Source organism: Callorhinus ursinus, unplaced genomic scaffold (genome assembly GCF_003265705.2).
Source record: "Callorhinus ursinus isolate GAN/ISIS: 27379988/994484 unplaced genomic scaffold, GSC_fseal_2.0 scaffold22, whole genome shotgun sequence".
Lineage (NCBI taxonomy): Eukaryota > Metazoa > Chordata > Mammalia > Carnivora > Otariidae > Callorhinus > Callorhinus ursinus.
The window spans coordinates 25,702,059-25,774,147 of NW_027397084.1; positions in this window are offsets into that span (position 1 = coordinate 25,702,059).

Here is a 72,089-nt window from a genome sequence, read left to right on the forward strand (position 1 = left end):
TATCAAAGAGATCATATTGACACTTCTCAGAGGAGGTTCTGGGGCTAGTACCCATTGAGTTTACTTCCTATCACATCAAAAGATAAAGATGATTGAATGCTGTTGAAAACAATGATGTTATAGTATATGAGGGTCTTGAACGTCCACAAACCATTTAATTGTCTCAATTTAATCATTCTTTTTCATTCAGGAATAAGAAAAGTACATGATTTAGAATCTCAGTAGTAAGAAGACAAAAAAATTTTAGCTGATTCCTGAGCTACATATTACTTCCAAGCTACTTTTCCTAGAAAATAAAAATCTCATGATACTCTGTGAATATAGAAATAAGACCCACAACCTCTGATGTGAAACTAGTTTATGGAAAGCCTGAATTTGAAAGACAGATAAACTACCAGGTTATTTCGAGGTGTGTTTAAGAATCTCATAGAAATTTTCCCCATATGCAGATTTTGTAGCTTTCCCACACCTGAAGAATACCCAGTCATCTGTAGTCCTGGAGACATTCCCAGTGTTGGGAAGTACATCTGCTTTCTGAGGAATTTTCCGCATCCATTTCACAAACCAAACTGAGGATACAAAGACCAATATTCAGCATTCCATCTTACCTGAGTTTTTATCCTTAGCCTCTGTCCCTTCATCCTGCTTTATTTGTCTTCAGAGCACTTAACCACTGTCTGACATGATTTTAACTATTTGTTTATTACCTGTGTTCCAAATGAGAATGCCTATCATAGGAGAGCATGGATTTTTTACTATTTTGTCCTTTGTTATAACCCAGGCACTTAGTATAGTTCAGGGTACATAAAAGTCACTCAGTAAACACTTTTTGAATAAATGAATAAATATATTTTGACAAATTCCACTAGAGAATTGTCCCTTTTCCACTTTATTATGTGTCTAGAATAGAATGCTAGCTGAAGTGATTCCGTTTTTATGGCACCCTGAGTTATTAAGTAAATTTTAATAAACACTTAAAAGTTATTTTTATTATGTAAAATATCTTCTTAAACAAAATCTTATGTGTTTGATAGTTCTTTGACTTTGGTTGCTTTTCTCCTAATTATTTCTCTAGACACTGATTAAGAGATCTGAATCCTTACTATCAAAATATAAGTTCATATAAATTTAAGTTCATCTAAAGGAAATATTTTATTCCACTCAAGTGTTTAGCACGGATAGAGATAATGCATCACCAAAAAGAAGACATTCAGCAAAGCTAGGCTGTGAGTGTTCAGTGAATTTTTTTTCCATAGGACACTACACAACATGCAAAGTTCTATTAAAAATTAGTAAGATAGTGATGTGGGAAACAAAGGCAAAAGAAAAAATTAGATTTCCTTACTGCCTACAGCCCATTGACAAGTCCTTGAAACAGTGACCTTTCTTCAGGAACTCAGCTGCCTCAATGTTGACACTTTGCTAAGGGCAAAAGGCAATCTTAGCGTGACATTGTCCTGACCCCCCCCCCGCCCCCCAGGATCCTGTAAGTCCACTTCAACATCAAAAAATTCCTTTGGAAACTTCCTTTATCTCCCCCTGCCCCGCCCCCGCCCAGATACACGTTAGCAGTCATCCTCTAAGCATATAGCCGGTTGATCCGCATCTGAAGGGTCTCATAACTGAAGTTTTACTAAACAGTAATAAGTGACCTTTTCCTAACAATAGCTAGCCCCCTCAAAGTCCTGGAAACCTTGCTTCCAAAATTCCTTAGAGACTTACTCTATCCCTAACCCCCTCCCATCTTGAAAGTATATAATCAGCCGCTCCTCCTGACCCCAGTGCCGCTCCTTCCGCCCACGGGTCCTGTCCCCAGACTTATAATAAAACCACCTTTTTGCACCCGTCTCAATTCCTTCTTGGCCGTGGCTGTGAACGCCAACATTTCCACATCATTAGGACCTCTGATTCTCATTTTGTCAAGCAATAAAGAACATGTTTTCCTTTGTTAAAAAGAAACAAGTCTAAAATGGTGTCACTTAGTTAAGTACCTCCAAGACTTAGTACCTAACCTAACTGAGGTTTCTGCCTCCCTCTGGAGTGGAATTTTAAACAAATCAGTCTGGAATTTCCTGGTCAACACTAGTGAGATTATCTACCAGATAAAATCTCCTGCCTTCCGCTAAGAGAAGGTAACACTTCCTTGAAATAATCTTATCTTATGTTGATAACCTCCTTTGGCCCCATTTCTCCCTATAGGATCCTTTCATTTTGTACAGTTCTTGGACCTCCCTTTTACTTGCTAGACGGGATGCTGCCCAATTCATGAATAACTTAGTAAAACCAATTAGATCTTCACATTTACTCAGCAGAAATTTTTTAACACCTTAATTGGTATTTTGGGGGGTTGAAGTTTAATTTTATAAAACTTTACTCACCATGCATTATATTTAAAAAAGTAATTTTATAGTGAAACAATAAACATACCTAAGGGTACATAAAACATAAATTCGCAACTTACTGAAAGATAAAACAAAAACCTCAGGAAGTTCCACTCAGGTAAAAAATATATATATACGTATATATTTGTAGATTAAATTAAATTTCCTTATAATTCGCAGCCCCTTGACAAAATTCTTGAGGCAGGCAGAGTGTAACATTCCTCCAAGTACTCCCAATTTAATGCCTTGCTAGAGGAAAAAACAACTTTAGCTTGACAATAGGCCTCCAGGACCCTGTAGGTCTTCTTCAACACATGAAAATCCTTTTGGAAACCTCCTCGTCTTTACCACCCACAACTCCAAACACAGAGGATAATTTGACTGCTCCTCACAACCCCAGGGCAGCTCCTTCTGTGCACAAGTCTTGTCCCTGTGCTTTAATAAAAACGCCTTTTGTTCACTGAAAGGTCTCAAGTTTTGCCTGTTTTTGAACTTTTTGTAAATGGAATTGATGTGGTTTGGACTGTTGGGGTTCAGAGCCGAAGGCAAAGAAAGAATTCTTGAGATGTCTTTGGGAACCAGACCTGTGGGCCCAAGTTGGGAGGGGGTTAGGGACTGAACAAACCTCCAAGGTATTTTTGGAAACAAGGTTTCCAGGACCTTGAGGGGGCTAACTATTGTTGGGATCATTTATTACTGTCTGATAAAACTGTAGTCATGAGACTGTTCTGCTGTTCTTCAGAAGGTCTGTGTTACTCTTGGTCTCTCCATTTCTGTATAATTTAAATTCCATCTTGTCTTGTTCCACAGAGATCTGTGTAGGGATTTGGAGAGAGAGTGCACTGAATTTATAAATCAATGTTGGAAGAACTGACATCTTTACAATATTAAGTTCTCTGACTTATGGACAAAGTATATCTCCATTTATTTCAGTTATTTAAAATTTATCTTATTAAATATGTATGAATTCCTACAGAGGTCTTATGTACCTCTTTTTAATTTTATTAATAGTCCTTAATATTTTTGTTAGTATAAACTCTGTTATTTTATAAATTTAATTTCCCAATGTTTATGGCTGGTAGAGAGATATATACCATGAGGTCTGTTTAATAACTTCACTAAATTCTCCTAAGACTAAAATTTTATCTGTGGCCTCATTTGAATATTTTCTTTCAAAATTTGTGAAACATGACCTTTCCTTACCAATTTTTATGTTGCTTTTTTCTTGCTTTGCTGCAGTTGCTAAAACCATTAGTATACAGATGAATGGAAGTGGTAATGGTGGCATCCCTAGTTTCTGTGTCAAAATATACCAGTAAGTACAATGTTTCCTGTAGATTTTTTTGTAAATTACAGTTGATCCTTGAACAACATGAGTTTGAACCCTATCTGTCCACTTACATGTAGATTTTTTTCAGTAAGTACACTATGGTACTGTAAATGTATTTTCTCTTTTGATGAGAAATGTCTTTTCTTTTTTTTTAAAGATTTGTTTACTTGAGAGAGAGAAAGCAGGAGCAGTGGGGAGGGGCAGAGGGAGAGGGAGAAGCCGACTCCCTGCTGAGCAGGATCCCAGGACCCTGGGATCATGACCTGAGCCAAAGGCAGATGCTTAACCAACTAAGTGACTGAGGTACCCCGTAATTCTCTCTTTCTTACGATTTTCTTAATAACATTTTCTTTTCTGTAGCTTACTCTATTGTAAGAATATGGCATATAATACACAGAACATACAAAATATGTGTTAATTGACTGTTGATGTTATCATTAAGGCTTCTGTTCAGCAGTAAGCTGTTAGTAGCTAAGTTTTGAGGGAGTCAAAAGTTATACGCAGATTTTCAATTGCACAGGAAGTCAGTGCCCCTAAACCCTGTGTTATTCGAAGGTTAACTGTCCTCTTTTCAACTTAAGGAACTTTTCTTTTTTCTTATTTTTAAAGTTTTTAATAATTAATGAATAATGAATTTTGTCAAATGTGTTTAAAATGATACTATAATTTTCTTCCTCCAATGTCTTAATAATGATTGATTTTTGAGTGTCAAACCAATCTTGAGTTTTTGGGATTAACTCAGTTTAGTCCTACATATTACTCCTTTATAAATTGCTATATTTGTTTATTAATTTTCAAAGAATTTTTGCATGTATGTTCATTAGTGATAATGGTTTATATCATTTTACTTCTTTAGTTTTAGTATTAATATTATATTATCCTCGTAAAATGACTTGGGGAGTCTACCCTCTCATTCTGCTACTTGAAAGAGTTTTGGTAATATTAGAGCCATTTGGGCTTGGGGTTTCTTTTTGGTAAGATTTTTGTTACTATTTCTTTAATAGTTGTAGATGAATTCTTGAGGGCTTTTCTTTCTTTTTTTATTTTGGCTTCTTGTGTCAGTTTTGGCAAGTTATATCAATTTTATTTTCATTTAACAGGACCAACTTTGGGCTCTTTTGGTTTTATTTCTGCTCTTACCTTTATTTTTTCCTTCTTTTTACTTTCCTTTGGTTAATTTTCTTTTCTTTCTATAACTTCTTGATATGGTTGCTTACTTCACCTATTTTCAACATTTCTTTTTTTTTCCCTTAAGATTTTATTTATTTATGGGGGGGAGGGGCAAAAGGAGAGGGAGAAAGAATCTTAAGCAGACTCCATTCTGAGCCCCTAGCCTGACATGGGGCTTGATATCAGGACCCTGAGTTCATGGCCTGAACTGAAACCAAGAGTCAGTTGCTTAACTGACTGAGCCACCTGGGCGCCTCAGCATTTCTTCTTTTCTAATAAATGTGTTTTAAATAAAAATATCCTTCAGGTAATGATTTAGCAGCAGTTAGGAAATCTTAATATTTTCATTATTCAATTGGAAATACTGTCTTTTCTTTGAACCCAGAAGTTATTTACATGATTATTTTTTAAATTTCCAAATATGTCGATATTTCCTAGTTTTACAGTTGTTTTTCATTTTTTTTTAAAAGATTTTATTTATTTATTTGAGAGAGAGAGAGAGAAACAGTATGAGAGGGGAGAAGGTCAGGGGAGAAGCAGGCTCCCCACTGAGCCAGGAGCCTGATGTGGGACTCGATCCCAGGACTCCGGGATCATGACCTGAGCCGAAGGCAGTTGCTTAACCAACTGAGCCACCCAGGCGCCCCAGTTGTTTTTCATTTTTAACAGAATTGTCTTATGATCAAAAAACATAGCCTATAATATTTTAATCCTCTAAATGTGTTGAGCCATGTTTTATGAATATGGTTAATTTTTAAAAATATCAGTTTGTGCTTGAAAAGGCTGGGAATTCTGCAGTTAGTTGTATGAATTAAAAAAATGAAAGAACGAATATATCCTGGTGTTATGTAATACTATGAAAGAAAAAAAAAAAAAAAGTTATCCAAACAGGATTAGAAATCTCTCTTGCTCTTCCTATGCTGTATATGTTCCTAGGATCTTTTAAAGCAGCTGTTGGTGAGATAGAAAAGGAAGGGCCAGTTGTATCTTCATATGGGTTTTTTAGTTTTGTTCATCTGGGGGATTCACAACATAACATTGGTTATGTCCAATTTTTGTTTTATTTCTTTCTCCTAAGTCAAGAGACAACATATTTTTAGAAAATGTCAGTAAATAATTAATGCATCTGGGAGAGAAAAATTCGCTGTTAGTAACACATACCCAGTAATCTATCATGAATAACTATAAATTCAACGCTATTCCTTAGAAGGAATCTCAATGGGTAATATTTGAAATCATTATTTTTTAACTTGGGCATTCATTTTTGGCTTAACACTATTGCAGACAGCGTCAGTTTTAGTTTTCACCTGTCTAACCTGTCTAACATTCTAAAGAATCTTTTACAGGAAAAGTCATTTCATTTTGTATCAATACCATACCTAGAACACCATGATGTCAGAACAGTGGGTGGGGGACATATCAAAGAAAAGCCAAGAAAATGGGATACCAACCCCCCCAAATCCTGAATTTCCAGTGAAATTATGTGATTAGAAATGGATAAGACCAGTTCACATGACAGTGATCGATGTCCAGATAGCACAAAATATAGTGATAGAACATGTCTCCTTTTGAATCTTGTTTTAAGTTGTCCAAGTTCAGGTAGGAATCCCAGAAGGCTGTGGCTCCATTTTTTATTAAGTTTTCTATTACTCTGAATGAAAGGGCTTGAGCAATATCCACTGAGGATGGTGGTCATAACTGAGAGGTGGAAACAAAGAAGCTGAGTGGAAATGACTTCCTGTTCCATCCCTTGGTGGCTGTGGGACCTTGAACAAGGGACTTAACCCTGGTAGCCTTGGTTTTCTCATCTGTGAAATTAGAACAATCTTGTGAACATTATAAGGTTGCTGTTTAGAATTACATATGAGTAGTCCTATATGTGACTGCACAGTATACACACATGTTGAGTGTGTACAGTGCTTTGAGGATTTGATTATTTCTATGATTATTAAATTAGTATTAGCTTCTGGAAGAAGCAGAACCTGTAACAGGAGGGAGGGAGTTACTGGTATTAGGAGGCAAATGGATTGAGGCTCTTAAACACAGCCAAGTCGCTCCTTTTGGCTATTTCCCAAAAGCAACAATTTCCATTTAGATCTTTGGAAATACAACAAGATGAAGTGCTTTTCAGATGACAAAGTCCACTCCAAGACACAAGTGGCTTTTACACAGAAAATAACTAGGTAATGAAAACAATATCCAAAGCCTCCTGTCAGACATCATTCTTTTCCACTGTGTTATTTTACTTCAGGTACAGCCATCTTGGTGTCATTGTGTGGTCTGCTTCCTTTTAGATGTCCTTTCAGATAGAAAGGAAAATGATTTTTCAGGTTTTCTCAGACAGGAAAAACAAAATGCAACTAATTTATTTATGCTTCTGTTTTGTTCAACTCAGTAAGTGTATTTTTTGTTTGTTTGTTTGAGCTTTGTTCCAGAAAAATAAAAACATGGTTCTATTTACCAGAAGGATTTGAAAAGGGGGTGCTTTCTGAGTGTTGTCAAATAATTCATTGTGTTACTTAGGGTAAGCCACCAGGTTTCTCTCTGACATCCTGCCATAGAAAAATGGGCAGTAATAATTTGTTTCTTCTTTAGGCAAAAAGAGACCCAAAAAAAAGTTAATACAGTAATAATAGTAGCTAATATTTATTGATCACTACCTATAAAGCATGTACTCTTCCAGGCACTTAATTAATAATGTCTTAATCCTCATTATAACCCTATATAGAAGCTTTGAGAATTATCCCCATTTTCAGATGAGGAAATGGAGGCACATAAATGTTATAAGTAACTTGCCTAAAGTCACAGGACTAGGAAGTTGGTATATTCAAACCCAAACAACCTGTTTCTAGAGCCCATGAAAAACCTTGCTGCTTTTCCAGTGAAATGACAGATGTTAGTTCTCACCCCCAATACCAGACATTTAGTGGACCAGCATGGTGTTGCAATGACTCTACTAAAGTTTGCTTGTTTGTTTTAAATAAGGTATGTCCCTCAGGTCTTAGCTAAAGCTAAGTGTATGATTACTTTTCTCTTGTGACAAGAAAACCTGGGTATACTTCTTAGAATCATTCTACAATAACTTCACAGTGGTCTATCCTCTGAGTTCTGAGGCTTTATTGTGCTTACTTTCTTATAAGCTTTTTATTTTCCTGGAACTCTTAGTTCAAACTGACTTGCCCACATCTCAGCATTCTGCATCCACACACTTAGAATCTCCACAAAGCTAGTTCCATCTGTGTTCCATAATATTCTTGCAGTAACCTCCCCTCACCACAATACGCATATTTTGCTTGAGGTTGTTTGACTTCAGTTGAGCACAAAGTACAAAGAAGCCTGCCAAGTCAAGGAAGAATTGAAATTGATGCTACCTCACTTGAGTTTCTCTTTCTGTTCCACTCACATTCTGCTGTCAGAGTAATCTCTCTTGAGTATCAGGCAGGCAGCTTTATTGATTTCCATTTTCCTACCATAGAAAATAAATGTATCACTTTCCTTCCCAAGCCTCCTTGACCGAGTCATGCCCTGCTATCCAACCTTGCCCTTGCATCTCTAGATGAGCTAGAACACTGCTTAACAAAGATTTAGGCTACTTTTTCAGATGTTTGCATTGCTTGTTAATTTTTTTCCATAAATATTGCTTGAACACCTATTGTGTACCAGGTGTAGAGCAAGGCACTTATCAAGGATGACTTCCTCTGACAGTATTTCTCACCTATTATTTCAAACCCTCCTTACTCCATTCTTCTCATAAACACTGTTTGGGGGCGCCTGGGTGGCTCAGTCAGTTAAGTGCCTGGCCCTTGGTTTTGGCTCAGGTCACGATGTTGGGGTTCTGGAATTGAGCCCACATTTGGGCTCTGTACTCAGTGTAGAGTCTGCTTGGGATTTTCTGTCTTCCTCTTCCTTTGCCCCTTCCCCCCGTTCACACTCTATCTCTCTCTAAAATAAATAAATCTTTAAAAAAAACCCAAAAACACTACTTGGACTTTTCCAGGACTCATTATTCTTTATTAATTTAATTCTGTCCCTTCAGTTAGGTAAGAACTAGTTGCTCATAGGCTTTAGAGCTCTGCATCCTTCTAAAGTGCTTAACATCTGGCTGAGTAGATGCCAAATGAGCAAAACCTACTTGTTAATAGAGGAACTCCAATGAAATCCTTTGCCTTATTAGAACTTCAATCCAAAAAAGGTCTCCAACCTTTGCTTAGAAAGTGATGATGAGTTGTTAGGAAACTAATGAATTATTGTTGCCATCTGTGCAGATGTAAGTGAGGAACATGGAGTTACTTTTGCTCTTTCAAAAGTATGGTGTTGACGTGTGTCTGAGGACAGCGGGGGTGGGATGCAAGGAGAGGGAAGGAACTACCTTCATCTTATACAACCCCCTGCAAATCCCTTGGTTTTCAACCTTATATCTTTTTACCGGTATGAAACTTTTTTCACATATCATGGTTTCCATTTCTCTGCATTTTCTAAACACAGTTTTGAGTGCTCTTTCTGTTAGAGCTAGAAATTAACCCAGTTCTCTGACCCCTGCCTTATACTATAAGATCATACTTTCTGAAATTCTTATTTTATGCCAGCTTAATCCTAGAACTGTACCCATAATGTTTTCTTCATTTATTTTGCAACATCTCTAGCCATTTCCAACATAATATCATACTGTAAGTGATTTGGCTTACTCATTTAATCAAAAGCCCACTTTGTTAATTTTACTTTGTAATTCAGTTCTCAATTCATCTTTTGCAGCACAATTGTTATGAATTTTCGATTTATTTTTATATCTATTTTTATAGCTGCCACTTCTACAATGTGGCAAGCTTTTTTTCTTAACTTTAAAACATCATTTCCGAAAGAAAGCTGTTCTGAAATCTGGCTTTTTCAGCAAACTGAACACCCACACGATGAAGAGAGAATGACAGAAGTTAGAGGTGGAAAAGATGCATAAGGTCACCTTGCCTTTTTTTTTTTTTTGCAAATACAAAGATGTGTGCACAATAATGTTTGAATCTATATAACTTAGCATTTTAAGCTTAGAAAATATTGTTGACTCCCTCCACCCCCATTTTAAATACTCTCTTATCTATGGATTCTGCTAAAACCATATGAGCTTTGCTCTTTACATTTTTCTTCAAAATCAGTTTGTATCTTTGTGGTAGAATGTGAGTCTGACTGATTCTAAATTTATTTTATCTTTTAAAGAATAATAATAACTTTTTTTTTTTACCTTTTCCCTCCTGTTTTAAGGAGTAGCATTTTCCCTGTTACAACAAATCATCTCAAAACCATAATAATTTAAAATAACAGCAGTCATTTGTTTTTATTTGTCATTGTTTGGCAGGGAAGTTGGGTTCAGCTAGGCAATTTTTGTCAGTGGTCCTTTATGTAGCTGCAATCAGATGGTGTTGGCCACAGGAGTCATCTTAAAGGCTTTCTCACACACGTGGCTGTTGGCTGGAACCTCAACTAGGGCTTCTAGCCAGAACACATATAAGTGGCCTCTCTAGGTGGCTTGGGCTTCCCTCACAGCATGGCTGCTTGATCCCAAGGCAAGTATCTCAACATAGATGTAGAGGCTGTACTGCCATGTATGGCCTAGCTTCTGAAGGTACCTAGCATCATTTCACCAAACAGTCACAAAAGAACACCCAGGTGTAAGTAGAGCAAGGAGGGGAGGGAGTTGAGGGTGAGGAGTAGATCAGGTGGGGAAATCAACCCACCTCTGTATGAGGAGAGTAACAAGAACAAGTGGAATGAGAGATATTGTTACTGCCATCTTTGGAAAATACAATCTTCCATAAATAGTTATATAATTAAATATTAACTCTTTGCAAATGAACAGAGAATTAAAGATTTCAGTTTAGATACCAGTTTCAACCTTTTTTCATGCCAAGCCATTCATAGGTGCCACTAATAGATCTAGAAACATACACAGCTCTCCCCTTTACTTATAGTCTCAGTGTTTCCATATCACTCCCTTTAAGTGGGATGAAATCAGAAGAGGAGGAAAAGGGCGTGGCAATTCATGATATGCACACCCTACTCCTGAACTATTGGCTCTAATCACATCTTCAATGAGTCCAGCCATTTTTCTACTTGATGCGTGACCTTGAGTGCCAGTTGACTTCCCTGGGCTTCACTGTGGTTAAATTGTCCTGAAATTCTCTTTTTAACTCTAATGTTCTGGAATTCTAACTCTTATATCTGCAGGTCTGAAACTATTTTCGTCTGCTAAATAAACATCATTACCAATATCCCCAGATAATTATCCTAATGAATTTGCATATGTTTATTTTTCTATTTTGAACCCCATGGAAAACCGTGAAATCAATTTCTGTCACATGCTCCTTCTTCACAAATAAGATAAAAGGATTAGGTTTCTACTTGGATTTGAGTTTATCTAAATTACACATATTATTTTTCCTCTCCCTTTTTTCCTAGAATAGTCCATCAAGCCTCAAAAGCTTTCTCATGAAAACAGTAATACTCCTCAGGCAATGTGTCCTTGCTAGGCTCATTGATAACATCTTTCTCTATCAAACATGAATCTGTGGTAACATGATGAAATGAAAAATCTGGATTCTGTCAGAAGCATGAAACTCATTTGTGAAACTAGTTATTAGTGTGTGGGACTTTCATAACACAGCAATAACCCTGTGGATTTACAAATAAACATGAAACCTGAATCTCCAAAAGAGCCACCAGAGTTGTCTGAAGCAATGTCCAGCAGAGGTGGCAAGGCAGTGGTTAACATTGGTCCCTAATGTCACTCATCAGCAATCTTTTATTACTTACTAGTGTCACTCTGGATAAAACATTTGGTGAGGTATGGAGAAGATCTTCTCTTTCTCTATGAATTACAACTTTCAGAGTTTAATTCACACTTCACTGCATCTCCTAAGAGTGTTTCTGTATCCTTCCAACCAAGTATTTACCCTGTCTTGCTGTTAACAAGATGATTTGTCTCCCACAATTTTCTCTCCCATTTTGACCTTGAAACCAACATGTTCTTCTCCCATCTTTTATGCATAAACTGTGCCCTCTAACAAAATTTTTTTTGTGTATTCTTCTGTCTAAATCCAAATTACAATCATAGATCAAATCCTCTGGGAATGCCTCTGCTTATATGCATGGCTCTGCTTACAAGCACATGTACTAACATATAACTAGGCACTGGGGAAATCTTACTTATCTTGCCTATCCTTATTCATTGTATCTTACTAGTTCTAACATCAGTCTTGACTGTGCCTTCAAATTGGTTTGTGGGAGCCAAGCCAAGAATGGTGAAGAGCTCTTCAGCTCTGGGTCTTTGGAAGCTGCTGGTCCAGACCAAGAGCACTGCAGGAGTGCACCAAGAAGACAATGATACAGGCTGTGAAATCTCTCCTCCTCTGAACCACCATGACTCATGCTCCTGAGGGAGAAAGTCAGAGGATTTGCTGGCATTTCTCTCCGTCCCTCATGTGTCAGCACTCCATGTAAGCACAACATTTCTAAAGTCAGCTCGGGACTTAGGGGGCAAAAGTGACCCACACTGAAAACGCCACTGTGCTCATCACAGCCTGTCATCCAAATTAGCATTTGGAAAGTGGTCAGACCCAACACCTAATCAGTGAATCCTGTTTACTTAATGATCTCATCTAGAAATACCTGGTGAAGGAAAGGAGAAGGAACATGGCCGCTCTAAGACTAGCAACAAGCCACATGCTAGATAGGGAGGCATCCCACCAGCGCTGGCAAACACTTGCAAGGGCTTCCTGAGGAAGGTAATTTAAACACCTTGATCCACCACTGCAATACTAAAGCTGCTTTTTCCTTTGCTGGAAAAAAGTACTTATTAAGCAGCCCATTAGGAAAAATACGAGTTTCCTTTCTTCTTACTTACCCCTTAAAGCAAAATGCTATTTTCGGTGTATAGAAAAAAGCAGATTGAAAATTCACAAAAATCAGCATTGTTCTTAAGCTTCTTTTTGGCCTTCCCCCAAAACTAGTCTTTTGTTTTAATGGCCAACGAGAATACAAAAATGTAACTGGATTAAAAATTTGTTTTTAATAGGTGAAGAAAATACTTAACAGTATGAGAATTCCTGCAAAGAGAAAAGAAATTTCCCTAAGAAGCATGTTAAAATAAAATCAAGGAGAGAAAATTAGAGGAAAGACATTTAATAGCTTGTACTGACTCTGATTAAAGTTAAAATCAAAATCATATTGGAATAGACTAATATGTCTGGGTGATAGATTTCTTTTTCTTATTATTAGATACATAGTAGCAAGGGAAATGGAAGTGAAACACATTTGGGAGCCTTGGGAATTAGCTATATTTCTTAACTATCTCTTTTCATATAAAACACAGTTCTGTATTACCAGTATATTTGTCTTAGGGGTCTGTGTGCATCTGCATGTTTGTGTGCATGCATGGTGTGTGTGTATGTGTATGCCTGTAAATATATATATAGCATTTAAAATATATATGTAGAATTTTAAAATAATTGAAGTGGAATTGAAATTTGTGTTGGGGTGTGTGTGTCGGCATGTTTCTGTGCATGCATGTGTGTGTGTATGAGTATGCCTATATATATATATATATATAATTTTAAAATAATTGAAGTGGAATTGAAATTCTAATGTATCTAATGTGACCAAAATTTTAAAAAAACATTTGATGTTGAAGGTGGGGAACTAAGCTGTTGGGATACTCTCATTAGCAACTCTGGGGTATTTCTGTGGTGGAATTGGTAAACTGTATTGCCACCCAGTGTAACTAACCTATGCTGTGAGCTACATGAATGCCTGCTCCTCAGAACTACAGATCTGGACTTGAGGTAGCAGATGAGAGGTTGCTGTGCTCATTGTCAGGCACACTCACTCACAGACTTAAGTATACACACAAACCAGTTGTCTTCGTGGGTAGTAAGGGGGAGAAGATACATTCACATACCATAAATAGTCATGATAGCACTTCTCTTCCTACTACTAAGAATACTTTATGTGAACTTGAAGGTGAAGTGAATGAGAAGGTATAATGTTTACTTTTAAAATATCAAAATTTGCATCCTCAACTGGGCCTGCATATTTCTGTTTGGCTTAAAAATGGTGCACTATGGCTGTCTCAGTAGTCTGTGTTGGGATGATTACATCATTAGTTTCTGATGTAGTGTTCCATGATTCATTGTTTGCTATAACACCCAGTGCTCCATGCAGAACGTGCCCTCTTTAATACCCATCACCAGGCTAACCCATCCTCCCACCCCCTCCCCTCTAGAACCCTCAGTTCATTTTTCAGAGTCTATCATCTCTCATGGTTCATCTCCCCCTCCACTTCCCCCCCCTTCATTCTTTCCCTCCTGCTATCTTCTTCTTTTTTTTTTTTTAACATATATTGTATTATTTGTTTCAGAAGTACAGATCTGTGATTCAACAGTCTTGCACAATTCACAGCACTCACCATAGCACATACCCTACCCAATGTCTATCACCCAGCCACCCCATCCCTTCCACCCCCGCCACCACTCCAGCACCCCTCAGTTTGTTTCCTGAGATTAAGAATTCCTCATATCAGTGAGGTCATATGATACATGTCTTTCTCTGATTGACTTATTTTGCTCAGCATTACACCCTCCAGTTCCATCCATGTCGTTGCAAATGGCAAGATCTCATTCCTTTTGATGGCTGCATAATATTCCATTGTATATATTAACATAACAATAAAATTTAAAAAATAATTTCTTAATGAAACAATTACACCTGAATGACAATTCTGGTCATCCAAAATTCAAATCAAAATTGACATAATTTTATTAAATAAAACTTATTAAATAACTACATATTCTGGCCTATGCCTACAAAATGATATCGCATCAGTTTTTAAGATCCAAACGTCCTTTCTCATGATGGCACAATGTCATCCTCCTCAGCGGGTTTGAAATTCATAAAAATCAGCATTGTTCTTATGCTTCTTTTTGGCCTTCCCCCAAAACTAGTCTTTTTTTTAATGGCCAATGAGAATACAAAAATGTAACTGGATTAAAAATTTATTTTTAATAGATGAAGAAAATACCTACAGTATGAGAATCCTGCAAAAAGAAAAGAAATTTCCCTAAGAAGCATGTTAAAATAAAATCAAGGAGAGAAAATTAGAAGAAATATATATAATTATTACTTTTATATATATAATTGTTATATATATATATCACATATTGTAACATATATATGTTAAAAGTAAACATATAATATATATATTATAAATATGTAATATATATAATTGTTACTATTATATAATAGTAACAATCTTTAATTGTTAGAGTCTCCAAAAGGAGGCTGGGCATGAGACGGCAACTAGTGTGTCAGCTGCAGCCCATGTTCAGTGTTTTCCATCTTGTTCTTTGGCTCCAGCTCCCACTTGTCCATTATCACTGGCTATGAATCTCCACAGAGATCCATAGACATTGTTGACTGTGCCCATTGTGAGAACACATAAACATCAAAGTCGTTTCTCTCAAAGTTTCTAAAGCTGCCAGTCTTTGGGTTGTCAGAGTAATTTGGGTTCTGTGAAGAGAATAATGTATTCTCCCACTGTCTCTTTCCCATCAGCTCAGACTTAGCTTATATAGCTCCCTCAAAAAGTTTCTCTCTGATGCCATTCTTTTTCCCTCTAAAGACAATGTTTTTCTTCTCAGAACCACAAAGTCACTTCAATCTCCATGTTAGCTATGGGCTTTCCCTTACTTATGCCTAAACAAAACAACACAATGCCCTCCACACCAATTTTTTTTTTAATTGCCATCTTTTACTTAAAGCATTGGAAGCAAAAGAGATTTCCAGTCTCTAGTTCTTCTACATAGAAAATAACTGAAAGTTTTGAAATTATAAGGTTTTGTTTTTATTTTGTTTTGTTTTGTTTTAATTTTCTACCCCTCACCCCACCTCCAACAAGATTCTTGGTTTAATATACTTACAAGGCATTGTATACTTCTCACCTCAGCAGGCTCTGATAACACATGGTCTTAAATGAAGACCTAAATGTTGTAATGACGACAGCGAATTCTCAAATGATGCATCCTTGCAAAGCCGTACTCTAGAAATCATAGCCCTTTGCTCTTATGTATATAAAGCATCATACCAGATGCTTTAGAACATGCAAAGATACCAGTCCTCCATGGCTTATGACTGGAAGAAAAGGAATCTATCTATCTATCTATCTATCTATCATCTATCTATCTGTAATATTTATTTCCAAGACAGTCTGTGAATAGCCATGATTACCTAAGTGAAGAAGAGTGCATTTTTGGTTAAAGTTTTTACGAATTTATAGAAGAGTCGAGATTTGACTTAGGTGTTGAAAGAGGAATGGTACATTGACAGGCAGCGGTGAAGGAGAAGGGCATTGCAGGCAGCTCTTGAAGTAACCACCTGGACAAAGGCATGGATGCAGTGAGGTGTGCAAGGATGGTGAAGAAGGAATATTGTGAAATATGAAGGTGGTTAACTGAAATAATCAAATTATTGAGACACTTGGGCAGCTGGCTAAATGTCTGAACTTAATTCTCATTTAAGTGAATGGGTATTGAATCTTTGGAGCAGAGGAAAAGTATGATCAGATGGGGGTTTTAAGGAAAATATAAAACCTGTCAGCTTAAAAAGTAATAAATAATCTTAAAGTAGAGAAAATGGGAGAGGAGAAATAACAGTTTATTGCAACGTTAAAAGCAAGTGATACATACCAGACACAGCCTATTAGGATTGCCAAATGATACTCAATAATAATGACACTAATAGGAAATGTGTACTTGTCCCTGCTTAGCTCAAGATCAGATAACTTTTTTTTTTTTTTTTTGCTTCTTGGGAAGAAAGCAAGATGAATATTGTATTGAATTACCTAAGATTAAATGAACCCCATCCAGAAACAAACTGCCTTGCTTTAAGGATTCTGTTTTCTCCAAATGGTCTCATTGTTTATATAATAGTAACAATCATGAATTGTACTTGTAGAATTCAGTATGGATTTGTCTTTACATACTATTATATTGAACCATATTGCAGCAGTCTGGAAATATTTTCAAAATTGTTGTCCCTTGGAATCTAGAAATATGCCTGTTGGCCATGAACTGTGAGACTAGCTGAAAAAATTGCAAATGAAATGCACGTTATTATTCATAGGAACAATTAGGCTAGTTGTGCTATAATCAAGCTATCAGTCTTATATTGAGTTGCTTGCTGTCCCTGATGGCTTCATTATACAGCTAAGTCAGAAGGAAGATACTGCCAGTCAAATGAAGAATCCCTTCCGCCAAAACCAAAAGCACTGGAAGTGGGGATGCAGGAAGGTAGAAGTAGCTAATTTATTCGTAGGGAAAATTTCACTTCTTACTGAATTATCAGGGCAGTACATAACTTTGGAAAGTTTAATTCCAAAATCTCTTCACTGTAATAGATCTCTTCGCTGGTTATAATCCATAAATGTTGCCTAATGATTTATTCAAGCAATGCACACTAGGCATTCTTTTTTTTTTTTTTAAAGATTTTATTTATTTATTTGAGAGAGAGAGAATGAGAGATAGCACGAGAGGGAAGAGGGTCAGAGGGAGAAGCAGACTCCCTGCTGAGCAGGGAGCCCGATGTGGGACTCGATCCTGGGACTCCAGGATCATGACCTGAGCCGAAGGCAGTTGCTTAACCAACTGAGCCACCCAGGCGCCCCACACTAGGCATTCTTATAGCCCAAGAGGCTGAAAGAATTAAATGTAGTTTCTTGATATTTTGCTATTAATCTACAGGGTTTTACTGCTATTCTTACAGCTTTTCCATAGGAAATAAGTACTTTCTCCATATAGCTACAATGCTGTATTGCTGTAGTGTCTGTGTGGAGCACAGCCTTTCTCTAATTAAACAACAACAACAACAAAACCCCCAAACCCCTCATTTATAGCAGAGGTCAGCAAACTACAACCCATGGACCGAGTTTGGCCTGCCACCTGTTTATGAAAAGCCTACAAGCTAAGAATGGTTTTTACATTTTTTAAATGGCTGGTTAAAAAAATCGAAAGAAGAGTAGTATTTCATGACATGCAAAAATAATATGAAATTCAAATTTCAGTGTCCATAAAGAAGTATTATTGGAACATAATCATGCCCATTCATTTATGTGGCTGCTTTTAAGCTACAATGGCAGAGTCAAGTAGTTGGAACAGAGAGCCTCTGGCCCACAAAGGCCAAAAAATATTTACTATTTGTCCCTTTCGAGAAAAAATTAGCCAAACTCTGGTTTGCAGCATTCCTAGAACAAGGAATCATATAAGAAATTAAGAGTCACTTTGTTTTTGTTTCTGTTTTTGAAGCCAAGGAGTTAAAGAAAAAAATTACAGCTATCTAGTCAAAGAGCAAAAGTTTCCTCTACACGGTTTCGGTTTATGTGAGCGTAATGCCAGAATTCTCACTCGGGTACCTAAAAGTCAGTGATTTTGAACCACGTGGGAAAATACGGATGAGCCAGTAAAATAATACATGAAAGGACGTAGTGTAGGCCTGAAGTCCCTGCAAGGCTTGAGAAAATATAGCGAGTTACCGAAGGTGTGCCCGTTTGCATTTCTTTCTGGCAGGCATGGAAAAGTGAACTATTTATAGTGAGTCAGGCAATGGCTGAATGCACTTTAGCTGAAGAACTACCTTAGAAAATAACAGGAACAGTTCTTTGGGTGAGGTGGGAGAAGAATAGGCTAACTTAAACAAACAAACAAAAAAAGAGTCAGAGGAAGAGAAGAATGTGATCCATACCTGAAAACATGAGAGGGCATGGCAAACGCTCTAACGTGAAAACTGCTTTCCCTGGCTCTGAGGCCTTCCCTGTCCCTCTCAGTGCAGCTGGTACAGCCACGGAATCTGTGCCGCTCGGGCCTCTAAACCCGGTAGCTTAAAACCCATTCCAACACACACAGCTCCTGCTGCCGGGGGCCCCCCAGGCAAAACAGAAGAGGAGAAATCAACAGGCTCTTGAGATGTCTGTTTTTATTCTCAATTCCCCCCAGATCAAGGAAACAGAACCAGTCTAAATGGTTTCAGGCTTCCATGGCAGCCTGTGGTGTTTAGTGGCATCGTAGTACAAATCAAAGGAGCAGATCAAACTGCTGCTGCTGGCTGCCAGGGAAAGAGACTCAGAGCTCCGAGGTGGCCAGTTACAGTCACCTAACACGATGCAGAGCCTTGCTTGGGCTTCTAGAATTCTGAGGATGTACTGACTGGAGCATATGTGAATATACATCACTAGGATTCATCTGCTCCTTTTAAATCAAAGGACCAGCTCTGTGCATCAGGACGCAAGCCCCCAGATGTCTGAACAAGGCCTCGGCACAGTGCAGCTCACATTACCGAGTCCAAATGTGCCACTTTCAGGGACAGCGGTTGCTTCGGGGCCAGCAACATATTGCTTTATTGGCGTAGCTGTTTGCTGTTTCACTACCTTAGCTTTGCAGCTTTATCTGGTTTTGATTTGATTGCCCTAATTTATTCCTCAGTTCATTGAATTTGAGCAGCTGCTCCAAGATTCACTCAACCTTTTCTTGGTATCATCCATCCTTGCATACAGATCCTTATTTCTAAGTAGTGAGGAAAGAAGTGTTTTCCTTTTGCTAAAACAAGTAAATTGTTCCTAACTAACTGGGTGGGTTTAATTTGAGAGATCTGATTCTCATATCTGCACTTTCTCTGAGATGGTTCCACAGATATTCTGAGGTCTTGCTGTAGTTTGCTGCAGTTTTCAGTAATTGAACAAGCAACATACTGTAATTTAGCAACTTGGCTTTAGCTGTTTGTTAACTTTTCTCCAAGTGTAATCCCTCACAAGTCTTTATTTCTCCCTCCTATGCTTAGTTATGGCCTTCACGTAGAGTCAGAATTTCATTGTGTGAACCTGTAATATTTTTTAACAATGTTAGAAAGTTTTTTAACAATGTTAGAAAATTGACAGCCCCTAAAATGTAATGAAGATGAGAAAGAAAACAATAATGGAATATGAAATAAATGCTAGAGGTTAGCAATCAATGAAAACTACTGAGAACATCAGTATCTAACTGTGTCTAACAATTTGTACCTAACACTTGCAAAAGTAAAGTCTAAAGTCCAATGAATAGAGAGGAAGATTCTATTAGCATTATATGAAATATAAAAGTACAGAGTGTTAGAAGGTGTGTCAGTTTTATTTTAAAAACATTATACATATAGAGTAGAGATTTTTAAAAAACTACCCTTTTCCTTCTATTATATTATAAACTCTAAAATCACACTTAATCTAGACTCCTCCATTTTAGCAAAATGTACAATACTGTGTTGATGGCTAAGACTTGAATCACTTCTTTTTGGAAAGAGGAAATACAAGATATTCAAGAAGAGTCATTACAAAATCACTTCAACAAATCATTTGAAAGTGCGAGTGGTAACTGTTCCAATAAATGTAAAAGCAATTATAATGCATGTTAAGCAGGTCTTTAGCTTATTATAAGCAAGGATACACAGGATTTGGAATAAAAAGTTCTGTGTGATTTAGGACAAGTCACTTAAATTTCCCAAATCTTAGTTTTCTTGCCTTTAAAAGGGGGGGGGATGGAAATACTGGCACCCACAGAGTTTGAAGAAATGAGATAAATATGTTCAGGGTATTTAAAATCAATTTGTAAATTGGGGAGCAACTACATGAAAGTGATTTTGATTCCGTAGACTTTCTGTCTGATGCCAATTCTAGTGATACTGATTATAATTGTTTCTGCAGCACCTGGTGTATGCTAGGTCCTCAGCAAAGGGCTTGTAGTGTAGTTTCTCTAACCTTTATGACAACCCTGAAAAGTTAGGTATTGTTATCTCTACTCTGACTACAGGACACACTTCCTGGGAACTTAGTTCCTATCTGTTATATGTGCACAGCTTCTTTACCAGCTGTTTTGTAGATAAAAACCTACATACTGGACTGTCTCTTAACTTATCCTTTAAAAACTGGCTTCAGCTTCACCCATACCCCCCATACTGGACCTAGGACCCATCCTCTTTGCTTAAAGTCTTTAGCGGCAATTCTTAGCTTCTGTGAGAGTTTAGACAGTATCACAAATAAACAATGTAAGATAAAGATGCATAAGGACTTTGGGGGGAAGAGGGAGAAAGAGGAATTCTTCTGATTTTATATAGATGACCAAAAAAACAGTGTTTTGGAAGAAAAATTTCAAAGATAAAGTTAGAATTGTGGGTCATAGGCTGAAAGATGTTAAGGATGTTATTTAAGGGGGAAAAAAACCCTGTTCCTTTAAAAATTTACTTCTTCCACTGTATTTTCTATTTGTTTTAGAATTGTGAGAGCAAGTGTTTCCTTCCATGTGTTGCAGACTTAATTCTATAATTTCTAAGTGAAAGAGACATCTTGATGAATGACAGTGAAGGGATTTAGTGGAAAGAACAGGAGGCAGTAAAATGTCTCCTGTTGTGGTGCCAAGGTGGAGTAGAGGACACAGCTCCCAGGCCTTGTTTTGCTCAGGGGATCTGAGTTGGTACTGGCTTGAGGGTATGCCCACCTGAGTCCCCATCTCATGCAGGCTTTGTTATGGAATGGTGCCAAAGCATATTGTGCTTTAGCTTGTAAAATTCCTGTGTTTGGGGGTATTTTTTTTTTCTTTACAAAGAATAACAAATTGTCAGTTCTCAAAGAGACACAGTGAGATGTGTGGGGAAAATAGTAAATTTGTGAATGAGAAAATGAATCCCAAACAGGTGCTCTTATTTCCACACTGATAAATTACAGAGAAATTTCTCTGGCACAGTTCTGCTAAGCCTAAATATTGCTCTGAATGGTTGTCAAGCCATCATTAAGCAAGCAGAGCCCATTATGACATTCATGGCCCTTAGCCACTTTTGGCTTTGTGGGCCCCTTCCTCTGTTAAAAAAAAAAAAAAAGAAATTTAAAAAAATATTTATTAAAAATTATATTTTAAAAGTGTTCGTAAAGATGAATATATTTATATTGTGTATTAAAACATTTTATTTGACCTAAAAGTTCATTTTCCTTCTGATTTTAAAAATAAATGAAGACTTTTTGTGGGCACTTAAATGTATGGGTGCGCCCTGGACACTGTGCCTGCTATGCATAATAGGTAAGCCAGTTTCAATATACTTTACTTTTTCAATGATGAGTTTCTAGAACTATGTTCATAAATGAGAGAGGTCTTTCTCTATATTTTTAAAATTAAGCCTTTATTATATTTTGACATCAGCATTATAATACCTAGATACAAAGAACAGGGAATTTTCCTTCTGTTTTCTGTTTGGGAACTAATTAAATGTTGTGGAGTCACCTTTTCTTCGAATTAAAACCTATCTGGGGTGCCTGGGTGGTACAGTTGCTTAAGTGTCCGACTCCTGGCTTTGGTTAAATTGTAATCTCAGTTGTGGGATTGAGCCCCATGTAGGGCTCTGTGCTCAGCGTGGAGTTTGCTTGAGACTCTCTCTCCCTCTCCCTCTTCCTCTGCCCCTCTCCCCTGCATACACACACACTCTCTCTATCTCTCAAATAAATATTAAAAAAAAAATCTATCTATAAAATCATTTGCACCCAAATATTTGAGGAAGAGAGCATTCTTGACCACCTTTTTTTCACTTCTTTTTGGTTCACTGGTCTATCTCATGTTTCTTCTTCTATGTACGCCAATTTTCCTGGAAAAGTTATGCATTTTACCAATTTCTTTACATTTATCAGCCAAGACTTATATATCATATATTCATAAAAGTTTTATCTGCTCCCAATCTGTAGTTGTTTAATACTTTTCATTCTTAATGTTCATATGGTCTTCTTTCTCTTTTTCTGGATTTGCTATGCTAGAGAGTTGATTTTTTTTTTTTTGAGAGTCAGTTATTTTAATCATTCTTTCCAGTGAGATATTTGAGGTTTATTGATCAAATCTACCATGATGCTTTTAACTAATTTTTATTTCTTTATTATCATTTTCTCCCACTTTCCTTTACATTTTTAAAAATAGTTTCTTGGATTGAATGCTTAGTTCATTTATTTTTATTCTTTATAACTTAATGGAATACCTTAAATGATATATTTTCTTCTGATTTTTTGCTTCGGCTACATGCTGTATGTTTTTGTATATGGTATTTTCTTTGGTGATGTCTAAAAAGTCTTTGTCATTTTAATTTTTTCACAATCCTGTAATTGTTTAGGAGAATTCTTACCAAAAAATTCCAAATGATGATTTTTGCCATAGTTAAATCTTAAAAAAAAAAATCATTTTCATTTCATCATGCTAAAAATTTGTACTGTACATTTTCTGTTTTGGAATTTACTAAGATTTTTTCTGGACTAAGAATTTTTAAATGTTCTAAAGAGACTAGAAAATAAAATGCATTCTCAATGGTAAAAGTTCGGTATAAATATTTTGTCTACTAATTGTACTATTCAGATTATATGTCTCTTAAGTGCTTTTTTTTTGCCATATTAGTCAAAGATTAAGGGAAATGTGTTAAAACTCTCTCATTATATATTTTTATAAAGGTTTCCTTTTATTGCTTAGTGTTTTTTCTTCCTTTATGTATCTCAGTGGGACATATTCAGTTAATTAATGTTCATTAAAGTTACATCTACATAATGATTTGGACTCTATGGAGGTAACACAGTCACTTTAGTTCCACAGCTAGCGTTTTTTGTCCTGCATTATTTTTTGTCTGATATTAACTGTTGCTTTCTTTCTCTTCCTTTATGTACTATCCTTATATTTTATTTCTTCTTATCACTTTTTGGTATATTTTGGGCATAGTCTATCAGTAGATACTGTTTTTGACTCAGAACAGTGGTTTCTTTTTGTTTCATTGTGTCTTTATTAGCAATATTTAAGCTATTTATATTTTTAAAAACAAATATTAAATATTAAATACATTAAATAACAAATATTTCTATCATTTGGTTCTAAGCTATCTGGGTTAAGTTTTCTGTTTGTGGGAGGGTTTCTTCTATAGAATTCTTTGTCTTTGCTCTTTTGATGTATGAATTATTCTTTTTTGTTACTTTGTTTTGGGCTTTCCTATGGCTTTGAAAGCTGTATACTTTATTTTTCATTTTGCTGATATTTAACCCTGCATTTTGTAAAAGTAAATTTAACCTCTCTTTCTCTGATTACTAAACACAAAAATGAAATCTCTTGAAAACTTCAAATATGTTTAAAAAAAGTTTTTATTTCTCCTCCCTATATCTTGAATTTTCAATCTTTATTAATGCCATTTATTTTGAATATAGAACATTACCATTTTTATTACTACTATTTAACATTAATAAATTCTCTTTAACATTTATATTTACTTTTAAACAGATTTCCCCTCCCCCCTTTCCTGTATTTTTACAAGTTTTGGCAGGGGAAGGGAAATGTTCATAGCTTATTTGTATGGTCTGTGAATTTCTCAGTTTGAGCTTAGATGGTATCAGGTCTTGGTTAATTGGAGTATATCTTCAAGTTTTTTTGGGTTAAGGAGAGATCACCAGCGCTCTTTCTGGTCTGTAGCGTGTCTCAATATGCTCTTCAGACCCATACACACATCAGGGACAATTTGAATCTTTATAAATTCTTGGGGCACAGTCTTTTCCATCAAAAGTCTGTATACTTTGTACCATTCTTCAGCCACTTACTGTGTATGACAGCAAATTCATCAGATGCCGACCTAAATTTATTCTTACTTAATGTTCTTACTATCATACTGCTAACCATCTATTTAGCAAACACCTGATTGTCATATTCAGCAGGTCACTCTTCATAGCTCCCGTCCACACACACATACACATCCTACTGGTGATCAGTTTTTCATTTATTCTTTCATTCATTATTCATTTATTCAGCAATTTTCATTGAATGAATACAAAATGTCCTGCCATAGGAATAAGGAATACAGAGACATGATGCCTTATTCAAGATGATCAAAAATACTGCAGTAAACAAATAAGCAGGCAATGACAGCAGGTGTCCTGAAGGCCTGTCCTCAGGCAGGGCAGGAAATGGAGGACACAGATTAGCCTCAGAGTATCTGAACCAGGTATTTTTATCTCCTTATCTCTTACTGGGACCTTGTCATAGCCTGCTAAGGGTGACTCTGCCTTAGTCTTTTCCCTCTAAATCCACTCTCTGTTATCACCAAAGGTTATCTTTCCAAAGCCTTAGTATGATTAGTCACATCTATCTCTGCCAAAGGCTTTGATTCCCTATTATCCTGTCTTCATTTTAAATGCCGGTATTTTGTTTATCATATATGTTTGCATTAATTTTAATTTTAAAAATGCATGAAAATGGGGGTGCCTGGGTGGCTTAGCCCATTACACACCCGCCTCTTGGTTTCAGCTCAGTTTGTGATCTCAGGGTCCTGGGATTGAGCCCTGTGACGGGCTGTGCGCTCAGTGGGGAGTCTGCTCAGGATTCTCTTCCTCTCCCTTTGCCCCTCCCCCACTCTCTCTCTCTCCAAAAGAAAGAAAGGAATCTTTTTAAAAAATGTAAAAAAATGCATGAAAATGTTATTTATCTTGACTACTGAATTTTTTGGTGCCCCCTAAATTTTGTACCACTCTAATCCTGGCCCTAACCAAAGGGGTAAAATCCAAACTCCCTGGAATAAGTTACTAGGCTTTTCAAAGTTGGCTCAAATTATTCTTTTTTGCACACCCTTTTCTGACTCTTCCTTCACCTTTCAAAATTCCACTGAAGCTGAACAGTTATCCTTTTCATAAATTTATTTTTACTAAGATATAATTAACGTATCATAAAATTCATTTTTAAAAGTATAAATCAGATTTTTACTATGTTCACAAAGTTGTGTAACCATCAGCAACTATATAATTCCAGAACATTTTCAGCACCCCAGAAAGGAACCCTGTGGCCATTAGCAGTCACTTTTCTTGGCAATCATTAATCTTTTTTCTGTCTCTGCGGATTTGCTTATTCAGCAGCTCATCATTGATAAGTTCATCATTACTTTTTGCCTTCACCTAGAATATTCTTGTTTTCTATCTTCTTTTTGGGATCTTACTAACATTTTTTCTATCCCTGGCAAAATTAGTGGCTGTGTTTATCCTTGCATGCGTGACACTTTTTATGTGTAGCTACCATGACACCTATAACATTGTATTGCCACTTTCTATTTTATTTCTACTCAATATTGAGTTCTTTGAATATGGACTCAAAATGTAGGGATAGGGACTCCTGGGTGGCTTTAGTCAGTTAAGCGTCTACCTTTGGCTCGGGTCATGATCCCAGGGTCCTGGGATCGAGTCCCACATTGAGCTCCCTGCTCAGCTGGGAGCCTGCTTCTCCCTCTCCCTCTGCCCCTCCCCCTTCTCGTTCTCGCTCTCTCTCTCTCTCTGACAAATAAATAAATAAGTAAAATCTTTAATTAAAAAAAAGACTTTCTTCCTCTGTCCCTCCCCCATGCTTGCTCTCTCTCAAATAAATAATCTTTAAAAATTAAAAAAAAATGTAGGGATAATTTGTTCAACTTTGTGTTTTTACATTCCCATCATCCACTCTTATATTAAAATATATTCTCCCTTGACTCCACTGGAAAACTACCCTTCACACTCAAATTATTTGCCTCTAACAGGGCTGGTCTTTTCTGTATTTTCTGCGTACTCATATTGGATATGCATAAATCATAATACGCTGTTTTCTTAGGTTCTATTATTGGTTCGGACTTTGGCTATATGATTAATCAGAGCCAATCAGAACACTTTGCTGGGACTTATATATGAATCCAGTGAGAAAGAAGTGCTTTCTTCCCTCAAGTCAGAAAGTATAAAGATGTGACTTAAATGGTCCTGTGTATAGAAAAGCCTGAGGTAATGAGGCAGGTTTACCAAGGGAGGCTGGGATAAGAGATGAAGGGAAAAAAAGAATGTCCTGAAAATATCATCTAAGTTCCTAGAGAAAGAGGTTAATGCCTAAAGCCAGCTCCTAGTCTTTCTGTATATCACATGAGCTGTTAAATTCCTTTTGTTAAATACATTATGCTAGTTAGGTACACTATTTTCTTATTCATCTTTCTATTATAAGTACTTGGTGTACTACCTGGCTTGCACATAGCGGATACTCAATAGGTGTTTGTTAATGCAATATGTATTGTTCATTGTACAGTTTGCTCATAGTAACATATGTCTTTCCTATTTCAAAACCTCAGCACCCAACAGTAAATCCATTTCATTCATTTTCCCCTATTTTCCCAAACCACAAATGCTTGGAATCTTCACTGGAAATGTGGCCCAAGATAGTAGTTCTCCCACCAAGTTCACTACAATACTAGTTTAGTGGGATTAAATTAGGGAGGAAAAATTACATATCTAGGGCCAGTTCAAGATTTGCCACTTACTTGATGTTTAATATCTATCTTACTTTTTTCATCCAATCCTTGCTCCACTCATACCTTAAAAAGATAAGAAATGTTCTGGTATTGGAAGCAAGCTTTGGAAAAACTTTCCATGGCATAACGTCTGCCATGGGCCTCAGAAGCTGTTGGAAAGCCACAGGAGCAGAATGTCAGGTTCCAGATACAGTCTGGATTCTTTGACCAACTTTTTGTGTGACTTGCACAAGTAATTTTGTTTTTTGGGGTTTTCAACTTCCTCTTGAAAAATCAGGATTTTAGTCAGATGTTTTATAAGATTTCTTCTATTACCATTATGCTATGATTTCATGTATCTTTGCAATCAAAGATGTTTCATCAAAATGAATTTGGTTATGTGTCAGTAATAGCACAGTAGTATTCCTTGTATTTGTAGATATGTCCTGATATTGATATCTGATCTTAAAACATACAGCATATAGCCTGTCAGCATGTATCTCTGAAGGATTGTAATTTGTATATCTTAAATATTAAAACTAAGACAAATTTCCAGCTATAAAGGTATATATCTATATGTAGGTCAAGCATTCTGTTGTGGTCTAACTTTCATTTTTTTTTAAAGATTTTATTTATTTATTTGAGAGAGAGAGAATGAGAGACAGAGAGCATGAGAGGGAAGAGGGTCAGAGGGAGAAGCAGGCTCCCATGGAGCAGGGAGCCCGATGCGGGACTCGATCCTGGGACTCCAAGATCATGACCTGAGCTGAAGGCAGTTGCTCAACCAACTGAGCCACCCAGGTGCCCTAACTTTCATTTTTTTGTGTGGAATTAGAAACACTGCTCAAATAGATAAGTGTAGTTATTGTGTACATTGTAGTAAAATAATGTTAACTGGAAAAGAAATCTCCTTTTTCTGTGGACCTCCATTTTAATATAAAGAATTTGACCTAAAGAAAGACATCAGTCAAAAAATTGACAGGAATTCTTTTGGCAAATAAGAGGTTAAAATGGTGTGCAAGGCACACATCAGAAATCAAAATATGATCAGTATTTGTATTGTCCTTTGTATATATCAAGTTCTTCTTTCTACTGCTAATATTGCAACTGTGCCATGAAAATTTTATCTCAGGAATCAGAGTTTAATTTTTCTTCTTTTGACAATGATTGAAGAGTAAAATATGAAGAAATATATAAAAAGAAGAAAATATTTGTGCATGTGTAATGTCCCAGGCATTCTCTTATCACCTCATACAATTTTCACACAGTCTTTCTATACATATTATTGTGTAATGAAAGAAACTGAAATTCAGAAAAGATTACAGGCCAATAAATGGGAAAGCAAGAATTGAACTAACTCCAGGTGTGTCTGACGTATTGTATATAAGGTGTAATAAGATTCTAGAAGGAAATGTTAAACAGCCCTTTCCTGGTAATTGGGAAAGTACGAACAGTCTGTTATATGCTTTGTAAAACATTTAAGAACTAATACCAGCTTCAAAACTGATCACAAATACACTTTTTTTTTTACTCATAGTAATAAATAGCTGCCAAGCGCTTACTGAGAGCAAACATTATAAAAGTACTATATGTGTATGACCTTATTTAATCCTTATACAAACCCTGCACAATTAGAACTATAATTATCACTATTTCATAGATTTACATGTTACAATTCTGAGAGGTTAGGTCATTTAATTTGCCCAAATGCACAGTAAGTAAATGGAAGAGATGGAATGTGAACCCAGGTTTCCCTGACTCAAAAGCCTATGCCTAATCATTCACAGGACTGTAACGCCAGGCACTAGATTAAAATAAAATGAGACCTGGGTTCCATGCTGGTCTTTTACTAGCCCTCTGAGTAACTTTTATAACTAATTTAACCTCTTTGGTTTGGTTTTCTCCTCTTTAAAATTAGGATAGAGCATTGGTAAAATTAGAATGAGAACATTGTAAGGATTTCTTCCTCTTTTCAGCATACTTTGAGTTTCTCTGGCCTGAGGCAATTCTCAAATGTACACAGATTAAGCTCTCCAGACTTCTTCCACCTGACTTTATTCTTACCTTAAAAAAAAAAAAAAAAAAAAAAAAAAAGACTTGTCCTGCAATCTCTGAACTTGAGCCCCCTGTCAAGTTTTGATTTGGGAAGTACCACTGGTTTCACACTGCCTATAAAATAAATGCTGGTAGAATTCCTAACTCAGTTTGTAGAAGTTGTCCTCCTTCCTGGGTTCATTTAAGAATTAAACCCATAGAATTTTTTCCCCACACACAAAAATTTGGATAGGAAGGAAAAGTCTTCATCTATTTTAATCATCAGTGTCGTTGGTTGGTAGTATAAATCACAAACTGTACTTTTGCATGTTTCCTCTTGTGCATTCTTTTTTAAAAATGTGAAATATATACACACAGGAATATTGTCCTTAATATGCAATGTGTACATATCAGCCATCTTAAGAAATAAATTAGCACCTTAGAATTCCCCTGTGGGCCTCTCTCAGATCACATCCCCCAGCCATACTCCTGAGTTAACTTCTAACCTGAGTTTGTGTTAATCATTCCCTTGCTTTTCTTTATAATTTTACCATTTGTGTATATACCAACAATGTTATGTTTAGTTTTACCTGGTTTTTAACTTTATATAAATGAAATAATCATACTGTATGCTTTCTTCTATGACTTGCTGTTTTCATTCTCTATTATTCCTTTAAGATTCATCTATGTAGGGTGGAGGTGCTGGTTTTCTTTGTTAGTGATTATAGTGATTAATAGTGTGGTATTAAATATACCACAACTTATCCATTCTATTGTTAATGGATCTGTAGGTTATTTCAGTTTTGGTTTTTTTTGGTTTTGTTTTTGCTATTACAAACTATAAACATCCATTTATTTGTTTCCTGGTACGTATATGGAAGTTCCTCTAGCATTTATACATGAGAGAGAGATTGTTGGATCTTAGAGTATGCATTTCTCAGCTCTAGTAAGCCAGTTTGGTTTAATTGATAGTTTTTAAAAATTAAAAATTAATCTTTTATAAACATTTAACATTCTGGAACAGGAAAGAAGTCATAATCCTGTTGAGTTGTAAATTCTGGCTAACCAAGATATTAGAAAGGCCTACTAGAAGAGCAGAGCATTACCCTGAATTGGGCTGCTGAAATAAGGAGATACTATCAGTTCATAGGAAACCTAAGAAAAACAACGTAAGTATGTGCAATGACGTCAATGGAGCTAGAGGGTATAATGCTAAGCAAAATAAGTCAGAGAAAGACAAATACCGTATGATTTCACTCATATGTGAAATTTAAGAAACAAAACAGATGAACGTAGAAAAAAAATAAGAGAGGCAAACCATAAAACAGGCTCTTCACTATAGAGAACAAACTGAGGTTGCTGGAGGGGAGGTGAGTGAGGGGATGAGTGATACAGGTGATGGGGATTAAGGAGCGCACTTGTGATGAGCACCCAGTGTTTTATGTAAGTACTGAATCACTAAATTCTATACCTGGAACTAATATTATACTCTATGTTAACTAACTGGAATTTAAATAAAAACATGAAACAAATGAATAAACTAAAAATATTTTAATTTAAAAATTAAAAATAAAATAAAAATAAAATGAAAATTTGGGACAGTTATAATTTCTGTTGTCAAATTTTGATGTAAGTAACCGACTGATTTCCCTTTTTAAAAAAAACACTATAATTATAAATTTAAAAAAACAGCATAAGAACAGATAAATGAAGAATACAGGAGACCATTCTGTTTCTAGAAAAATAATTTAGAAAGGTGGACAAGTCTTGTTTCTTTTCTATTAATAATTAGATACTTATGTTACTTCAACCCCCTCACCAGCTTCTTGTGAATTCCAGACCAATGAGTGTACGCTTACAAACTGGGAGCCTCAAATAATCTATACTGAATTGGTTTCACCTGTTGTTCTCACCCACGCCTCATCATCCCTTCTCTCCACTCCACCCCCACCACCTTCATCTCTTCCAGTTTAGTCCTTATCAGTTCCAGGAATAACCCTCTGTTCATGCTCTTGATGAAACTCCAAGGGAGTTACAGTGCAGAAAGAAAAACAGCTCAGAATTTTCTAGGTAAAATTTCCTGACATCCTAAGGAATATATTCTTAGAAATATAAAAGACAACACAGAATTCATGTTTGTTTTATGAGTTTATACTTTTTTCATTATGGATCTCTTGGAAATCATTCCATATGGTCCTCAAAAAGAATTGCTTGAATGTCCCTCTTCAGTAGTTGCTCCCAGCTTGTATTCCATGGACTTCAGTGGGTATGGAGAGCTATTCCAAGTGGACAGTAACTCCATGTGTACAAATAACGTTGTCAGTGGGCTAAATAAAGGGTACATTCCATTTCATGCACCTATGGAGACTGGCTATTCAAATGTATGTACATAATGTTGTGATGAGTAGTGAAGAAATACATTTAACACCATAGGTTAATCCTATGTAGTTTTTTTATCCTCTTAATAGATATATAGATTTCAGCTATTATCATGCAGGTGAGAAGAATTTGTGATAATAAGAGTGTTTTTGAGATCTACAAATTTGGGAACAGCTGCTGTGAAATATATACATCTATACCCCAAAATTGTGTGTGTGTATATGTGTGTGTACGTGCAACCGTGCACATACATTATCTCTAGATACATTTTATGAAAATCTGCACCACCAGAAGGATAGTCGGATATTAAGAAAAAATTTTCTGTAGAGATGTACCTTCCAGCTCTCTCTGAGACAGCATTTTAAATTATTAAAGAGTACTTAACATTTGTACTTGAACATCTTATTTGTAAACAGATAAATTAGAAAACACCATTATTCAACAAGATTTCTCACATTGCAGAAGGAACATAGGGTCCCTTTTAGTTCCATCTTTGTAAACATTATTTATAAATCACCAAATACTTAATAGGGAGAGGATCAAAAAGCTGAGTTGATTAAATATGAATCAGAAAGTAAGATGAAGCAAAAATTGAATAGTAGTGTCTTCTCTTATTTATTGTCCAGGTTTTGAAAAATTAAGGTTCATTTTTTTTTTTGCCAATTCAGTTTTGTTACTCAAAACACACAATTTCTTCTAAACCAGAAAGTAATTTTTAGCAGCCTTGAGTATACATGTGGGTGCATTTATTTTCTCTTCATTTGAGCAAAATTTCCTTGAGTGGAAAAGACTGATCTTTTAAAATAGTATAAAAATGACACCCTCTTCTTACAGTTCAATTTATAATTGAACTCTTCAAAGAAAATAAAAATAACAAGAATGACTCCTCACATGGCTAAGACTCAGATAAAGATTTTTCTTGCTAACGTCCCTCAGAGAACTGTTATGGAAAATCACTAAACTGGCTCTGACAGTGTTTTCATATATAGAACAAAATATAAATGACAGTATTTTCATTACTGCTAATAATGAAAATATTGATGTCTAAATGTTTATACTTAGGAAAAATATGAGATGAGAGCTTAAGGGAATAAAACGTGTTGATCACTGAAATAGATTTTTTTTTTAATTTATAAAACAATCAGCATCTAATGTCCCATATGGGGTTATATCTTCTCCCCTAGTGATGCTTAGGAAAGTTAAAGGAAAAACAAAGTGAAGCAAACATACGAGGAAACAGTAAACTTAAGAAAAATTCTTAATTAGATGATCCATGAAGTCACTACCCTTGTTTATGTCCCTCCCCCCCCACCCCCAAGGGTCATTCAATAAATAACATGCTTGAGGGAGTTTGTGTAAACAGTGTCTTGGCACCAGGGAAAGGTAAGATTAGAACTAACTCCTGGAATCAGTCCTGGTAGCCTGGCTGAACTGTTCTGTGGTGTGAGTTGATGCACAGAGATTATATGCAGGATAGTTTGTCCTTTGTATCTGCTCTGTTTACAGATGTGAAACTAAATACTGTAGCTAGCATACATACAGATGAACAGCCATTTGAGAACATTAAAATCTGAACTCTTTTAACATAATTATTCCTTGCTTTTGCTCTCCAGTAGAAACTTTTCTCTTCCCATAGGGAAACAAAATGTCCTGTGCAGACACTAAAAATGAGAGTTAGTGTTTGCTGCTCCATTTGGAGAATGAGGGTGGCCTTTGTGGAAGTGTTTGGAGTCCTTGGCAAACCCTGTCTACTAATAAGCAGGGGACATTTACAAAGTCAAACTCCTTGCAAAAGGCTGGACCTGCATCTTAGAAGTAACCACTGCAGAGTTCATTTATTCAGAAAGACCGTTTCCTTTAAAACAGACAGTTCCAAAGCAGTTATTTTTCATTTTGAGAGGACATTGGAAACTCATGAAAGATGAGCCTCCTAACACTTCTACATTGATTCCACACTGCAACAAGATCCCCTTAGCTACTTGATACCTACCTAGAGGTAACTTTATGGTCTTTCGTCTACTAGATTAAATCATTTTTTCTCCCAAAGGAAGAGGGTCTATCTTTTTACATATTCAAATTTTGCTTATATGTTGAGAAAATATGATCAACTTGTTCATCATAGATTTGATTAGGCATGAAACAGCAAGAAGGGCAATGCTTTACTTCTGTTTTCTAAAAGAACATAAACAAGCAAGCATGGACCCCTATCAAATAATTTCTAATCCTTCTTGGCATTTGAGATATTTAAGGTCTTTAAAACAACCATGCAGATTCATGGCATTGTAATTTAGAATTTGTCTAAATACAATGTTGAACTGTGCCATCTTCAAGGCTAATATATAGGAACAATTCTTTTGGTCAGGTTAAATGACCTGGGGTAAAGAATGCTGTAATTAAAATTGATTCATGTTATACAGTACAGAACTCTCATGAAGTGATAAAAATGTTACTTCTTGGAAAAATGATTCCCCAAAGAAGCTGTGCCTAAAGTTACAGAGATCCTCCAAACTGAGGATGTGAATGATCTGAGGAGCACCTTACAAATAACAGGGGTCTACTGAATCAGTTAATACTTCCTATTTTCATGGCATAAATTCAGCTCCTTCTAGAAACTCTTGAAAGTATTAGCATTCTGAGTTACACATGACAAAAAAACCAACTCAAAAAAGATAAAAAAGATATAAAGGGATTGAATGGTTTACATAACTGAAAAGATCAGGACAACGGGGTGGTTTCAGATGTGTCCTGATGCAGAGGATGGTAGTCACTAAGACTCTTCCTCTGGATCTGTGCCTCACGTAGTTTCTTTCATGAAAGCAAGATGCTTCCAGCATATTCAGCCTCACAGCCTTCCAACCTCAAGACTAATGGAGAGAGGACCTGCCTCTGTCCTAATAGTCCCAATTGAAAATTTTATTATATATCTCTTTGGCTTTGATTGCATTACCTGCCCATCCCTCAATTACTGTGATCAAGAGGACGCAAGGATACAATGTGCTGTTAGACTTACACCTTGCACCTTAGGCGCATGTTCCACTCCTAGAGTTGAGGATGGGGGCCGGTATGGAAAGGAGAAGATGGGGAAGAATGAACCTTAAATTAAAACTGGAACCTTTTGCCAAAAGGAGGATGGCTGCTGGGGACGCAAACCATGAAATTTGCTGTTCCACCCTCCTGGAACGCTTTGCTGTCAGCTCAACAGACACAGCGTCATCTCGTATTGTTCCTTATGTGGCAGGGATGTTTAAAATTCATAAACAGAGTTATAACTTTATAGGCTTAATAACTTATACTGTCTAATATAATATTTAAATTTTTAATACAATTATTTATTATATTTAACTCAGTACTAGTTACTCCTTAAGTGGGTTCTTTATATTAACATCCACAAATACTTGGCATTTTAATTCGGGGTGTACAATTCAAATTCAGTTATAGTCAGTCTGAGGCAAATGTTAACATTAGGATAATTTACAATTGCACAGAAATAAACAAAGTCATTAAACTCTTTCCTCCCTGCCAGGAAGACATTATATGATACTACATCTGATTTATGTTATTAAAGACCCTCAAAAACAGGAAGAGCAAAGATTGATTAAAAGTAATATGACCCACAAATAGGAAAGAATAAAGAAAAAAAGCATATTACTAGGTACAGACACTCCAAGTAAAGTATAAAGATAACTGTCATATTTAATATCATATTAAGTACTAATTTTTCATGGCTGGAAAGGACCATAGAGATAATTCAATCCTAAAACTTCATAATAAAGATATTTTCTTGGTAAGCTATTTGTCATTATTTTCTCCATAAGACATGATGGCCAGGAAAACACATTTACATTGATATATCACTGTGATATATTAATTTTAGATTAATATTTAATCTAATTAATCTAATTAATTAATTTATAATTATTAAATAAATAAAACAATTTAATTAATAAATTAGTTTATTGATCTATTAATAAATAGATAAATAAAATAAATTTAGATTAATTTGGGCTGATTCCATAAAGAACTTTCTACTCGTCCAAGAGGAGACAACTGCACCCTAACTCAGCTGATTCCTTCCCAGGGCTTCATGCACTCCAAGCGTCATTGAGCCTCTCCATGTTCCTAGCACTGTGCTAGGTGCTGGGATACAATGATGAATAAGATAAAATGTGGCCCCTGATCACTTGATGCTTCCAGTTCAGTGAAGGTGACAGACATTAATCATGTTACAGTTGACCCTTGAACAATGCAGGGGTTGGGGGTACCAAACTCCCTGCACAGTCAAAAATTTGTATATAACTTTTGACTCCCCGAAACTTAACGACTAATGGCCTACTGTTGACCAAAGACTTACCAGTAACATAAATAGTCTATAAACATATATTTTGTATGTTATATGTATTCTATACTATATTCTTAGAACACAGTGAACTAGAGTAAAGAAAATGTTAAGAAAATCATAAGGAGAAGGGTGCCTGGTGTCCCAGTTGGTTAAACAGCTGCCTTCACCATCATGATCCCGGGGTCCTGGAGTCAAGCCCTGCATCAGGCTCACTGCTCAATGGGCAGCCTGCTTCTTCCTCGCCACTGCTTGTGCTCTCTCGTGTGCTCTCTCTTTCTCTCTCTCAAATAAATAAAATCTTAAAAAAAAACATAAGGAGAGAAAATATATTTACAGTATTGTACTGTAAAAAGTCCGCATATAAGAGGACTTGCACAGTTCAAACCCATGTATTTACCAAGTACATTCTTTAGTACAAGGTATGATTTTTTTTTTTAAATTTCTATGTCCTCTTATATGGTCTCCAAGCCCATCTGGCCCAGTCTAGAGGCTTAGGGAAGTTGCCTTACAGTGGAGAATAAGAAAAGGATGAATGTCTCGGCTGCATCACACACTCAAGGGTCTGACAGCTGCCTGCCTGTCTGGAACACAGAGAACAAGGTGAGGAAGTTACTCTGGGGCCAGATAATACAGGAGCTTGTAGACTGTAAGGATTTTAGTCTTTATTTTAAGTTTTAGGCAAAGGATGACATAATCAGATTTGCATTTGAAAAATCATTCTGGCTAAGGTGTAGAGAATAAATGCAGAGGTTGGTATAAAAATATTAGGAAGCTAGCAGAGTAATCCAGATGAGAGAAGATGATGCAGTGGTATGTCCTAGAGTGGCACTGTTGGAAAGATTTGACAGATTTGAGAGAGATTTGAAATATAAAATAGAAAGACACATTGGTTCTCACAAGTTGTAAGAGTCATTGAATGCCAGCAAGTTTTTTTTTTAATGTGCTTTCTGAGGGTTCCAATAACCAGTCTCAGTTTTCCTAATAAGACTCAATAAAGAGTATCATTCTATGATAGTCATACTCCTTTAGTTTATCATGATATTGCTGTAAGAATAGTGATGCCCATGTCCTATAGCTTTCCAGTTAATGCAAATGCCTTTTGACCATAGCCTTCATTTCTCACCTTGTTAATTCAAGTCTTTTGCTCCTGACTGAACTAACTTCATGGACACCTTCAGGAAATGTAAAAGCATACAACAATCTAAGGCATCCATATGTCTGAAAGTATTCTAAGTCATATCGTAGTTTATAGATATCCATTCCTTAAATTCTGACACTAACATGATCTGAAGAACTGTACAAGGCAGTAAAGATAGCAGACCTGACATAACACACTATATGGATACTTTTCCTCAGACAAATACTATATCTTGAGATTAAAAATTCACGTTTAGACCAAAATGATGTTGGTATCATTATATGCTTTGCAAACTTTCCATTCTGCCTCTACTTTCCCCTTTCCCTCCCTGCTTCCTATAGTATTAGTGTTCCCCAGAATCTCACTGTAGGCCACAACCAGAGATAACCAAATCACCAACGCTGCTCCTGAGCTGTCCACCTTCATGTCCAACTGCTTATCTATTCATTCAGTTAACAAATATTTTTAAGAGCCTGTTCTATCCCAGCTCCTATTAACTGCCTCCCTGAGATAGTCCTCCAAAAACTCTAATCACATACCTGAAATTAAATAATCTTCAGACTCCCCAAATCTACCCCTTACTCTCAGGTTCATCATTTCACTGAAGGTCAACATAACCCTCTTGCTTTTTCACTCAACGCCTGCCCCTCTTTCTCCTTCCCTTACAGTCCAGTCACAAGTCCCATGGCTCTTCCTTTTTGACTTCATTCAGAGTCAACCTCTTTTCCTGCCTTCCTTCACTTTTGGGGCCTCAATTTGTACCCCTTCTCGCCTCTAGTATACTAGGCTCACACTGTGTTTCCCTTCCTCCAGTTGGGTTCCCCTTACCAATCATCCTTTCCAATCCAAGCTATCGATTATGAAGACTGATCTAATCATGTCACATCTGTGCATGGAAATCTCAATGGTGATGTTTCCTCATTGCCTTTAGGATAAAATACCAGCATCTTAGTACAGGAAACAGAACCCTTAGGGATGTGCTCTTTGACCTTTAGCTACATTCTAACGCCATCACTCCACTCCCCTAAGACTCTAGTCACAGATGATTTCTTGTTCTGCAGATTCATAACATGCTCATGGCCATGCATTTGTTCTTCTGTCTCCCTCAAACCATTACTCTTTACCATAAAGATTCATTTCCAGTATTACTTCTCTGCACAGGAGTTTCAGCATCAGGCCCATCTGTGCCCCTGCCATTCTACTCTGTCCACCTATTGATTGAGACACTCACATCACAGCCTACTCTCATCTTTTGTTAACATTTCACTCAAACCAACTTTCTGGAGCATAGATTTTTTTTATTCCCTAGGATCTACCCATAGTACATGAAAGTGACCAACAAACATTTGCTGAACTAGTACTTGTGTAAGTACTTAAAAATTATTAAGTGCTTTGTATGGGATAAGTGTTTTAGCAAGTCTGGGAGAAATGCACCTGCACCCTTAATAAAAACTGAATTAAAGTATGAGTGAGAGAATGAATAAATAAATGTAAAAAACTAACTATGGGATTCCTGGAACAGGATGACTTTCAAGTATTTTTTTTTAACAATCAACACTAAAAATACATCTTATGTCATAAATCCTCCATTATCCAAACATCTATAATAATGGAAATGAAAATTTTACAAATATAATTCCCTTACTGTATTATGATACCTTTTGATATTTTTTCTGTAACTATTTTCTTTTTTTAATTATTGGCTGTAAACTACCAAATTTATTTTATGACTTGTTTTAGAAAATACTGCTTTAGTATTTTTACTATATTTGACTTATAAAGGTTTTCATTCATACAACATCTGTAGATAATTAAGACTATCGAGTCCTGGGATCGAGTCCCACTTCGGGCTCCCTCCTCGGCGGGAAGCCTGCTTCTCCCTCCCTGACTCCCCCTGCTTGTGTTCCCTCTCTCGCTGTGTCTCTCTCGTCAAAATAAATAAATAAAATATTTTAAAAAGACTATAGATAAAAAATAAATAAGCAATATCTCTTAATTGTTAGAGCTACTCAAAATTTATTGTTTTTTTTTTAAATATGTGATCCTCACTTCCCATACCACCACTACTATTTAATGACAACAAATAGCTTGTCATGAGAATTTTTTGGACATATTGCAATCATTGGAAGCAAGCGGAGTTATCCGAAGCAGGATTTGCAGTCACTGGTTTGGACAGTTCCCATTTTCAGTCTTCTCTGTTGAGTCTGAACATTGAATCCATATTTCCTATTGTGAAAGAGTTAAAGCTCTCCAGTGGTGCTCCATTCCTACTAAGTGTGCTTTCCTTATTTGTTTTTTTTAATAAAATACCTTAGTATAAAATACAGTTATGGAGTAGTTTTCTTGAAATGAAGCTAGCAATGAGGAATCAATTCGACATATATATGAAGAATCATTCGGGATATTCTTTTTTTCTGATTTCTAGACAACTCTACTACTGTGTATAAATCACTTATAGTTTTCCTATCACCACGGTGTTTGGCAAGGAAATTTGCAGTGTTTCTTCTTTAATCTTAAGATGCACATATCTGCCAACTTTTATGTTGCTCATGAAAAGTAATAAATATTACACTTCATATGTCAGCATTTCAGTGCCTGGTAAAGGAAAGAGTGTTTATTGTTTTTCTAAATGAAAGAGTAAAAAATTGAGAAAGATAAAGAGATTTTGCCAGTGTTTTGCTGTAGAAACATTTTTCTCTTTAAAAAAAAAATCTGCTATAAAAAGTATACCAGAAATGGGGATATTTATCACGATATATATGCTTTCATGACTAGAGTGGTGAATATTTTAAATTGAGACTTTGAAAAGCACACTTATGTAAATAAGCATTTTGTTTTTAAATAATTTATACTTCAAGACAAGATTTCAGCTGTGTTGATAGATTTGTCAAAATCACATTTCTGTATCTGTACTCCTGCTAAGGATAGTAGCATAGCTGTCATGAATCCTAAATTTGAACACACAACTTTTATACAGGGGATAAAATGCTATTTCTCAAGTATAATATGGGGTCCTCTTGATATGTCTCAAGGCCGTGAGTTTCCTCACTACATTTGGTGGTGATACTAACACAGAAGGCTGGAAGGTGGTATTATAGAGAAGGGAGGCTGTGTGATATCCATATTCATTTAGGTATTTTTCTGAATGTGTTTTATGAATTGGAGAATTGTTTACACCAGAAAGTGTCAAAATTTTACTGGAAATATTTCATGTTGTTTGGTGGACTAACATAAAACAAAACAAGAAAACAGGTGAGGATTTTTTTTGCATAGCAGCATAGCACTACACAAGGTGTGGGAGAACAAGCAGGGTGAGCAGGGCATTCACACAGGGAGGATCTGCAGAGGCAGCTGTCCAATAGAGGTGTCAGTCCCTGAGTAGAGTGTGGAGCATATCTGAAGTGAGGGTGACATGAAGTATTGCAGCTACAGTGGTATATGTAAGGGATTGCTCAGGGGATAGTTTTGACAATAGGCTGGCAAATGGTGTCAGAGCCTGAGCACTTAGGAGGGTGTCTGTGAAATGAGACAAGGAGTGGCAACAGGGGCTGATGATTGGTTATAGAAAGGGGGTCTGATCGGATACAAAAATATATTAGGGATGATGGGAGCCAGGTTTCTCATGGTCGAGAAGGGAGGTACAAGTATGGGAAGGTAGAAAACTAGGATAAATCCTGCAGTATTGTATCAGATTGGAGATACCGGTCTGAATTCATGTTTTACCATTTATTTCGACAACATAGCAATAGATACAGAGATAAATAAGTGTGCATTAGGATTCTCCATAGAAATAGAACCAATAATATGCCTCTGTGTGTATGTGTGTGTATGTATATGATTTATTATAAGGAATTGGCTCACCTGATTATGAAGGCTGAAAAGTCTCAAGATCTTCAGTTAGCAAGCTAGAGATCCAGGAAAGCTAGGCCAGCAGGCTCAAGACCTCGGAAGAGCCAGGGTTTAGGTTTGAGCCCAAAGGCAGGGAAAAAAATGGATGTCCCAGTTCAAAGGCAGGCAGGAGTTTTCCCTTACCTGCGGGAAGGTATGTCTTCTTGTTCTGTTCAGGCCTTTAGTGGGTTGGATGAGGTCCGCCACACTGAGGAGGGCAATCTGCTTTACTCAGTTTACTGTTTCAAAGGTTAATCTCATCCAGAAAGACCTGACACCCTCACAGACACACCCAGAATAATATTTGACCAAATATCTGAGCACCCTGTGACCCAGTCAAATTGACACATAAAATTAACCATCACAGTGTGTGTGCTTCTATGTCTATGTTTAAAAATAGCTAGCTTCCAGATCTTAGTTACTAAATACTGTTCTCCCTTAGAGAAATGGCTGAATCCAAGGCTGGGCAGGAAAGTATAACATTATCCTGGAACATCTTGTTATACCATAAAAGAGTGCTCAAAGAATGATGAGGAACATGTCAAAGGACACAGGAATCAGCTTGAAAAGGCTCCTGCTGGCCAAAGTCAGGACAATTGGAGCATCAAAATAAGTAATAATAGCAACAGATTGTAACATCAAATAAAATAAGAATCCATGAGCCCGTAATGTTTGATGAAACCATCTCTCATATTTACATAATCTCAAAGTACAAACACACTAAACACATATTACAAAGGAAAAAAAAATAATAATAGATTTTCAGTGGAGAATCCTGGCAGATGCTACTTTAAACAAATGGTCAACACTAACATTAACAGTGATAGTACATCTGGATATCTTCTTTGTAAAAATGTCTATTCATGTCTTCTGCCCTTTTCTTAACTGGATTATTTGTTTTTGGGGTGTTAAGTTTTGTAAGTTCTTTATATGTTTTGGATACTAACCCTTTATCAGATATGTCATTTGCAAATATCTTCTGCCTTTCAGTTGTGTTTGTTGTTTCCTTTGCTGTGCAGAAGCTTTTTATTTTGGTGAAGTCCCAGTAGTTTATTTTGCTTTTGTTTCTCTTGCCCCAGGAGATAAATCTAAGAAGTGAGAAGAAGTAAGAAGTTGCTATGGCTTATGTCAAAGAGATTAGTGCCTGTGTTCTCCTCTAGGATTTTAATGGTTTCCTGTCTCACATTTAGGTCTTTAATACATTTTGAATTTATTTTTTATGTATGGTGTACAAAAGTGGTCCACTTTTGTTTTTTTGCATGTTGCTGTCCAGTTTTCCCAACACCATTTGTGAAGACACAGTCTTTTTCCCATTGCATATTCTTGCCTCTTCTGTTAAACATTAATTGACCATATAATTGTGGGTTTGTTTCTGGGCTTTTTATTCTGTTCTATTGATTTATGTGTCTATTTTTGTGCCAGTACCATACTGTTTTGATTACTATAGCTTTGTAGTATAACTTGAAGTCCAAAATTGTAATGCCTCTAACTTTGCTTTTTTTTGTTTTTTTTCCCCCAAGTTGCTTTGGCTACTTGGGGTCTTTTGTGGTTGCATACAAATTTTAGAATTTTCTTCTAGCTCTGTGAAAAATGCTTGTGCTATTTTGGTAGGGATTGAATTAAATGTGTAGATTGCTTTGGGTAATATAGATATTTTAACCATATTTGTTCTTCCAATCCATGAACATGAAATGTTTTTCCATTTCTTTGTGACTTCTTCAATTTCTTTCATCAGCATTTTATAGTTTTCAGAGTATAAATCTTTCACCTCTTTGGTTAGGTTTATTCCTAGGTATCTTATGGTTTTTGGTATAATTGTAAATGGGATTAATTCCTTGATTTCTCCTTCTGTGGCTTCATTATTAGTGTAAAGAAATGCAACAGATTTCTGTATGTTGATTTTGTATCCTGCAAATTTACTGAATTCATGTATCAGTTCTAGCAATTTTTTGGTGGAGTGTTTTGGGTTTTCTTTTTTCTTTTTTTTTTTTTAAGATTTTATTTATTTGAGACAGAGAGAGAGAGCACAAGAGGGGGTGGGGGCAGAGGGAGAGGGAGAATCAGACTTCCCGCCGAGCAGGGAGCCTGATGTGAGGCTTTATCTCAGGACCTGAGATCATGACCTGAGCCAAAGGCAAATGCTTAACTAACTGAGCCACCCAGGCACCCCAGGAGTGATCTATTTATATTAATTTTCTGATGTTGATGGTTTGTAGTGATGTAAGATAATATCTTTATTTATAAGAAATACTCATTGAAGTGGTTGGGATGAGGAGCATCACATCATTAACTTACTCTCAAATTCAAGGAGAGAAAAGATTTTGTCCTTGCAACTTGTTTGAAATTGTTTCAAAATAAATAAAAAACATATATTATGGAACATTTTATTTCATTAGCAGTCTGAGATATCACTTGTTTGCATAAGAATACAGCTCTTTTGCTATATTCCCTTAACTATTATGTCTGTTTACTTTGGTGTGGAAAGGCAGTAATTACTATACCCCTCATCTTATAAATTACTAAGTATGACTTTTTACATCTTAAACAATTACTGAGGTTTGGATTTTCATTATGCAAAAACCATGTCAAGTAATGGTACATCTAGTCACAGGGAATACATTCTCACATTTCCTTCTTGGATACACATATCTCTTGCTCTCTTTCTCTCTGTCTTTTAAGGCACTTTCCTAGTATGGTAACACTCCCTGCCATTTCAATGAAACTGATTTAACAATTGTTATCCCCTATCTCTTTCTTCATTTTTAAACTCTGAGGACAGTTATCAGTCCTTTATTTATGTCTCTAAAACATTTGATATTCTTGGCCTCTGTCTCCTTGAAACTCTCAAGTCACTTGTTCTGTGACAAGGCTTTCTTACATTTCTCCTACCTCTCCAGGAATTCCTTCTTAGTAGCATTCATAGATTTGTTTCCCTCTGATAGTCCTTAAGATATTGATGCTTCTGCAAGTTCTGTTCTGTCTCATCTTATCCCTAAATGCACACTCCTCCTGAGTCATCTCTTCAAAGTCTTAATAGCCACCTATTGGCTGATGGCCTCAAATTTCTCTTGTAGCCAGACGTCACTCCTGAGCCTGGACCTGAATACCCTGCTGCCTACAAACACATCCTCATTTCCACTTGAGTATCTCAAAGTCAGGAAGTACAAAACTGAATTCATCACCATCTTCTATTGTTCTGTTCTCCCTTAAATCCCCCCTAGCAGGCATGGTACTCTCTTTTATTCCTCCTGGTGAATCACATTGCCATCTACCTAATGGCCAATAAGATGTTTTTTAATTTCCTTTTTATTTATCAAATCCATACATCTGTTTTCTCCCCTCCACTGTCTTAGTTCAAATCACTGTTATCTCTTCTCTGGATTACAGCCTCATAGTTGGTGTACCGGACAGAAACTTGGCCTGTTTCCAGTTTGTCTTCATAGTGATACCAGGGCATACATGCCAAAACACAAATCTGACTATGCAAATCCTCTGATCAAAATTGTATGTTGTCCCCTCATTGCCTTTGGGCACAAAGCAAACTTGTTAGCAAGATGTGAATGATCTTTCCCAATTTGGTCACTGCTCACCTCTCCAGCTTCCTCCTTTTCTCATTCTCTTTTACCAATACTGTGCTCCTTGCAGTTCTATGACAAAGTCATGCTTTACCCAGCTTCCAGACTGGAATGCACTTTATGCCTCATTTCCTTTTTCTTTCTTCACCTTGTTAACTGTTAGTCATAAATAAGAGATAACCATGTCTTCCAGGGAGTCTTCCTTGATAGCCCTTCAGCCACTAGTTGTTCCCTCAGAATCCTGTGATTGTCTTTTATTTGTATCAGAGTACTAGTCATATTGTAATTATTTTTTTCTGTCTCCATCCTCATAACCATAGTCAAAACCCTTTAAAAGCCTTGCATAACTCTCGGAATAAGATCTAATTCTTTACTCTGGTTAATGTTATCTGACTCCTTTCTAAGTCTCCCACCTCATCTGGTACCATTTTTTGTCTTCCCGGGTGTTCTCAGGTGTTGCTGCCCTTCTCTTTGGTCCTCACATTTGCCCTGCTCATTTGCAACTCCTGGTCTTTTCATAGCTGGCTCCTTCCTGTCATTCATACTTTACCTTAAATATCACCTCAGCAGAAAGGCTTCCCTGACCACCCAATCTCCTGCAACCCCTCTCTCAATCTCTGTCACTGTACACCATTTCAGTTCTCTGCATAGTGCACATCCTCAGTGAATGTTTCTCTTAATTATTAATTTGTTTATTTCTTATCTGTGTGTCCCCAGCCAGATGTAAAACTCCATGAGAGCACAGACCTTGTCTACTTTTTTCTTTACATATCCCAAATGCCAATAAAAAGGCCTCAATAAATAATTAGTTGAATGAATGACACCCTCATAAGACTACAGGCTTCTTGGGGCACCAGGGTGGCTCAGTTGGCTAAGTGTCTGCCTTCAACTCAGGTCATGGTCCCGAGGTCCTGGGATCGAGCCCCACATCGGAATCTCTCCTTGGCGGGGGCCTGCTTCTCCATCTCCCTGCTGTTCCCCCTGCTTGTGGTCTCTTTCTGTGTGTCAAATAAATAAAGAAAATCTTAAAAAAAGAAAAAAACTACAGGCTTCTTATTATCTAGAAATAATAATTTCTATGTATATGGCATCATTCTTGATGTATCAAAGGCAGTAATCTCATTCATTCACTCAAACATATTTAAGTTATTTTTATATCCTAGGCACTGTGTGGTAGATGCCAGTGAGAAAAACACAGTCTCATGACAAAAATGCATAGTCCACCTCGTATGCAAATGCAGTTCAATTTTCCCAAGGCTGGAAGCTTGGAAGTTGTCCAACTTTCTAGAATCAGCCTTTACTTTGATCACACAATATAGAAAATTCAAAAACCCATGCCAAGTGAAATCTAGCACCCTTACTGATATTACTAAGAATTCATCAGGGTCATGGAATGATTAGTTTCAGAAGCTGTTTGTCACCTCTTGCTCCACATCCCTGCCCTAAGCTTCATTCTTGATGTCTTCATCTTACTTCCTTCAGCCACTGTCCACTATAGCCGCACAAAAGAATTTCCTTCTTCTATTCCACCAAACATAAACTTACTGTATGTAATTGACATGTAATGAAGGCTTGAGGACTTAGGGGTAAATTATAAATCAGAACAGAAAACAGTCTTCTATTAGCAGTCCCAAAGGCTCTTTTCCCCAACAAGAGAACTCTCACTAACAGTTTTTTCCTTAGTCCTCTGCCTGCCACTGTATTTATTGCTAGATGCTACCTCCACCTACAGAAATCTTTCTCTCAGAAAATTCCCACTGCTCCAATACCTAGAAAATTTAGCTTCCCTTGTATCACTCTTTCTCTCCCAAATGAGTCCACATATCTCATCACAAGGGGGCCACAAATAGGTTTTCCTAAGCAAAAGAGCTATCTACTCCCCTTGATGGGGGAGTGATTCTATTTGAACAGAGCAGAATTATCATCTCCCTCACTTTAAGATAACCGTCTAAACTTCTGTCAACAATGCCTAAAATTATATTTAGCTTTAGATTAAACATACTGCATAATTGACTCATTGAAACTGTTTAGACTGAAATCTTTAAGTCTTTCAGAAGAGTTGCCTTTCAACTGCATCTCTGTCATTTTGCCCTAGTTTATTTGGAATTTTAACCGAAGTACAGACATTCATCCCTGATAACTTTCATCTTATTATATTTAGCCCATCATTTCAGCATGTCAAGATCTTTCAGAATTTTGGTTCTGGCATACAATATATATACTATCCCTGCCAACTTCATGTCAAATGCACTTGCTTAAGTATGTTCTCTATCCTCTCAGCAGCCACCAAAAATGGCTAATAAGCATGTGCTATTTTGTGACAGGATTCTAATAGCTAAAAGAAGATAGCCAAATAAGATAGATAAAAATTTCAAGATATGAAAAAGTATAACAATCAAATGAGAGATTAAAATTTGCCAAATGAGACATCCAAGAACAAATATTTTTAGATTGGGAGTAAAGGTCTCATATTCAGTCATGTATCTCCCATTTCTCTTGATAATCCCTTCACTACTTATTTTGAGGTAGAGATTGTTCTGGAGATGGAATGAGGTGTGGAAAGGGTGGTTGCCATAAAACATACTTTAATGTGGCAGGGCCAGAACTGGCCTAAGGCAAGTCAGAAGCCAAAGACAGAAAATTTAAGGAGGCACTCAGTCTCAGGATCTTGCAAGAGCAGGGCAGCCTTGCACAACTGTGGGAATGAGTGCCCCCCTCTTAAATTTTGCATGCTAGGCTTCTACTTGTCATCTTGTTCAAAGTCTTATAATGGAGAAGGACATTTAACTTATAGAAGGTGTCCTTGCCAAAGTTTATTCCTTCAGCCTAAGCTTGAGCTACCGTATTTCTACCTTCCTCATTGCTAGCTGAAACACCACAGTTAATCCTAGCAAACTTCAAACCATGCTTGAATTTGTCCTCTGCTCATTTCTCTAGTGATCTAAGACCACAATTACTAAGGGGGAGCTCTAGGTATCAGAAATAATAAGAAATAGGCTTAACCTACCTTTTAAATTAATAACATAGACCAAAAAGGTCAGGTTTTTTTTTTTATTATTGTTCAATACATTCTGCAACCTTCTTTGTCAGCCACTGTATTATTTTCTTTGTTCTGCTTTCCCCATTTTCTTGCAGTTTGGTCCACCAGTACCCTCACTTCCAGGAAAGGCAGGATCACAACCAATTCTGGCTGAGTTAAGTGTATTGGGATCCTCTTGGCAACCCTGCACTGGTGTATGAAATTAACTTGCTCTGTCCAGACCTGCTTGGTCATGTTTTCTTGGGGTTTGAAACTACCTTGTGTCCAAATCTCTGTTCCTCAGGACTGATGCCTACGTGATCATGTAGCTGCAAGCCACAGCATTTCTGCCTTCCTCTTTCCTGATGTATATCATTATTATACCATAGCTGCTGAGTACCTGTAGAGGTTGTATCCTCCGTTAAAAAATTATGTGTCCCTTCACCATGCTGTTTTTATATAGGTGTTTACCTGGTTGAATACACACAAATCCTAGCTCTTTTGCTTTTTAAAAAGTAGGTTATTTCATGAATGGACGAGTGGACTAATGAGAATGAGCAGTAGGTACTAGGTGTTTCAACACTCAGAAAGACATGATTAAATTAACTGAGCTGCTAGTGTGCCTTACAGTATGTAAATACTTGGAAGCCAGGCAGATGGCTGCTATGATATCTTTTTTCCCCCCACAGTTGCAATATATATGTGTATATATATATATATATATATATATGTATATTATATGTACACATGTGTATATATAATATACATATATATTTTTAATTATGTTCAATTAGCCAACATAGAGTACATCATTAGTTTTTGATGTAGTGTTCAACGATTCATTAGTTGCTATGATATTTTAATGTCTTTGGTATAGTTATTCCTTACCAATGATAAGCATTGCTTTACTTAAACACTTTAGTTGGAAAATTATAATTGACAGATTTAATGCCTAGTGAATAAAGGAGATTCAGAGAAAAATAATAAAAATATGTCATACGTGTGATACATGTGTACATGTGCATACACACACGTTCACACACATATATATATGAATAGATGTAAATTATAAAGGGCAACCAGTGCCAGAAAAAGCCAAATTCTTTGCCACTCTTGCTTGCTCCAGTATCACCCTTTTCATTATTCAAAAGCAAGTAGCTAAGGTGGATTCTAAATGAATCTATGATAAATTATTATGTTAACTTTATATAAGGCAGGTTGTATCCTCCTTAATGTTTTAAAATTCAATCCAACTAGATTAAAATTTAATGGTTTTATTTTTTATTTACATGTTCCCTTGTGATGTTTTCATAAGTCCTATTGCTCTTTCAGCAAGAAATTTTTTTAAAATTTTAAAACATTATTAGACATTACAATAGGCATTAGGAATACAGCAGTGAAAACATCCATAATGCCTACCTTCATAGATTTTATAAACTAGAGGGACAGATAAAATTAAAGCTGTACTCAAGGAAACATTTTCGTTAGAGATGCCTTATATCTCATTTCCAACCGAACACCCTCATTAAAATTTTATGAAGCCACTATTTAGGAAAAGAAGAGGAGTTGGGTCATAAACAGATGACAGATTTTAGCAAATTTATGGAACACATAAAAGAGGTGGGGAAATGGTAATGGGTGAATTAGATCAGAGGAAATCTCCAGCCTAGACTACACAGAGAGGTTTGTAGTCTAAACTCATCTGTAATGTAGAATCTAGGCGATGCTTGGGACTGAAAAATGCTACACTCAGTTGAGGGCAAAGTTAGATATGAGGCTAAAAATGGGAGGGAAAATAGAATATCTGTTTGTGGAATGGTTAATTATACCACACACATACATCTTCCCAACCTCCAAGTGAAGCTTGTTTGAAAGCAAGCTTCTATCCAACCAGGCAGGAGGGTACTTCTCTAAAGAAGTTGAATAGTCCTAGAGAAAATGACTTATTTAAAGTTCCTCCAGGAGAAGAAACTTAAATGTAGGGTTCCCAGGCCCCCGCCCCAACCCTGCCATTATTCTAAAAAAGTGCTGCCTGTGAATTAGCAATAGAGGTACCAATATATATAGAGGTGCCAATCAGCTTTTTTGCCATCTTATAACAACTAAGATGCACTAGAAGTCTGAAGAAAGCCTTCAATATGAAAGAATGGCCAAAATAAACCAACATAAAAACCATCTTTGAAAAAAAAAAAAACAACAAAATACCTCTAATAGTCATCCTTAGAGTCCCATGGGGAACTTGCATCCATAAAACAAGAATAGGAAGCTATAAAAGTAACAACCAGAGAATTAAAATGAGCTCTTGCCTATCAAATATATTATGGCCAAAAATATTATAGGTGAATTGAAAAATGAATTTAAAGAATTCTTCCAGAATATACAGGAAAACAACAACAGCAAGCAAACCCACCCCCCAAACAAAACAAAACAACAATAACAACAACAAAAGACTGAAGATGTGAAAGAAAACAGAAGTATGGAGAAACAACATATAACACTGTAGCTAGAGTGACTTTCTAAAATGCAAACCATCGTGGGGCACCTGGGTGGCCCAGTCTGTTAAGCGTTTGCCTTCGGCTCTGGTCATGATCCCACTGAGTCCAGGAATCAAGTCCCACATCGGGCAGGCCCTCTGCTCAGCGGGAAGTCTGCTTCTCCCTCTGCCTTCTCTTCCCTCTGCTTGTGTTCTCTCTCTCACTCGCTCTCAAATAAATAAAATCTTAAAAAAAAAAAAATGCAAACCATCCCTTCTGGTCTTCTGTTCATAATCATTTAAGTCTTACCAATTGCCCTAAGTAGAAATCTTTTCACATTAAGAGGCTTTGTGGTTTGATCCTTTCTCTCTAGTCTTGACTCAGAGTCTTGACTCATAATTTTTCCCATTGCCTCCTAGACTCTGGACTCTGTGAATACTTCTCTTCCGGAAAAGACCTTCTTTCCCATGTACATTCTTCACCTGGTTTCTCTTAACTCCTTCTAGAATTAGGTTGAGCACTTTCTCAAGAAGTTTTCCAGAATTCTCCTAACATGTAATTTTGTTTACTCATAAGTTTCTTGTTTTAAATTGTGAAATCTTAATGTAGGAACTGCATTTTTCATTTCTATTAGATTAAACAGTATGAAATTGTTGATTTTAGGTCTTACATTCCCTAGGTCATATATAAACAATTTCATGTAATTTAATTTGATATATCCCAGCCCTTAATGTAATACCTGAAGCTTAATGAATGTTAGATAATGTTCTGTTGAAAGAATAAGTTATTACCAATATTGGTAGGGAAGAATTACCCTTGTAATCTGGGTTTTTACAGTTTTCCCAAATAAAAAATAAAGGCTTCATTGTTATAGTATAAGATCATTTTAAGATCAGAAACTAAACTGTCATTTAAATCAGCAACGTGCTAAAAATCAAACAAAAATACACTTAAGTCTCTCTCTCTCTCTCTATATATATATATATTACAGAGTGGTTTCTTTTTTTTTTTTTTACATAATCTGCATGAAGATACTCTTTCATATGGAAGAGAGAAGTAGATTTGCTGTTGAATATTCTGTCTTCTGTCTCCCTGTGGTTAATTTTCAGTTAACATTATGTGGTAAAATCACTTTTTCAGTCTCACTTGGCTGTTATGGCTATTTAAAAGAAGGCTACCCGCTGAATTGGAAATGAAAAAAATATTGATTGAACATAGTGAAATCAATTGGACCTTTTAGTGTTTTACATCTGTTTGTTTGTTTCCTGCTAACTTTCAAATTGGTTGACTGATTTTGATCAAATTTGCTGCACTTCAATTTTAAGTGTCAAGATCAAGGCCAATCTTCGAAGGAATCTTCCAGTATGCAAAGTTAGTCTTTAGGAAATTCACAACCTCAGAACATTTCTTGAGCAGAATCACAAAGTGGATACACTATGTCTCAGATACTTTACATCTGTGTCTTCTCGATTTCATATGGTGTCTGTTTCCTCATGAAACAGATGAATCAGATACATTTTTGATCAGAAATTGAAAGTTCTTATGCCTGACAGAGGAAGTGTAGGCTTTAATGACAAAAGCAAGAGATATTAACACAGGCAGACAGGTTTTCCCACTACCCTGAAAGCGTTTCAGATTCTACCTTGCTCTGTGGAACATGGTACTATATTAACAGTGAAAACATGAGAAACTGTGTTCTCTGAGTTTCTATTTTGTCATCTCAAAAATGGAGTAAAATATTACCTATCTCATAAATTTGAGTATTTTATAAGAAACTGCATGTATAGCTCATAACAGAGTGCCTGATGTATAGTGTGTGCTTGATAATTATTAGCTATTGATATTATCTATTCCCCCAAACAAATGATGTCTAGCTTCTCACTTAAAATCAGAAGTAGAAGGTCCATATACTAACTTTAGCACTCCTGTTTACCCTTCATCTAGATTTCCCCAATGGTGCTATCTTGTATGGCTATAATACAATATACAATCCAGAATATTTATATTGGTATGATCCACAGAGTTTATTCAGTTTTCACCAGGTCTGTGTGCATGTATTTGTGTGTATGTATGTGTAGTTCTATGGAATTTTATCATACGTGTAGAGTTGTATAATCACAGCAATCAAGATACTGACTGATCCACCACCAGACTCCCTTGTGCTACCCCATTTCTAACCTCACTCACTTGCCTCACTTCTCTGCCTAACCAACAAGCAATAATCTGTACTCCATCTCTATCTTTTTATCATTTCAACAGTGTCATCCATGGAATCACATAGTATATGACCTTTTAAGATTGGCTTTTTATACTTACTTAGCATACTTCCTTTGAGATACATTCAGGTTGTTATGCATATCAATAGTTTGTTCCTTTTTATTGCTGAATAATATTCCATGATATGGAGGTAATACAGTTATTTTAACTGTTTCTAAGGACATTTGAGTTATTTAAAGTTTTTGACTATTACAAATTAAGGGGCCATGAACATTCATTTACAAGTTTTTTTGTGCACATAAGTTTTCGTTTCTTTAGGGTAAATGCTCAAGACTATTTGGTTTCACATATTTTACAGTTACATTGCATGATTCATACACATTCAAGATCGCTGTCTTTTTGGTGGATTGGCTCCTTTATCATTATGTAATGATTGTTACATACTGTCCCTGGTAATTTTCTTTGTTCTGAAGTATACTTTATCTGATATTAATATAGCTATTTATATTGTATTTTGATTAATGTCTTCTTGGTATATCTTTTACTGTTCCTTTATTTTCAACCTACTTATATTGTTATATTTGAAATTTCTTATAGACTGCATTTAGTTGAGTCATATATTTTTAATCTACTTCCTAATCTCTGTCTTTTAATTGGTGCACTAATGTCATCTATATTTAATGTAGTTATTGATATTTTAGGACTTAATTCTGGCATTTTTGCTTTTATTTTTTTAATTTTTATCTCTGTTTTTAATTTCTCTGTTTTCTTTATGCTGCCTTCCTCAGGGTTATTTTGAATATTCTTTAGAATTTCATTTTGATTTATCTATACCATATTTGAGTGTATTTATTTGTATAGTATTTTTAGTGATTTCTATAGGTGTTATATGATGCGTAGATGACCTGCCAGTCTATTAGTGTCATCATTTTACCAGTTCTAATAAAGTATAGAAAACTTACCTTCCTTTATGTCTCTTTAACGTCCCTCAATTATATTTCTTAAATATTTTCTCTACATACATTAAAAACATACAATATTAAAATTTTTGCTTCAACATAAAATATAATTTAGAAAACTCAGGGGAGCAAAGGAAGTCTACAGTCATTCTGGATTCATACTCATTCTGTTTTTCTTTTTCCCTTTATTCCAGGATTCCTTCTTTTATCATTTACTTTCTGTTTAGAAAAATACCATTTGGGCATTCTTTTAGGTTACGTCTGCTGGCAACAAATTCTCTTGGATTTTATTCATCTGAGAATGTCTTGATTCACCTTCATTCACAAAGGTTTTTTTCACTGGATATAAAATTCTCTGTTGACAGTTCTTTCTTTTAGCAGTTGAAAAATATTATCTTGCTTCCTTCAGGCCTCATGGTTTCTGATGAGAAATTCACCGTCATTTGAATTGTTTTTTGCCTATTGGGAGGATAACTGTTTCTCTCTTGATGTTTTCCAGATTTTTAAAAATAATTCTTAGGAGCATTTTTATGGTTGTGAATTTATGTAGTGTATTCCAGAACCATATTGCGGTTAAAACATTTTTTCAGTGAAATAATACTATACATTTTCAAATATACGACTAGCAATCTCAGAAACATCTTTTATACATGTACCTTTACTGAGTGTTTTTAATACAGCACAGTGCAGTGAACACATGATTCACTAAAGTACACTATATCTATTCACATATACAAGACAATTCTTAGAATTTTTTTTATTGAAGTATAGTTAACACATAGTGTTACATTCATTTCAGGTCTACAACATAGTGATTTGACAACTCTGTACACTGTTATACTCACTACAAGTGCAGCTACTATCTGTCACCATACAACAGTATTAAAATACCATTGACTGTATTCCCTATACTGTAGCTTTTATCCCCATGGCTTATTCGTCCCATAACTGGAAGCCTGTATCTCCCACTTCCCTTCACTAATTTTTTTCCCTCCACCCACCCACTACCCTCTGGCAACCACTGCTTAGTCTCTATATTTATGGGTCTATTTTTATTTTTTGGTTTGTTGATTGGTTATTTTGTTTTGTTTTTATAGATTCCACAAATAAGTGAAATCATACGGTATTTGTCTTTCTCTGTCTGACTTATTTCACTTAGTATAATGCTCTCTGGCTCCATCCATCTTGTTGCAAATGGCAAGATCTCATTCCATTTTATGGCAGAGTAATATTCCATTGTGTTTATATACCACATCTTAGTTATCCATTCATCTATTGATGGACACTTAGGTTACTTCCATATCTTGGCTGTTCTACAAAATGCTGCAATAAATAGAAAGGTGCATATATCTTTCTGAATTAGTGTTTTTGTTTCCTTTGGGTAAATACCCAGTAGTGGAATTACTGAATCATATGGTATCTCTTCATGCTGGGTTTTTTCACCCACAGGTTTATAAAATAGGGGTTCCAGCCATGTATTTGTCACCTTAAATATGTCATTTAAGAATGATAATGAGATTAAGATGATTATAAAGAGTTAAAACTGCTGAAATATATGCATTTTAAATTCTTCATTTAAATATCTTGCTATTTAAAAATTAATTAGCTTATTTAAAATAAGGTCCTGTTTTAGAGAACAATGGAATAATAAAAAGCATCTAACATTATAATCCATTGGCAGGATAAACATATCAACAAATTGTACTTATAAAGGCCTAACCAATGTAAGTGCACACCCATTGGATAAAAAGTCTCAAAAAAAGAGGAAACTAAAATTTAGTGAGGTGATAAAAAGAATTCGTAAGAGGGGATATCAAAAAGTACAGGGAGTACTCTTTTTATTTCTAAAAATAGTTAGAATTAAACCAAAGTTAAAAATAATTAAGACTTAAACCATACCAGGAATGCCATCCTCTTTAAATCAAATTATCATCATGCTGGAGGCAAATGAAACTTTACATTGTAATTGAAAAAAGAGATTCTTCTTAAGATGCTGATGATTAGTATAATCTTGAATCTTCTCAAAATACATTACATTTTTTAAAAACTAAAGTAATAAAACTTTCCTTAAAAATGCTTCTAAAAATAAAATACACAGCTAACTTCTTATATAAGACATGGCTCGCTTTGGAGCCCAGGAGTGTTTGTTTGTTTGTTTGTTTATAAACTTACTTCTTTCCCAAGATCTTATAATAAGTCCTGAGCAAGACCAAAACTTGAACACTTTTTTTTTTAAAGCATATTAGTGTATTATTAATTTCAGGGTAGAATTTAGTGATTCATCAGTTGCATATAACACCCAGTGCTCATTACATCAAGTGCCCTCCTTAATGCCCATCACCCAATTACCCCATCACCCCACCCACCTCCCCTCCAGCAACCCTCAGTTTGTTCTCTGTAGTTAAGAGTCTCTTATGGTTTGTGTCCCTCTCTGTTTTTATCCTATTTTATTTTTCCTTCCCTTCCCATATATTCATCAGTTTTTTTCTTAAATTCTGCATATGAGTGAAATCATATGGTATTTGTCTTTCTCTGACTGACTTATTTTACGTAGCATAATACCCTCTAGATCCATCCATGTCATTGCAAATGGCAAGAATTTGTTCTTTTTGATGGCTGCATAATATTCCATTGTAATAACCACATCTTTCTTTATCCATTCATCCAAGGATGGACATCTGGTTGGAGCCTGGGAGTTATCACCATCATTGTCTTTCTTCTTTGTGCCATTGCCACTGTGCCAGAACCGATTCATAAAGGAGAAATTTTTGAAGACAAAAAAGAATGTGAAAGTATGATGGTTAATTTTGTGTGTCACCTTGACTTGGCCACAGGATACCCAGATACCTAGTTAGTTATTATTTCCATGTGTGTTTATGAGGGTGTTTCCAGATAAGATTAGCATTTGAATTGATAGATTGAATAAAGCAGATTGCCCTCTGCAATGAGGGCAATCCTCTCTGTTGAGGACCTGAATAGAACAAAAGGTAAAGGAAGAGAGAATTATCTCTCTGCCTGACTGCTAGAGCCGAGGCATCACTCTTCTATCCTTGAACTGGAATTTATACCTTTGGGTCTTGTGGTAATCAGACCTTCAGACTTGGACTAGAACTTATGCCATTAGTTCTCCTGGTTCTCTTAGACCTTCAGATTCAGAATAGAATAAAGAACCAACTTTCCTGGGTCTCTAGATTGCAGACAGCCGTTGTGGGGCTTCTCAACCTCCATAATGGTAGAAGTCAATTTGTTATAATGAATCAACAAATCTCTCTCTCAATATAGATCTAGATATAGATTTCTATATCCTCTTGATTCTCTGGAGAACACTGACCAATATAAAAAATATAGTTTATAAATAATTAATAATGATTATTAATTAATGATAACTGTAAATATGGGACTTTTATTTTTAAAGTTATTTCATAAAATCATTATATGTAAAGGATAATTTGATTCATAAAACAATTTCTTTCTTTTTTGAACCTGGGACAGTCAGGACAAACCAGAATGGTCGCTTACCCTAGAAGAACCAGAAAAACTATCTTCAAGGAAAGTAAGAAACAACTCTAGCCCCTAATCCCACTGTTTGACAGGAGAAAGGGAGGGAAAAATAAGAATGGCTTAAGAAGGGTGCCCAGGAGGTTCAGTTGGTTGTTGATTGTGGCTTAGGTCATGCTCTTGGGGTCGTAGAATCAAGCCCCACACCAGGCTCTGCACTCAGCCTGGAGTCTGCTTGTCTCTCTCCCTCTACTCCTCCCCCCGCCCCAGCTTGCACACATGGTGCACTCTCTCTCAAATAAATAAATAAATAAATAAATAAATAAATAAATAAATAAATAAATAAAACTCTTAAAAAGAATGGTTTAAAAATGAGGAGTCTGGTCAAACCCAGATTGCTGAGAAGCAAGACAAGTTTACTAGCAGAATTCCAGAAAGTGTCAGGAATCAGGAACCCCTGTGTCCTCATAAAGCAGGTGTGGGAAGAGGGTTGAAAAGGGAGAAAGTGCTAAGTAGCTTCAGTGTGGCCCCCATTCTTCTCCTCCACCATTTTCAGACATGTCGTGCTACACTGCAGTTTCTCTGAGCCTCGCCTGTCTTCTTGTTCCAACCACTGAATAATAACCAACCCTTTGTGAGCTCTGACCAACTTCAGGTGAGTGCAACTTAACATCACTTTACCTTATGCCAAAGCACGTTTCTCAGCTACTGCTCTAGGGCTTCTCTGTTGACACAGTGACAAATGATGCTATGAGACTTTGCTTATTGCCCACACATACACAACCCAAACAGCAGGAGGGTTAGGTCAGGGGAGCAATTCTTTACTTCATAGGAGACAGGAAAGAGACGCCTGGGTGGCTCAGTCGTTAAGCCTCTGCCTTCGGTTCAGGTCGTGATCCCAGGGTCCTGGGATCGAGCCCCGCATCGGGCTCCCTGCTCTGCGGGAAGCCTGCTTCTCCCTCTCCCACTCTCCCTGCTTGTGTTCCCTCTCTCACTGTGTCTCTCTGTCAAACAAATAAATAAAATCTCAAAAAAAAAAAAGATTCAAAAAACAGGATAGAGGACAAAGGGGATAAATTCTTCTGCCTGTCCCTACCCTGCCCAGATGGATGGCCCTGAATCACAGTTTATACATACCCTGAACCAGAGGATGGTCCTAAAAGATTGAGCAATCAATCACATGTTCCTATGGTCAGATCAATAGTGTATTTTCACATTGGCCCTTTCTCTTCCTCAGCTTTGCTCCTCTGGTCCCTCCCTCCAGTTCCTTAAGATTACATTCTCTAGTAGAGTAGTAACCCTTAGCTCTTGCCCTTAGGTTCTGCTTTCTGGGCAACCCAAGCTTACATGCCACCCCAGGAGGCAATAATTCTGGAGAAGGTGAATTGAGAGGGCTCAGGAACCTAGAGCCTCAAAGAGCTGGGACAGAACCCTATCTCCAACTCACTAAATTGAATATAGATCACAAAGAATATGGAACTGGTTCTGTTTTTTCAATGGAAACACCTCTAGTCTAAATATGTAAGTGTTTTTAGTCAGCAGATGGAGTTGCAAGCGACAGCCCTGCTGCTGTGGACCTCTCCCCATAGAAGATGGGGCCTATTTGGGGCAATAGCTTTTTCTTACCCAAACATTAAGATCATTTTCTTCACTGTAATTTATGGAAAAAGTTCTCTCAAACTTACCCTGAGTTGAAATCATCTCTGTAGAAATTTGAAAAGAAATTTGATAAAACCTTCATTTGAGGGACGTGGTTAAAGCTTGTCCATCTCTAGGTCAGAGAAACTTGACCTATTTTCTTGCAGTGAGGGAACGTCATGTATTTCTAAAAAGGTGACTTTCCAGAAAGTGAAATTCCTTATGTTCTGGCTTTTAAAAGATGAAATATAAATAAATTCCATAATGTATTCAAAAACAAAACAAACAGCAGCAGCAAGAAAACTGCCTGCAAGCAGACCAACCTACAACAGGTGGAGAGAAAACAGGACCCTGAGGAGGGGAGAGAGGTGTGCCCAGCCTGGGCCACCATGTCCCCTATAGGATCAGCTGTCCCACCAAGGGCCTGACCTACTGCATGAAGAATAGGACAGAGATCCGCTCTTCTGGGAGCAGACAGCCTGCCATCCGTACACAGTGCTGCTTGGTGTAGCACCTAGCTACATCATTCCTGCATGTCTTGGAGCCCATCTTTTGGGTGAGGGGTATGCTGCTGTGCTGCTACGGAGGGGAGAGGGAATCTCAAAACGGTGCTCACAGGTGTGGGGCAGCCTTCTCCTTGCCCAGATGTTGCAGCTCTTGCCAGGACCAGCTGGCTGCCTCACTGAGCTTAGCTGCTAGGGAGCCATGAGCAAGTTCAGGGAGCCTAGGAAGCAGGAGTCGGATCTGTATAAAGAAGAGGTGTCCCACCTGAACACCCCCAGTGAGCATTTCTGTAACCTCTGGGTCCAGGGCCCATTGCTGCCAGAGTAGCCCACAGGAGGTGGTGATCTACACTAGCCAGGACTACCTGTCTTTTTCACATGCACAAGAAGGTGTGGAAGGACCTGGAGGACCAGGAGAAGCTTCTGAGATGCTCCAACACCTGGTGAACTCAGTGGGTATCCCGCAAGGGAATGGCATGGGGTGGAGGGTGTAGAATTAGTGAAAAATTCATAAACAAAATTAAGGCCTTTTGAAAAAAAATAACAATAACCCTTTCCCTCCATATCCCATCTGGTGGGAATTAGGAAAGCCATCTGTTATCATCAGTTAATATTTTTTCTTCAACCCTCCTTCATCCTGCACAAAAATATATGCAGAATTAAGAAGCTACAGAGCATTTGGGGAGCCAGTACCATCACACTTTTTTGATACTCCCAAGTAGATGTACAGCAGCTCAGTTGCCCCCTTCCTAAATTTGGCTGAAAGCCCGGTATCTCTCTAGTCTGAGCCAATGGCCTTTACTCCCTGAACTGTCCCCAAATCTAGGGGCTTGTGCAGACCCAAACGGAAGTCTGTCCAATATCCTTTTCTAACTCTTACTCATGAGGATAAGAGCGCTTTGGGCTTTCAGTTAGCTATTGCTCCCCCCACCGCCCCACTCCTGCTGCCACATAAAGCATCAACCTCCTAAAACCCCAAAGATGCATTTCTCTCTCTCCCTCTCCCTCTGCCCTTCTGCCCCCCTGCTTTTTCTCACCACTGAGCTTGACTGTGGGGAGACAGTTCTAAAGGATGCACTAGTCCCAAGGAACTTCCTTGTTCAAGGATGAGCAGAGCAACTCACTCAACACAAAGTTACTTTTATCTTTGGCCGGACTGCCTGCTATATACATTTTTCCCACTAAGTTTAATCAGAGACTTTATTTTGAGGCAAAATTCTAAACGTGAACCATTTATCCTAGCAATAGGCTTTTATCTTCCTAGGAATCGGTCAACAAAAGCATTGCATGAATGTTCATGTATGCTGAGAACTGAAGGAGGTGCTAGGTGAGTAGAAGGATGTGACTGTGATTAATAGCAGCTAGAAAATATTTATGAAGTAGGATCTAGAGATCCCACACACTTTTCCTTGCACTTTCTTCAGCCTCTTGAAAAAATTATAAAGGCAGTTATGAAGAGGAAGCTATTAGTAACCAGGATATTTGAGAGAACATTCTGAAATACTACTTCTCGGGGAAATTGGTTACTAATAGCCTTTACGTCCAATACATTTCAGATAAGATTCCTAAAACCAAAGCTTCTCTTCCACTGTACATATAAGAGATCTTATGATCGATCACTTTGTTCACCTAAGCAGTCATACTTCACAAGAACGAGATAAGCTTTGGACTCAAAATATATCCCTGTATTGGAAAGGAGCCTTGAAAGGCTATGCCGAGAAAGCTCTGTCTCCTGGCTTAAGTGCTTTTCAGCTCCTGGAATGAGTTCCTATTATTTCGCTTTGCACCACTGAGTATTTCTCACTTATTCAGCTTTCTTAATTCCCAAAAAGCACTTTATTTTTTCTCCCTCCTTTGGTTTTTCTTCCCTTGTCAGAAAGAAATGTCACTCCCACAGTTGTTTTCTTCTTTTCTGTGAGAGTGGATTGTTCTAAAATTATTTCATTGTGCCAGGTGGTACAGTCTTTTCAACCTCTAATGAAATGCTCTTCGCTGAACTTAAGCCATTTTCACAAAAGATAGAGTTTACAGACTCTTTCCCCATTTGTAAAGTTAACTTTATTCTTATGATATACCTTTTAAGACTGTATTCCAAGCTAAGTGTTGCTAGCAAGAGTCAAATAATGTTTGGATAGTAGGGGAGATCTCAACACTCTGGCACAGAAAACTGCAGGAGTTTTTCAAGTGCTAACATATCTATATGTATTTAGAGAAATATAATTGTGCATTGCAAATGTTGAAGACAGTTTATTTACACGGAAGAATAAGTAACTAAATCAAAATTAGAAGAACAATCATGAAAAAAAATTACACGAGAAGGACATTTCTCTTTAAACAGAGTTTAGCAATTACCCTTTTTCAGACTCTCCCCTTGAAAAATCTCACAGAAATTCAGGATGGGAGAGCTTAAATGGGCCCCAGATATAACCACATCCCTGGAAAATGATCTTTCAGCCTATTCCTAATCACCTCTAGTAATGGAAAACACCGTTTCCAAAGACTGTCTTTTTTCCTGGATTTCTGGCTTTCCTGGAATAACTTAGTGCCTTTAAGTATAAACACTTCAAATAACCACTGCCCCCACCCAGGAAGCTGCCTCCTTGTCATCTATTATCATTCCTCATGAGCCAATATTTTTATTTTTAAAACTTGGACCCATTGGTTCTAGCTTTGCCCTCTTACACCGCGAAGAAGAAATCTAATCCATCTTCTGTGTAAAAACACTATACTCAAAGACCACCCATCATGTGCCCTCCCTCAAGTCTTCATTCCTATAAATTAAACACCCCATTCTCCTACAACCATGTGATATGGTTTCTAGACCACTAGCTATTCCAAACACCTCCCTCTGGATACCCTTCAGGAATCTCTTTAACTATCCTTGAATAGATGATTCCTAGTGAGGTCTAATCAACACAAAACCCAGCAAGAACACTTAGACACTTTCTATAAACCTAGCCTAAACCTCAGGAGCTTTCTGAGCCAACACATCTGCTCTTTATTCATTGAACTCACAGTTGGCTAAACCAAATAATCCTCTGTCCTAGAATTGTACAATTTGATTTCTGGACTCAAACACATAACTTTGCTTTTAGACATGTTACATTTCTTTATGTTATATTTACTTAAACATTCTAGCCTTCCAAAATTATTTTTGATTCCTGTGTCTTTATCCAGCATATTAATGATTCTTTCTAAATTTTTAATCTCTGAATTTGAGTAATATGCATCAATATAATTTTTCTAAGTCCATTTGTTTACACTGTTGAATAGAACAGGATGAAATATTCCAGAGTCTTCTGTCATGTTCCTGCAGAAATACATCCAGATTGACAACAATCCAATAACTCTTCCCATTCTCTTTTTGGCACAGCTCCTGTGGCCCAACACTCCAGCCTGACCTTCAGAAATAGCCACCCCTCTCTGCTATTTCCTTTATACATGGGAAGAAATAGCAAAGTCTGTCAACACTACCAAGTTTTTATAGATACTCCATCACTTTTTCCAGGTACTCAAAGCCATACTGACCTATACAGTAGTGAATACAATCAAGATTATAACTAATCATGAGTAGTAGGGTGAATGCATATGGGGATTCTTTTTTATTCCAGGGTTCTTTGCATAGCAGATCCTGTGCATGTACCCTTAACCAACTGAGCCACCCAGGCACCCCTAGAATCAGATTTTGTGGGTTTGAATTACTAACTGTTTACAATACTGGTTATTTTGCTAAGTCATATAAACTTTTTAAGTTTTGGTTTCCTCATTCATAAAATGAGGATGATAATAGGGTTGATGATGATGATGATGATGATGATGATGATGATATAGTATCGTATACTATATTCTGTGCAAAAATACAAATGCTCCATATATTTGACCCTGAACCAAATTCTGCATGTTCACCAAATTTTGTGTGATCTAAGAGATCAGAGTTAGAATCAATGAATCCCAGTTTTAGGAAGAAAAATATTGGGTCCCTACGAGGAATGACTGTGGATAATGTGGAGGCAGCTTCCTGGATGGAGGCAGTGGTTATTTGTTGTGTTCATGTATAAAGGCACTGAATTAGTCCAGGAAAAGGAGACAAGGTTTAGTCTCACTGCATTTCCTGTCTGAATTGTATCACTCCCAACATCTACCCCATGTCTAAGAAAATGAGCAGGTATCTTCATCCCAACCCTATCCTTCTGCCATGGTGTCCAACCTGAATCCTTTGACACTAGGGACTTCCTCATACTCCAGATTCTTATCTTTCTTACATGCATCCAAACTGAGAGCATACAGCCCATGTTGGATGTTTTCTTAAAAGGTGTGTATATTCCTAAATTAGCCTTTTTATGCATTTGCGTTAAGGTGTTAATGTTGACAATAATTAAATATTATTATTAATATTTGTACTTAACAAAAGCTGTCAATGTCGGTGAACCAAAGAAGTATATATTGTATATCCTGTGGATTCTTGACATCCATTTCAAAAAAACAGCTGTATTCCTCTACTGACATACGAACAAGCCCTTAAGCCATTACCATCCCAATAGGCCTGGAAAAAGCTGACCAGTGCGTAGATACTTCTCTGAAGTAGAATTGATTACTATCTTTCTTTTTATTTCATGTATTAATGACCAGCCCTGTCACCCTTCCCTAGTTAGAATTTAAATAGATAATTTTATTTTAAAACATGCCTTACTAATGAGATTTTTCTCCAAAGTTCAGTTGTTTTATATATTTAAAACATCCTAATTAAGAAAAAAAAAAGTCAGATTTCAAAAGGAGTACCTAAAAAGCAGTTGCCCACAAAAACAATAATAATAACACCAATATCACCAAAGCATTGTTGGAACCAGCCTGGTTCGTCAGCTTGCATTATAAAAGATCTTAAACACCACCACTGAAGCTTCATCCCTCCTCACATTAAAATATAACCAAGTTTTAAAAACTATCATAACAACATCTGTTTCCAGAAAACAATTTACCAGATCTCACATGGTTTATGATAAATTTTACCCAATATAATTGAAATTCAACTACTTCATATGCATATAAACATGAATGTATACTTTTTGAGTGCTTATAGAAATTTTAGTCAAAACTTTATTAGTCTCTAAAAATTTTATGGCAGTCCCAGAAAGCTTAACAATAAAAAGACTTGTTTTCAAGGGTTTGCATCAAGTGATTTGTTAAGAAAAATTATCATTAAAAATGTATAGCATCACAGTTTAGGAATTAGAAGGGATTTTGAAAAGTCACCTTAAATTTCTAATTCTATAGGTTTAAGCCAAAGCTAAACTCAGAGGGATGAGTAGCAATTCTTTTTATGGACACTTACAGAAAAGATTTCATAACCAGGAACTTCCACAGTATGTCGCCATCCCATATAAAAAAATCCTAGTCACTGACCGAGAGCATAACAACCCTTACTTTCTGGAATTCTACTTTGTGGTTGTCCTAGTGCTGGTGGAGTAGGAAACAGCCCCCTCTCTCCTAAATGCATAATGTACTTAAAATCCCTTCTCAGGTTACCATGAACTGGCTTTTTTTCAAGCTCAAAATCTGTGGGGATCCCAGAGAAAGAGAAGAAATTTTCACGACTTTTATCTCCCAAAAATTTTGCTTATAGAGGCTCAGTGAGTCTCAGATTAAGCATTGCATGTACTTTACAGTAATATGGCCAGTTTTCACTTTCACAGCCACTTCAAGTAGGTTACTATCCCCATTAGATGGGAGGGCAGCAGAAAATAGCAAGGATTATAGAATCAGATTTTTTAAAAAAGATTTTATTTATTTATTTGAGAGAGAGAGAGCATGAACGGGGGGGGGGGGAGCAGAGGGAGAAGCAGACTCCCTGCTGAGCAGGGAGCCCAACTGGGGGCTCAATCCAGGACCCTGAGATCATGACCTGAGCCCAAGGCAGACCCTTAACCAACTGAGCCACCCAGGCGCCCTTAGAATCAGATTTTGTGGGTTTGAATTACTAACTGTTTACAATACTGGTTAATTTGGCAAGTCATATAAACTTTTTAAGTTTTGGTTTCCTCATTCATAAAATGAGGATGATAATAGGGTTGATGTGAGGAATTAATAACAAGATGTTGTATGAGACTTAGTCCTAAGCACGTGTAAGCTCTCCTCCCCCTCTCCATAATCATCATCATCATCATCATCATCATCATCTTTATAGTTTAATTACGTAGCTTACCCTGGGTTACAGAATAAGGATCTAAGCTAAGCCTCTGACTTTAATCCCCAGACTTTTCTCTGTATTATGCTGTCTCCATTATATATAGCCTTGAACTACATCAGGAAAGGACAGAAGATAAAATAAATCAGAGGTATCACTGAAGAACCCTTAAACTAGTAATGGGGAGAATGACTCGTCAAAAACCGACATGGCCTAGTTAAGTCATTCTGGTATAAAGTTAACAGTTTATCATTTCATCAGCCACATAGGAGTCGAACCTAAAATCTCCAACAATGTGACTTCTAATCTGACCTTCACAATAACTTATTCATCAGAAAGGGCTGATAACACCATCTCTGAACAAAGATTCAGAGAAGATAAATGTCTGCCTAGATCACTGAGCTGCTAAATATGCTCAGTAAAATGGGTTCATTATGTTTCTCAGAGGAAGCCAGTATACATGTAGAATATTACTAGTTGAAAATCACTTCTCCATTCCAAATTAATAAAAGGCTTTTGATTATTATGTTACCCATGAATTTTTAGCAGGTCCTAAATTAACTCTTATTAACATTGGCCTTACTATCGATCACAGTGGATATTTACCAGATATGCAGCCCCAGCGTCATTTCATCAGCACCCCATACTACTGCAGTCCTGGCCCTGATTATGAATTTTCTAAATAGTAACTATTTGGCTATCTGCCTTTCATTGTGGTTTGCTGAGTCTAAACCATGTTAATCAATCTTATTGCTTCTCTGCCTTTAGCAATCTGTGTTTACAGTACTATGCCATCCTCAGAATTTTTTTATTACAAAAGATTTGCCTATATAAAGATTTTATTAACTTAGTAAAGAGGGGTTTTCATACAAAATAAGATTATCATAGAGACATATGTAAGAATGTTCACAAGTGCATTTATTAATATTTGATGCACTTAAAAAAACAGTGAGGGGGAAAGCATCTGTGGTGAGATGAACATATGTAGCAAGTTTGTTCATTGCTTGTTTGAGACTGTTGATCTGTCAATATATATACTGGCTAATTACTCAACTTACAAGTGTTAAATCTGAGGGATCTGCTAAGAGCAGTACAGTAAAACTGAATACGTTAGTTAGTATCCAATAATGAAACTATTAAAATGTATAGAGAAAAATGTTCCTAAGTCAGTGTTTAGTTTCCCTTGGAAAAAAACAGGGATGTATATTGTTTTAGTCAACATTTAAGAATTTGCAAAAAGGGCATAAGGGAGAGGTGGTGTTCTTATTTCTTATGAGAAATGCTTCCTGATGAATTTTGATGCTAATTTCCAAATATCTTGTGCCCTGTGAACAGTTTTACAAAGAAATGGGAAAAGCAATGAATGCATTAGAAGCAGAATGAACAAGATATAGAAGGAAATGTTAAGAGCCATTTGGGACTTTTGGAGGAGAAGAAAAGTTGACATATGTTTACTTAGTATCACCTTTATTTAACAGAGAGATGGTATTATAACTGACATAAGGAATGTGCTTCCTTTGAAAGTCTGCATTTGGACTGTAAGCTACGCAAGAGTTTGGTTTTCAAATGCAAACAGACGCATACACCAGCAACAACCCCATCTCCCCAAAGCATTATTCTATCTAAAGTTTCACTATATGCCCAGATACTTTTAGAAAAAGAAGTCCTTTGCCAACACTGTATGGAGTGATTATTTAGTTGCTTTTAAGCTTTATGTATTCGCCCAAAATGTTGCTCTTGTGAAATTGTATTGTAATTATTCTACTAGAATGTGTGGCCACTTTTCAAGATGCTCTATTAAACCAATTACTCATTAAAGCCTTTATTGGCTCTTTCCTCTTTACAAGTGGGAGGCAGTTGGAAGTATATCACTACCAGATGGAGTGGGAAATACATGCCCAGCCTGGGTAATGCTACTCTGACATCAAGGGATAAAAAAGTTTCTAGAAGACTCTAAAAGTAGAGAAAAGTGTTTACTCTGCTTATTTTGTCTTTTTGATATTGGTCTTATAGAGGACAGCATATGTAAGCAATATTTTCCAGATTACTGCCCCTAAGCAAGCCACACCAACAGCACACATTAGTGTCAGGCCATCCTTCCCTCACTTATAGAGTCCCGCAGTGGCTCACGAGGAGTGGCATGACCTTGTTGACCCTGCTAACCTCCCTTGCTACAGTCAAAACCTAGGAAAGATCCCCACCCGTGCTCCCTGCCTTGGGCCTTCTTTCAGCTCTGACAGTATTGTTTCTGCCCCATATGAGTGGCACAGGGGAGCCATCTTGTGCCCCTAGAGCCACTCCCCTGTGGCTCCCTCTGTCCATGTCACACTGCTGATCTCTGGTTGCGTTGGATGCCAGGCTTTTTCAGGTAACTGTCAGCTTGTTTGTGTCCCACTGTCTGATCCACTGCTCTGGGATAGAGTGTGGGCTTTGCTCTGCGGCTGCCTGACTGAAAGGCTGCTTCTCTTGATATTGTTCTAAAGTGAATTTGTACTCTTCAGAGATTCGTATACCATTCTTCCCCTCACATTTTAGGAGGTATCCCTCCTCTCTGTTCACAGGAACTAGGCAGAACCCTCCTTCACCATCACCCTCAAAATACGAAGTGGCTGGTTCTCATGCTTCTACCTGGACATTATTTTCCATTACTTTTATGATTTCTTCCTGCAGCTCATCAGTATCATAATCCCAATAGGTCTTTATGTTTTTCTTATGGATTTCTTTTTCTCATTGGAAACTTAAATTAGAGACAAAGAAAAGTGAAGTTGATTCAGCTCTCCAGGAATATAATATTAGCAAATAAGTGGAAAGGCATGAGAAAGAGGAAAGAGGTGGTACAGTGATGCTTTCTTTAGAGTTAACAACTAAGACTCACAGCCAGGCAAAGAAGTGCTGGCTTATATCTGTTTGGGCCCCAGAACCCATGTGTCTTCCCTCTACTCCAGTATTCTACTGTATGATTCAGATGTCCTCCAGAAGCTATATTACAGATCATCCCCCTTTGTATTTTAAAGTGTGAAGCAACTACTTTTCTGGATCTTGCAAAAGTTTCTAATTGGCATCCTGTGAGTGACTCAGTGTTGCTTCATAATCTGAATTTTAATGCCAATAGACAGAGAAGGTTTTGTCAGGTTTAATAAGTCTTTGCCATTCTCTCTTATAGTATACTTTGCTGGCTTCACTTATTTGCATAATCTGAGTTTTGAGCCCCTATAAACTATGTCCCATGAAAATCTTAATTGCCTTTTTCACTGCAGTGTTAGTATACTGCCCAGCACATAAGAGGTACTCAGTAAGTAATGAATGATAAATGAATGAGTAAAATTTTTATTTGAAAAAATGTGTGTGCAGGTAAAGGAAGAGATGTAAAAATAATATAAAATATAATAAATATAAAATATACTGTAATAATAAACTATGCTAAGACCTGATTGTGCAGTAATATACACATCAGATTATCATGCTTCCCCAACACTGTTACATTCCTGAGTTGCATTTTGCTCCCAAAATTTAGTCCATCCCTGAACATCATCATGTTCCCCTATCCTGGCTCAGTTAGGTGTCTCTTTTGTTCCCTCAGTACCCTGTTCTTTTTTTTTTTTTTAATATTTTGTTATTCATTTGCAAGAGAGAGAGACACACATACAGAGCACAAGCAAGGGGAGAGGCAGAGGGAGAAGGAGAAGCAGGCTCCCTATTGAGCTGGGAGCCCTACCCTGAGATCATGACCTGAGCCGAAGGCAGACACTTAACCATCTGCGCCACCCAGGTGGCCCCCCTCAGTACTCTATTCTTAAAGCTTTTATTACATGGTACATACTATATTCACTTATTTACTTACCTCAAATCCTTACTAGTCTGTATCCTACTTGAGTGCAGGGTGTCCTACTTGTAGCTCTATCTGTAGCACCCAACAAATACTTAATGGCCTAACATCAGGTAGGTTCTCAATTAAGATTTGTTGAATGACCAAATGAATGCTTGATTGACTGATGGTCTTTCAGGGTTTTAGCTTCCATTTTGTTTTCTTGACCTTTATACTTTAAATTGAGAGAGATCAGCCAAAATCACATTCAAACAAAAATATTCTAGGAAAAATGTCTACTTTCTAGTAGTTTGAAATTATTTATATCACCTCTAAAACAGTGAGGGATGAAGTTGAGCATATCTGTTTTTATGTGGCAAGAGAAGCGGGAGCAGGAGAGAGAACTGCCTTGAGCAGAGAAATTGAATTTGTACGTCCCAGACTCTTGGTTGTATCTTAGCGGTAACTTCTCAGCTTCGGATCTGTGAGATGTAAGGTTCTGTCAAGAGAGATATAGAACAAAGAAACCTCTTCTTCAATGACAGCCTGCACCATCCCTCAGAAAGCTTTTCTCTAGGACAAGACCTGAATAGGATGGCTCCTTTAGTCTCAGTAGTCCTTAGCTATATATGTCCTGGTAGAAGCAACTTTGTACTCCTTAGTGAAGTTATCAAAGCAAAACTTCAGTAGGAATAGGTTTGTTTTGTTTGTTTGTTTGTTTAAACTCTAACAGATTTTCTGTCTAATACATTATCAACTTTTTATTTTGCCTATTTGGTTGGAATTCCGGATATCCCTGTGACTTTAAAGGGCATCCTTGGGAAAAGACCAACATTCCCATGCCTGAATTCCTATAAACCCTGCTGCTTGCAACCCAGCCGAATTGTAGTCTGCAGTTTCTTCCAATAGAGATACTAGGGAAGACACAAAGATAGCTCAGGAGACCTGCTAAAATAGTGTTGTCAACTTATCTTTAGGTCTGTTGAGGTGCTAAGTAAAAAAGCTGGACATTTCATTGCAGTCTCTAGAAAGATTATGTTATGAAACAAGAAAGAGAATGGATTGATGAGAAGCTAGAAGAAAGGAGGATTTTGCAGTATTTGAAGTGAAGTAAGATGTAAATGAAGACGCTGAGGCTATGGAAATGAAGAGACATTGAAAAGGCATCTGGGTGTGGGACTAAATTGCTTTCACTAACCACTAATCAAATTCAGGTCTTTGTAATCTGTCTTCAGAACTAGTTTAAGAATCTGAAGATCCACATGGTTCAATCTCAGAACAATGTTTAGAGCAAAGAAAGATCGAAACAACCAGCAAAAATTTCTTTTAATTGGTATTTGCTTAATCTTTACTCACTTTTTTCTGAAACACAAAGAAGATCTAGATATATAGAGTTAAAGTAGCATTTTTTCAAATCCCACATGTCTCCTGCCCCCTTCCCTCACACCTTGTTGCACTGCTCTAGTATCTTTCTCCCAATTCCCCCAAATCCCTTTCCTGCACCTCTCTTTTCCCAGCCCCAGTCTACTCCTTGATCTTTGTTTCTTTGTTTCTTATCTCCCTGGTTCTATCTTCTTCTTCTTGTTACCTTTGCTTTTTATCACATAATTCCAAAACCCTAGTTGGGCATCTTCAGATCGTTTCTCAGAAATTGGAGGAAGTAGAATCACTGATGGGCAAAGCCAAAACTTCCTTTTGCAGGTAGATTGAAAAAGCAAAGACTGGTTTCAGAACTTTTGTCCTAACAAGACAACCAGTCTTACCGCCTTTCAGTTTCTTCAAGGTCAGGTAATGCAGAATGGTAAAAGGTGGTGAGAGAGAGGCACAAACAAAATTAACTCAGATGGCTAGTGTAACCAAGTGGATTATGCTAATAAATGATATAAGTATGGTTCATAGTTCTCCAATTTATACCTGGGATTGTAAACAAGGAAGATCCTGAATTTTTTGGCTCTAAGTACCTGAACTAAGAAAAACTGGAATCCGTAACAGTCCCTTTGTCTTTGAAAGTATGAGCTTGCATACTTTCTTTAGTGACCATTACGTTCCTCTCACTGTGGCTAAATGGATAAACTGGCTTGGCATGGTTTTCAACATCATTATTTAAGCTATTTGTGGATACTCTAAATCCAGCGTTGGATTTTCACTGCCTGGGTTGTTGGTAAGAGTGTAGATTAGTGCACAGTCTTGATATCTTTCTCCCTATTTTTGCCCTAACTTGAATCTGAAAGTGGTACAATTATCTATACCTTTGGTTGTATGCTGTGTACATGCATATGTGTATGTGTTTCAAGAGCTTAGTCAGCATAAAAGACTTGTAAATGTTTGCTTCAAGAGTTTTTGATGATCACAGAACACTTCTGAGTTGAACATCTCTCCTTTGAGACCAGCACATTTGAACTTCAATAACTGTAACTAGGCTTGCATTGCTCTTCAGCATGGCAGATTTGAAATCCTTTGATATCTCTTTATAATTTCTAATGTCAAACAAAGTCTATGAAGATACCTAGTAATCATATTCCCTTTACTCCTAAAAATTTTATTAGGTTTTCCCAAAGTTATGGAAAGTTTCTTCATGACCACCATACTTTATCAGATTAGCCCTGACATGTTTGTTAACAGGACACCAATTGTTTTGCTGATTTTTATATTTTCAAAACTACCTTCTCTTATGTGAAAACATCTTCCCTCTGTGATGGTGTCTGAAATTTATGCTGTCCCCAACTTGACAATTTCAGGCCTAGATGTAAGAGCTGGGTTTAGGATAATGATCACTTCACACTTTGCATCCTACCATGTTCATATAGGTCTCTTATTAATTAATCTCAAATCTCGATCCTGGCTTATGTGTGGCTTATTTGTGATTAAACTAAACTTAAATCAAATTTTGAGCACTCATTAGTTTCATGAAGGCAACTGCTACTAAAATGGCATATTTTTATAATTTTGGGCTAACACATACTCAAATGTGGAAAATAGGAAACCCCCAAAAATCACATTAGAAAAAAAATCATCCCTATTAACAATAAGTACTTAAATAAAGCTTATTATGTGCCAGGAATATTTTAGGCACCATACATTTATTAACTTACTTAACTCTCAAAAAATCCTAGGAAAGAGACATAGGCATTCATATGGTACTAGAGAAACAAAACAAAACTCTTACTTTCCAAAGTTACATACTAAAAATCACAGAATTTATTGGAAAAACAGAGTTAAG